Source organism: Balaenoptera musculus, chromosome 3, assembly GCF_009873245.2.
Source record: "Balaenoptera musculus isolate JJ_BM4_2016_0621 chromosome 3, mBalMus1.pri.v3, whole genome shotgun sequence".
Taxonomy (NCBI): Eukaryota; Metazoa; Chordata; class Mammalia; order Artiodactyla; family Balaenopteridae; genus Balaenoptera; species Balaenoptera musculus.
Window position 1 is genome coordinate 77,261,192 of NC_045787.1, and position 72,089 is coordinate 77,333,280.

The 72,089-nt window shown below is 38.4% G+C and overlaps 2 protein-coding genes across 3 annotated transcripts in view; both read left to right on the forward strand.

Annotated features, from left to right (window-relative positions):
* The first annotated feature begins 2,370 nt into the window (after positions 1–2,370).
* ERAP2 (endoplasmic reticulum aminopeptidase 2) lies at positions 2,371–40,690 on the forward strand. Of its 2 annotated transcripts, XM_036848915.1 has the most exons (20): positions 2,419–2,429; positions 3,183–3,233; positions 4,395–5,087; positions 8,615–8,753; positions 12,280–12,414; positions 14,220–14,340; positions 16,459–16,613; positions 19,473–19,586; positions 20,932–21,063; positions 21,298–21,429; positions 23,758–23,826; positions 24,840–25,015; positions 27,101–27,180; positions 28,176–28,359; positions 32,532–32,688; positions 33,356–33,540; positions 36,070–36,231; positions 36,771–36,911; positions 38,884–38,965; positions 39,661–40,690. In XM_036848915.1, exons 3-20 carry the CDS (start codon positions 4,537–4,539, stop codon positions 39,802–39,804), a joined length of 2,859 nt encoding a protein of 952 aa, XP_036704810.1. In that variant the 5' UTR covers positions 2,419–2,429; positions 3,183–3,233; positions 4,395–4,536; the 3' UTR covers positions 39,805–40,690. The 2 variants fall into 2 exon arrangements, with proteins under 2 accessions (XP_036704809.1, XP_036704810.1); XM_036848914.1 differs by lacking the exon at positions 3,183–3,233 and having other exon boundaries at positions 2,371–2,429; positions 39,661–40,657.
* Positions 40,691–52,649: 11,959 nt separating this feature from the next.
* LOC118892502 (leucyl and cystinyl aminopeptidase) overlaps positions 52,650–72,089 on the forward strand; it is a 102,919-nt gene continuing 83,479 nt past the window's right edge. Inside the window, exon 1 of the mRNA XM_036847275.1 lies at positions 52,650–52,742. Coding sequence (XP_036703170.1) covers positions 52,650–52,742 — 93 coding nt within the window. The remainder of the gene's footprint in view (positions 52,743–72,089) is intronic.

Sequence of the window (72,089 nt, forward strand, 5' to 3'; positions counted from 1 at the left end):
ATAGACACTGGGTGGCGGCAGGGGTGGATTGAGGGGGGAGTGCTACTCCTTTTAGATAGAGTCAATAAGGAGAGTCTCTGAGCAAGAGACAGATCAGAAGACCAGGTGAAGTGACATGTGAATTCCCTAAGCAACAAGCATCCCAAAGCTTATTCTCTTAACAGGAAATAAAAAGGTTAGATGGGGCTTCCCTGGTGGCGCAGTGGTTGAGAGTCTGCCTGCCAATGAGGGGAACACGGGTTCGAGCCCTGGTCTGGGAGGATCCCACGTGCCGCGGAGCAGCTGGGCCCGTGAGCCACAACTACTGAGCCTGCGCGTCTGGAGCCTGTGCTCCGCAACAAGAGAGGCCGTGACAGTGAGAGGCCCGCGCACCGTGATGAAGAGTGGCCCCCACTTGCGGCAACTAGAGAAAGCCCTCGCACAGAAACGAAGACCCAACACAGCCAAAATAAATAAATAAATAAATAAACCCAAAAGTTAAAAAAAAAAAAAAAAAACTGAAAATACAGTATGAATTCAACTTTAAAAAAAAAAAAAAGGTTAGAAACCCCTTTTGGCGAGAGATAGTTTTAAACAATAAACTATGAAGTCACCTAAACCCTACTCAGATTCCTCTTCTGGGACTCAGTAGCTCAGTCTGATGGCCCCCTTTCTTCATTCTCTGTCATCACTTCTGTTCTCATGGGTGGGGGAGAGTTCTGAGCACACACAGACACACACAACTGGGCTGGGGCTTGTGACAATGTCACAGAACTACCCCCAGCTTCCTATACCTCCTTCACCCCTCCCCTCCCCCGCTGCAGAATTCAATTTCCAAGAACTGGCCCATGGTGCCTCCCCTTTTTTGTCCCCTTTTCCCCAGTCACCTGTTTCCGTCCATCCCACCCATTGTACCCCTTTAACTATAGGAAATGCCACTCCGAGGGACTCTATACAGACCTGTGCCTCTGGCCCTAGGTATAGGCTACCTCCTTGGTTTTGCTCCTTCTACTTTATCAAGTTTTTCATCCAGGTTGAAATGATAAAATATAACAAGAGAAAAGAAATGGAGGCTCAAGAGCTAACTAGGATCTAATCACGGCAGCGTTTGAATGTTGAACCAAACACAGGTTGCAAACAGAGATGCACAGCAGGACAAGGCACGAAAACCAGTGTGTGAAGGAGGCCTGAAGACGGTAGGAACCAAGCTCATTATACTTCACTCGAGAACAACACTTGCGTGCCAGCGTGGCCCTTTAATGCACTAGGATCTAAACAAAACATCAGACAGGCCTTGAAAGAGGTCATGTGGACTTTAGGCTGTCAGTGGGCCTCGCAGGGTCTCCATATGGGGAACTGCCTCTCTGTCTAAACAGGGGGAGACCATGGAAAGGTATGGAGCAGGGGGTGGCCTGCTCAAGCAGTGGCTGAAATAATTAATCTGCTGGAGGGCATCGTATAAGAGGACTGCAAGGACACATCTTGAGAAGCAGCAAAACTTGTTTGAAGGCTGATGTGAGGAGTGATGAGAACCTGGACTGTTTTAATGACTGTGGGAAAAAAATTTTTTAAGCTGGATAAAAAGAGATTAAAAAAGGAAGAATCAAGAGAACTTGGTAACAAACTGGAGTGGAGCAGAATCAAAATAGCGATATGGTCGAATCATAGACAGTGGAGGAAGGCTCGAAGCAGATGAAGTTAAAGCAAAAGGCTCTGATCTGGGGACGAAGACATTGCTTGAGCTGTTAGCAGAACATCCACATGAAGACAGTCTATCAGCCTGTTGGAACCGCAGCAGCAGAAACCTGGAAGGAGAGATCAGGAGAGGGAAATGTGGGATGGGTGAGGGAAAATAAGAAATCTCTGCGCTTGAACATATTCTGCGAGGGAAAGAGTAAAGTGGGAAAAGAGCAGAGAACAGAGGTTTTATCTTTGTGGAAGGCCCATATCCAGGATGGTGAGGAAAAGGAGGCCCAAGAAAGATGGAGAGCATCAAGGTGGGCAATAGCTCCTTTATGCCCAGGAGGCAGGAGGTTATAGACATAGGAAAGGGGTATATATCATCTCTGTTAAAGGCCATAGAAGCTGGCTGGGAGTTACCTTTTCCAGGTGGATGGACAGAGGTCATATTTCACGGTAATATGAACACAGCACAGTGAGGAATTCAAGATCGTGTCTTAAAATAACTCAGCATTAAAAAACAAAACAAAACAAAACAAAAAAACTAGGTTCTGAAGGCTTCACCTGGGGACACGGGGGTGGGGAGGATAAAACAGCAGGAGTGGCAGTCACTGGGATTGCTGGAGTCCTACCTGGCCTTGCCAGGGTGTGACTTTTACTCTGAAGCGGCTTGTTAATTTCAGTTATGCAAAGTTCTGAATCTTACCCTAATAGAAAGTGAAAGCAAAAAGAAATTCCCCTCCATTCAAATCTGCAACAGCCTGATTAAGGTAACACATCAACATTTCTCTTGACTTTGTCTTAAAATCATTATTTTTTCAGTGAGAATAATGACCTGAGCTGAAGGTATAAAACTTCTGTCTTGAGGAGCTCTTACAGCCTAAGGTGGGGATCGGGGGAAGGTGGGTGAATCTGGCACTACTGTATTGGAAAGTTCGTGCAGTGCAGTTAAGGATAGGATTTTATTTAAGAATCTGTTTAACTGACTCACTCTCTTTTGGAGATTCTCTTAGCTTTTCCCAAATGTTTGTTGCAGTTCTTATATCTTCAATCTCCGGATGCTTTGTTCAAAGCACTAAAGCACAGTATAATGGAAAAGCCATTAGACAAAGGGTCAAAGAACTGTATTTTAGTCCCGATTCTCCTTCAAACTTCCTATGTGATTTTGGGAGAGTCACTCACCCTCGGTTTCTTTATCTGGACCCTAAGGACTTGTACTAGCTGGCCTTTAAAGTTCTTATCAGTTCTAAAGTTAAAGACTACATGAGTAAATATCAAGGCCTTTTTCTCCTCTCTTACCAAAAAAATATAACTTCCTTTGGGTGTGTCTGCTACACGTGGGGGGCAAAGCGCCATAATTTAGGCCAGAGAATGTGAGTTATAGTAACCACAATAAAAATTTAATGTTTAACATTCATTACATGCTTCCTGCATGCTAGTTGCTGTGCTGTGCCATATTCTTCACATGAATTATTACACTTAATCCTCTCAATGTTAGTGTCAACCATTACCCTATCTTATAGGCAAGGAAACTGATGCTCAAAAAATCAGAAAATTTGCCCAAGATCATTCAGGTAAGTACGATGGAGCTAGAGTTGGGACACAGGCACTCTGATTCCCAAGCCCAGGACCTAACAAATAAGTAATTTCATTTTTCAAACCATCAGAAATTCAAGCTAATAGACCAATTATGGTTTGATATATCAGAGGCCCTTGGAACATTGGGATTTGGTAGCAATAATTTAATGCTTGTCTAAAAAGAGGGGAGGAGTGTTGTTATTTAACCATTATTTTCTTCTTTTTCTTTGTTTCTTTAACAATATTTATTGATCCGCATTAATATTGCAAATTGGAAAATTGAAGTACCTGTTTAGACAATTAATTCAAAAGAATGTGTTAATGATAAAAAAGAAAAGGAAAGGAAACCATTCATGGGTTTAAGTTGAAGCAGGGAGAAGGTAAATAGAGGCAGGTGACAGGGTGGGTGTCAGAATTGAATACCTAAATTAACCACATATATTGTTTGTCCTTATTTTATGTTTTGTAGTGTTACCCTTCTAACGAGAAGAGATTGTCTTAGTTTTATTTACAGAGGCAGAGAGTTCAGTTTGATTTGTGTTTTCAAAGGTAGCCTGAGATGAAGAAGACCAAAGCAACTTTTAAAAATACTCTGTTTGAATATTATAAATGAAATTTTATTTCCATGGCTTTTGATATATTGGAAATAAACTGAGGGTAAACACTTAGCTTGACCAGCATCTTTTATACCAGCAACCATAGAATTGGGCCATTCAGCTAATGTTATTTACTGAAAGAGGTGAAGTTCAAGGCCATTGATAATAGTAATATCTGGTATCCAAAGAATATTGAGCATTCTTCATGACTTATTAAGACAAAATAGAGACACCTGTGCAGTTTACGTCCAGGTATCCAGACACACTCTTAAAATGATGTAACCAAATGTTAAAAATGCTCAACATGCAATGAATTTACACACCTACCTTCTGCCCGTTGCACAGAATGCAGAGGGGATTCCATAGATGTAATTTTAAGGCAGAGTCCCTTCAACTGAGCTCTAAAAAAATTTTATTTATAATACTCAGATGATAACAATTTCTATTTTATTTTGTGGATATTTGGTCCAATTCACACATGCCCATCTATTTTTCAAGTTATATTTATAAATTGAAATCTTTTTCTTCATGCTATAAATGTTTTTTTTTTTTTCTTTCTAGTTTAAGTCCATTTATTGAAACATATTGTTCAGATCCTGAGTGACATAACTGGAGCCAACACGGTGCTATGGAGAACTATGAGATTTAGCCTGGATATTAACTTGTCTTCTAGAGAATAGATTTAGTATTCCATTCTGCTGTAATGGCTAATTCACACAGAAAACTAATATTTAATATTTACATAGGATTTTACTGCTCAGCAGTCATCCAAATATGTATTTGTTCTCAGTTCACAAGTTCATCTATTGATCCGTTCAATAAGGACCGTGGGGCTTTCCCAGTAGCCACCAATGGGGAAATATTTCCTTGGCGTGAGCTAAGGCTCCCCACCATGGTCATTCCCCTCCACTATGACCTTTTTGTCCACCCAAATCTCACCTCCCTGGATTTTGTTGCATCTGAGAAGATCGAAGTCTTGGTTCGAGGTGCCACCCAATTCATCATCTTGCACAGCAAAGATCTTGAAATCATGAATGCTACTCTTCAGTCAGAGGAAGATTTGAGATACAGGAAACCAGGGAAAAAGCTAACTGTTTTGAGTTATCCTGCTCATGAACAAATTGCACTGCTGGTTCCAGAGAAACTTATGGCTGACCTGAGATATTCTGTGGCTATTGACTTCCAGGCCAAGCTAGCTGATGGTTTTGAAGGCTTTTATAAAAGCACATACAGAACTCTTGGTGGTGAAACAAGGTAAGATGTAGCTCCAGTTGTTTACAGTCTTTTGTGATACTTTCCTTATGGGTTATGTCTCTTTGCCAGGAGCATGCTTCAGTAGTCATTTATGAAAAGCCCAAAAAACTGTGGGGAAACTCAGAAGGAGAAGCTCTGCCATTCCTAAAGGAAATCACAATAAAGATGAGAACACAGGATGCAGAGGCATAAGTGGCTAGAGAGAGAATAACCAGGAGGAAAGGCCAATATATGACTATGACAAGACTGACATGTTTATCTCCTAGGGGAAAGGATGGTCAGTGCAGAGAGAGCTGAAATATGGAAGGCTTCTCAAAGGAGGTTAGACTTGATCTGAGACCAAAAGGAAATGTATGTAAGATTTGGGTTGGGAGAGAGGAAATGAGAGCATGTACATTGCCCAGGAAACAGCATGACAAATCCAGAAGGCAGAAACAAGTCAGTTTGGAGAACTGAGAAATATGGTCTATTTGATCAGCTCATGTTTATTGAGCCCATGCTATGTGCCAGGCACTGTTCTAGGCACTGAATGTATAGTGGTGAGATATAGACTAGGGATTGGGAATAATTTAGCTGAGTGGTCAGGGAAGTTCTAGGTGAGGAGGAAGTGCATTTAAACTGAGACCTGAACTTTCATGAGGACATCTAAGGGCACAGTGTTCCCAGCAAAGGCATCAGCAAGTGCAAAGTCTGTAAGGCGGGAATGATTGAGAGACGAAGGACAATGAGAGAGGGAGAGAAGTAGAGTAGAGAGGGGTCAGATCATGTAGAGAGAGACTTAGAGCCTCTTGTTTTAGGCTTTTACTCAGGGGCCATGGGAAGTCATTGGAAAGTTCTGATGTGATGTATGCTTTATAAAGATCAAGTATATGTTGATGGTACATTATAGAGAGGAAAAAGTAGAAGCAGATTAGTCTTTTAGGAGGTCATTGCAATTGTTCAGGCCAGAAAGGATGTTGGCTTGGACCAGGCTAGTGGTGCTGCTTACGGAGTGAAGTGATTGAACTTGGTGTTTGTTTTCAAGTGTAAAACAGACAGAATTTGCTGACATTGACTACGTAAGGCAAGAGAAAGAGAGGAACCAAGGATGCTTCATAGAGGGGATGATTTGGCTGTCCAGGGCCAGGGTCCATCTCAGAGGGGAGAGGAGCCTGGTTTCAGTGCTCTCCTACATTTTATCAGTTGCATTCAATTGTCAGTTTGAGAAACCCCAAATACAGTGACTTTTCCACACACTTGTTTTTCTCATGCAGCAAGAAATCCAGAAGTAGGGCATCCCAGGTTTGCTACAGTGCTTACCAGTATTATCCAAGACCCAGGCTCCTTGTATCTTTCTGCTCAGCCATCCTTGGCATATGACTTTCCTCCTAATACAAGATGATTTCTGCACTTCTAGGCATCAAGTCCACATTCCAGGCAGGAAAAGGGGGAAATGGGGGAGAGAAAAATGCAAAAAGAAACATTCCAGCTGAGTCTGACTCCTTTTACCAAGCTTTCTCACCCAATGACTTCAACTAGGCCAGAACGAGTCATGTGCCCACCAAGTTGCAAGAGAATCTAGAGAAGTGATTTTTTCATCAGACGCATTGCCTTCCTGAACAAAATCAGGATTCTACTGGAACTGAAGAAGGAGAGTGGATATTGGTAGGCGACTTTAGCCCCGCAGTGTCTGCTGCCTACATCCCCTTCCCCACTTCAGGTGCTCACTGCCTCTGCAGCCCACATGCCCACCCCACAGCCCCCAGCAGTCCGCTGAGGACAGCCCTTCCCCAGGCCCACCTCCCCTTCCCTTGGGGACGCTTCCCCTCGTTGCAGCCTCAGTTCTCAGAGGCCTGTTCTCAGGTCCAGCACAGTATTGGATAGGAAACCTCAACTTCTCACTGAGGTACCATGTGACCAATGATGGTTTATTTCATTTTTTTCAAGTGACAAAACCTCCACCTAAAAGAAATACATTTTAAGGATATAATTTGGGGAGATGAGGGAGACCAGAGGGGGATTTTTTTAGAGTAGAAGCTTGGAAAGTAACGTGCCTCCCATAGTTAACTGCAGGCTATTTCTGACTCTTCTTATGATTAATTAGTCAGCCCTCTTCATACTCAGTCACCTAGTAGGTCTTAGCATGTAGGATGATTTACAGGACAGTGTCAACAGAATTTTATTACCTCTCTCTTTTTTTCATACACACACACACACAATACACACCCACATACACACACAATACACATGCATACACATACAACTTAAAATACAAAAATAATTCAGTCAACAATAATTCTCTGAGAAGCAGGAAGTCACTACTTTGCATGCAGCACTAAAATTGTGTAAATAGCAAAAAAGATCTTAAAGTTTTGGCTTTTCCATTGTAAGACTTACTATCATCAAAATTTCACATTAGGAAAAATTATTCCAGGTACTTGGGATTCCTTTACTTTTGTAGGACCTGTTACTGAATCCAAGTAACACCGAGGCCCCAAACAAATCATTTAGGTCCCCAGTCTCACTTTTCCAGTCTGTATTATAGAAATACAGTAGACTGACGCAAAATTATCGTGACAGGCCCTCTTTTTCCTCCTCCTGGCCCTTCTCACCCTTTATCTGTCCCTTGAGCTTTTCTATTCTGCTCTCTTTCTTCAATCAAAATATGCTCTCCAGAGTTGCTGCTTAATTAAAGCTTTAAAGCCCAAAGACTAAATCTGTAATTATATCATTTCAAGCATTATCAAGGTGGTGGGATATAGAGATTTGTCAGAGTATCTATCTACCTGTTATAGTCTGAAGGCTGGACCTGCTTTGCCGGCAAGCAGAGAGAGCTAGACGTGTCTGGGGGGAAGCTTGGGTCCCCCAGGAAGACCCTTAGCCACTGACGATACAGAATATGAAAGCCCAGCTCCTTGCCTCCAGTAGGGGAAAACTTGAAGGTGTAGTTTCCACTCCAGAGCTCCCCAGGGATGAAGCTGAAGCTGGCACCTGGCCTGACTTCTTCCTCTTCCCTGTTCTGCTTCCCTCCCTCCTTTACCTGTTTCTCTTGGCAGCATGTTCTTATAAATCAGGATCTGCTTCCTGGGAACACAACCTAAGGCATCACTCATCTCACAGGTATTCAAATGTCTGATTGAGGCCCACTCAGGTTTAGTGATGACACTAAACTACTAATTTCCTAGTCAATTTTGAAGTCAAATTGGGCATGACTATCTCAGCAAATTTACTAGCTAAGGGTCCTGGTAAGGTCACTCAAATTCTCTGAGCCTCAATATCCTTCTCTGCTATGAGTATGAAGGTGATCATGTAAATAGAGTGCCCAGCACCATGCATTAGTCATGATTGGCAGCTACTAAACAAAATTTTATCCTCATTTTCTTCAAAAATAGATTCTGGATTCTCTAAGGTTATAGTTTGAGAAATCAGACATATCACCTCCAGGTTTGATAAGCTGTGTTCTGAAGGTACAAATTCATTTCTTTCTTTCTTTTTTTTTTTTTTAATTTCACTTGTGTATTCTTTCTGGAATGTACTTCTTTTCACAGAACAATTGCAGTAACGGATTTTGAGCCAACCCAGGCACGAATGGCTTTCCCTTGCTTTGATGAACCACTGTTCAAAGCCAACTTTTCAATCAAGATAAGAAGAGAGAGCAGACACGTTGCCCTATCCAACATGCCAAAGGTATTTGCCAATTTTAGAAACTTTGGGGAATTGTTCTCAAAATGAACTTTGGTCTTTGTTTTGTTGTGTTTTAATATTTTTTTGTTTTCAGGACTTAAGCCATTAATTTGTTTTTGATCCATCTACATATTACATTACCCCAATTTATCTAGATTTTAACATCATTCTGTTTGGGCATTGTTTCACAAGAAGCTTTATTTTTTAAATAAAGTGATTTATATTTTACTTGTGTTTATATGGAAGCAGAGTTCTTTTAAATCAGTGTTACTTGGCTAGCGATGAAATTCAGAATCACCCAGAACAGCACTTCTCAAACTTTAATTTTCAGATGAGTTGTCTGAGGATCTTGTTAAAATTCAGATTCTGATTCAGTCGTTCTTGAGGTAAAGCTCAAAATTCTGACTTTCTAACAAGCTCCCAGGTGATACCACTGCTGCCGGTCCAGAGACTACATTTGGAGTGGTAAGGATCTAGAGAAGCTTGCCTGGGCCCCATCCTGGAAATTCTCATCTAGTAATCTGTGATATAACATAGAAATTTTTTTTTAAGTTCCACGAGTAGTGCTTAAAATTATTTATGAAAATCATATATCATAGTTATAAACTTTTTTAATTGAGAGAGACCTCTGAACACTTTTATTTGAGTCATATTTATACTCAGAATGCAGAGACTCTGAATGACACAGTAGACACTGAGCCTCATTTGATATTTCCTCACTAATGATATGCTTGCCTTTTGAGCTGTTGAACGAAATATAAAATATTTCCCCATTGCTACTTAGAAAGTAGGATAAAAATAGAGGCTCTCCTGGCAGTGCTTCAGCAGGATGAGCTCAGAAAGCAGCCAGATCATCATAACCCAGCCAGTGACTCCACCCTATTTTCCTCTCTGCCCTCCACGGTGACTGTCCTCTATGGATGAAGCGGGGAAATGAGCCCATAAGCTAGAAGCTGAATTTCCCCCAGATTTCTGTTTCATGCTAGAAAAGTGTTTGCTTTGAAATACTTGCAGAGCAGATCAAGGGGAAAAGTGACAACTCCACATGACATATATCCCACAGCTTTTCCATGATCATACAGACAGCAATTTAATTTGCCTACTCATTTTCAGGTAAAAAGGATTTGCTACTTAGCTCCAAGTCTTCTTTCTATGAACCGAATGTTCATTTAAGGGTAGTTCAGTCTCTTTCCTGGCAGCTTTTTATTAACAGAATTCTTCACATGAATAATCATGGAGGATAAAGTAAAAATACAGTTAGTAATGCCTTTTAATTAAAATGTGATGCAAACATAATTTGTCAGTTCGTTATATTAGAATCTCAGTTTTCTATCTTTAGAAACCTTCAGTAACTTCTCATATTTAGGAAAAATAAGTGAAAACTTTGAAAATATTTCATATAATCCTTGAACTTTGTATTGCCTCAGTTGACTGGGCCAGTTCTCTGGATCATGCCTTTTTCAGCAAATATTGGCTTAAGTTTCTGCTTCTCATTGACATGCCCAACCCAGGCTTTCATGGTGATCCAAAAAAAGGAGAACGGAAGTAATGCTACAGTCATACTCTTTGGGTAATAACTGCAGCGCTTAAGATGGGTTACGGACTGGTGAGAAGAAGCAACACATACTAAGTTCTCAAATTGTTTAGTTAAGAATGTAGGAATACAAGTTAAGAACACTAGGAAGTGAGGTGGTCAGCCAAGCACTAGTAGAGGCAGCATATATTCTGGGCATGTCTTTGTCCCCTTCATTCCTTAAGGGAACACACACCTGCTGGTGACACTTGCTGTGCAAGTAGAATCCTGCCAAAATTGAGAAGACAGCTAAATCCTTCTCTAGCAACAAGTGTTTTATACTTAGAGCTTACATCACCATCCTGGAAGGACTTACACTAACAGCCCAAATACTTCCATTTAAGGCAATGTTGATCAACATGGGTCACTCCAGGTTCCTGAACAAAACTCAGCCTCCGTGGACTACGTCTTCATCTGGGGGGGAGGGGAGAAATCAGAGGGAATGCCCACCTGTCTCCTGTCTCTGCCACCAGCTATCCAGTGTCACAGACTCGTTTCCCCACAGTTCCACAACCTTTCCCCTTCCTCCCCTCACCCATCTACACACTTGACTAAAGGGTCTTGCTGCTGAGTTTGGTCAGAGGACCACAGTCATAACGTCCCCTCCCCAGCTCCTACCATAACCCTCTCATCTGCTAGGAGTATGTACCCATAGAACTCTGGTTGAATCAGACCCCTAAAAAAGATTATTGTTGGACAAAATTAACTTGCTGGACAGAGGTAAAACTTACAGCCCTATGCATGCTGCCACCTTTCCTAGAGTATTTGGTCAGTGTTTCCTGCTTTATTGAAACTTAGGAATTGAGTTTTTGATAGAATTCTGTAAAATCAAATTCTGTAGAATTTAATAGCACACACATTTGTCACTGACGTAGGCAAGGCAGTTTATGATAATACTTCAAGCTATTTTTTCTCGCCAAAGCAAACTGCAATCTTATACAAACACATAAAATATGCTCAATAGTCCATGGTTAGCACTGCCACAAACCAGATGCCTTAAAAGGAGGTTGGAGAGGGTGAGGGAAAAGCCAGTCTAAGAATTGTTTTCAATTTGAAGAAAGTAGTATTTTCAGATGACTGGATCTGTGTCCATTCAGAATTTAGGGGCATCATACCGTGGTGAAGACCATCTCTGGGACAAGCTATCCAGGGCAAATAAAGATAGAATTCAGTAATTACTCAGTGAATTTGATGGATGCGGCTGACCAGCCTATAGGCTTAAAACTCTTTACTTCCTCAGTAGATAGGCAGAAGCTCAAATCACTAATGATCTCCTTGGCCTGACCGCTTTCATTGCTGAATCAATGGAGTGAAGATAAAATAAGACTATGACTCAAGCTGTCACACAGCGAGTGAAAGAATGAGCAATGGCTTTAGAGTCACACGGTCACATCCACATCTTGGTCCTGCTGTGGAACTAGCCGTGTGATCTTGGGCAATTCAGTTAACATTTCTGAGACTGTTTCCTCACCTGTGAAATAACACCTACCTCATACACAAATAATAGGAGAATTAAAAGATAATGCAAAACATCTAGCACAGTTTTGCTTCCCATTTCCTTCTGCAACAGAGATTTATTTATTATATAACAAAGGGAAAGGGACTCTTCTCTGGCATTTTTGCTTAGAAGTACAAATCTTGAACTGATGCCAGTATTGGAGATTATTGCATCTCAAGAAAGCAGAAGCATCTAAGATATTTTTATGCTTTCAAGCAACAAAATGATATCATTTTGAGATCCCAAAAGTAGTACATTGTGTCTTCGAGGAAGTCTAGAGATAATAGAAATAGAGGGAGGTGAAGCCACAGAATGTTGTGAAGGGTCCACTGATCTCCTATAAGGGCATCACATGTCCTTCGGAACATCAAGCTTTCCTCTAGCTTACGTAGCCTACGTCGTAGGCATTCTTGTAAAATACTCCAGTTTTCAAATACTGATTCTTTCCCTTCCTGTAGGTTAAGACAATTGAACTTGAAGGAGGCCTCTTGGAAGATCATTTTGAAACTACTGTAAAAATGAGTACGTACCTTGTAGCCTACATAGTTTGTGATTTCAACTCTGTGAGTGGCACAGCCTCGTCAGGGGTCAAGGTGAGTTTGAGTTCTCATTTCATACACAGTGCAGAATAATGTCCTGAAGGCAATGAGCTTTTCTTTATTTTAAGGTTATTTTCCTTATTATCAAAGTATCATGCTTATTTACAAAAATAGAGATAGATAAAAAATAAAATAAGTTACCCACAATCCCATCACCAAGATATAATTACTGGTAATATTTGTGTCAGCCTTCCAAGTATTTTCTATAAATCTGTCAGTATATGAGTATATATAGTAACAGTATATACTGTATATAACTATATATACTTTTTACAAAATAATATATGATTGTTTTAGCTCACCATAATATGCCATAAAAATTAAATGCCATTAAATATTTCTATAATATTAATAATTAATAATATTGTACTCTACTACATAGAGGTACCATAAGGATTTTTTAATCAGCATCTTATTCTAGGACACTTACATTGTTTCCAATTGTTTTCTATAACTTTATTTCCTCCGTGAAAGGAGGTCTTCATAATTTTTAGAACGTTCATTGTTTACAAAAATTTACAGTACCCAATAATTATAAAGTTTCGTGACTATCAGTGAAGACATGAAAAATAAAAAAGAACTCCTTACCCTGAGGAACCAAGTTATAGACATAAAAACATATTCAAAGAACCATAAAATAATGCTTATGAAAAATAGCAGTAAAATGGCTATTACAATTTCCATACATATTATACCTTTGGATATGTAGATACATGTTATCAGCAATGTGTCTACATACATCTCTGTACATACATATATGTGCAGAGATATAGATGTGTGAGAGGTCAGATGGCACTTTACTTCAGAGGACAGGGTCCTGTCAGCTTCCTTGGATTCACATCCCAGCTCTACAATTTTCTACACGGGGGGCTTGAAGCAAGTTACTTAATCTCCATGTGTTTCCATTGCTTCATCTGTAAAATGAAGACAATAGCACCTATTTCATGAGGTGATTGAGAGGATTAAATTAGATTTTACATGTGTGCATTTAGCACAGTGCCTGGTACGCCACTGTGGTCACTAATATATCCTTCTTATAAAATTTCTGAGGAACTTCAATTAACTCAGAGCATGAAAGCAGATTATGAAATGAGAGCAACACTGTACTTGAAACCCAAGAAGATTGGAATCTAACTTTATTTCTTCCACTTAATAGCTAATAGTTTGCAGGGAGTCAATGAACATATTTGGGCATTTTTGAGTTTAAAGAAAACACGACATGGTGAGATGAATTGGGAGATTGGGATTGACATATATACACTAATATGCATAAAATAGATAACTAATAAGAACCTGCTGTATAAAAATAAATTAATTTAATTTAATTTTTTAAAAACCCCAATAATCAAAAAAAAAAAAAAGAAAAGAAAAGAAAACGCGACAGAGGGTGGTTCCAATAAGTTCATGAAGGCTTTCCACCTCATAGAATTATGTTTCATTTGAATTGTGTTGGTGGTCATAATTTTGGAAGGTTTATTCTCAAGTGCTAGAGTACATTATAGTGATGAACTGAAGTGGGCTCTCATGAGGTGATGGGTTTATATAGCTTAAAACGTACAGATTAGCACCTAGGGAATGTACTGTAACAGAAAATAAAAGGTTGTTTATAATTTTCAAGAGTGATTCTTGCTTTAATGCTTTACAGAGCATCTTATCCCCTGTTGACAACATGTTTAACGGTATCTCAATAATTTCTTGAAAAATGCAGTCTGCCTTTGTTTGGGTGAGGGCTGTTAGGAATGGAGTTGTGCAAAGGAGCTGTTCTTCAAAGACCACTTCTTCCCACCAACATTTCCCAGGTGTCCATCCATGCAGCCCCAGACAAATGGAGTCAAACACATTACGCTTTGGAAGCATCATTGAAGCTGCTGGACTTTTACGAAAATTACTTTGATATCCACTATCCACTCGCAAAACTGGGTAGGTTCAAATTCCACATCATCGTCTTTATTTTTAGAACATACTTTGATTTTGTCCCTCTTAGTATGTGATTTCAATGAGCACTGAAGACGTTCAGTTAGCCCAGAAAGCAATAATTTGTACCTCAGAGATGGTCCTAGAGTGTAGAAAATAAAGTATTATGAGAAGCCCAAGTACTGTGGTTCATTTCTCTATTCCTTTATAAGGTTTAATATCAAAATATCTGCATTTTATATTAGATTTAAATGGATGAATTTTCTGGAGCATATATTTTCTTCTATACCATATTTGTACAAGACTAGCAATCTTTTATAAAAGTTGCCGAAGGTTTATGTAAATAGCTGAAAATTGTCCCTCCATCTGTTATCTACTGTGTGTCTGAGGCTGGAAGATAAGACTGTGGCACAGACTTAAAAAAAAAAAAGATTTGGAGGAAATAGATAATTTGAATGTAGTAGTCGTAGATCTTTATATGAGAAAATACACACAGTCTACCTTGGTTGGTTTTAATTTTCTATCTTAAAAAATAAAAATTGTGATTTTTATGTTGCAGAATATATAAAAACCATGACTTAAATTTTATAACTTATATAGATTAATTTTTAGAGTTTCTGACAATGACAAAACATTGTTTTTCTTTGGGACTTTAGAACACACACCTTATCATGTCCTTCCTCCCCTTTCCTGCCCAACCTCCACACAGTTTTAGAGAGTTAAAAGAGACCATCAGAAGACATCTCCAGGGGGTTGTCTCTACAGTTCCTGAGTCTCACTGTATTATTATAACACAGGTTCTATACACCTTTTAGTACGGATATACTAAATCAGTTTACCCACAGTCCACTGCTGTCCTCTGTCAAAAATCAAGGAAAGATCAAATAACAGCTATCAACAATCTTAAGTTGCTCTTGAAAAATGCAACCTTGAAGATCATATGAAGTGAATGTATTTAAAATAAAACTAACTGAAAGGAAACATGCAGCTTAGGAAAAAATAGAGCAGATATAAGCATTTCTAATGGCTTTGGGAAATAATATAACTAATATAAAATCATCAATGAAATTTAGAAAAGGAGTCATTCCCACATTTGAAGTGCTAATGAATACTAATCTTTACTAGTGCTAGTTTACTTTTTGATTGCATTATAAATATTTGATTTTATCCACTAGAATTAACCAATACTAATTCCAGATATTGTAATTGCAAGCCAAGTGACTTGATTTATTTCAAACTTTTAAAAAATTACCTTTCTTTTCAGCCAAAGAGCAGTATTTTTTCCAATATGGCCTGGCAGAATAAACAGAAAGAAGTCCAAGATTAAATATTAGCCAGAAGTTTTCTAATCTACATGAAGTCATTGACAGAGGGTGTGTATATATATATATATATATATATATATATATATAGTCACACACAGATATGATATAAATTACGTTATATCTGAGTTGCTTAAACATGATTAAGTTTCACTTTTTTTCCCTAAGACTTTGTCAAGAAGTAGAGGAAATATCAATGTTGAAAAGGAAATTGAGGTCAGAAAGAAGTGATGCCTACAGCTTTTTTCCTCTACTGCCTTAGAAGGACACTTAGAGGCTGTATGCTCTAGAAATACTGATTGAAATATTGACTATAGAGATGCTCCTAAAAGGTGTTCCCCTGAAATTAAAATCTCCTTTTTTTCTTTTTTGTAGAAGTGAGTTCATCATATGTTTTGTTGAATTCCAGACATATTAGAAATTATTTGATACCTCATATTTTCAAAGTTTTTCTGTAGTACTAATATAAAATACAATAGGAGAGTTTTAAAATGAATTTTTTTCTCAACAGTAATGCACTCAAGGTATTTTCATAGTTTAGTTTTAGGAAAAAGTGGTTAAATGTCAATAGGTTACTTCACCTACAACCAAAACTTTACTGATAGACTTTATTCTGCTTGATAATGGTTACTGATTATTTTCAGCAACTACAAGACACCATATCAATGTTAAGACACTCTTGATGTTTTCAGAAAATCTGCTTATATATACTGAATGGATCATAACATATTTGAAGAGGAAGCAAATCCCACTTCTGGTGTGGAAGCCATAATGATCAAGTGTGGTTGTTCTTATTTCTTAGATCTAGTTGCCATTCCTGACTTTGAAAGTGGAGCCATGGAAAATTGGGGCCTTGTCACATGTAGAGAGACGTCACTGCTCTTTGATCCCAAGACCTCTTCTACTTCTGATAAACTGTGGGTCACCAAAGTCATAGCTCATGAAGTAGCACACCAGGTACCTGGCACTCATGACATTCTCTTAACATCCGTTCAAAAGAGCATTATGCAGACCACCACCAATATTCCTGAAACAATGTAAAATCATGTCATTTTACTTCTAGAGGGGACCTTAGGGATTATCAAGCCAAACATAATATGTCAAGTAGAAGAATGTTCAATCTCTAGACAATGGGTCTCATACAGGAATTTTATCACAAGAGAAGTGGCCACTATATCCTCTAAAACCCTTCAAGGCAAAGCCTCCAAATGTCTTTTAGTAAAGAAAAGTGAAGACCATGCAGATACATAAAGCACAGAATTAGAAACCCTACAAATAGAGATTTCTATTAAAAATATTTCCCCTTATTCCCTCTAATATGGTGGCATTCCAATCTCGGGCAAAATCAATCTCCTTTCAGTTGGAATCTGTGATTATTCAGCCATAATGAAGTATTTTCAAGTCCATGTACTCAAGGGCTGCTGACCCTGGACACATTACCTAACTCTCTAAACTTCAGTGTCCTCGTCTATAAAATTAAGTTCATAATAGCTCCTGCTTCTTGAAACCGTTGGGAAGATTACAGATAAGTGTCTATGTCTGTCATGTAGTAGGTACTCAGTAAGTGTTAGTTATTAATGATGGTGACAATGACCACCACTGCTACCATTTCTTGCAGAAGAAGATTTCCAAGGCCCATCTATCAACACTGTATTACATACAAATATGAAACAGTAAAACTAGCTCTACAGATATCAGACACTTTTTCCACTCTATTTCATTTCTGAAAATTCCCCATTATGCAGTGAATTATTAAAGGCACTGGAAATTCTCTTTTACCATGTAGGCAAATATCATTCCATTGTAGAAGCTGGTAAAATCTCTTATTTTTAAATGTTTAACTTTATCCTTTATCATGACCATAATAATAATAAGGGGCGTTGTTTGTTTTTGTTTGTTTTTTTTTAAGCAGCAAACTAAGAACCCAGTTACATAGGAGCCACGCTCAGAGCTGTATTTTGAGAACATATGAGCAGCTTCCTCTGGTTTAGCATCTCTGCTCTGGCCCATCTTAGGGGTTTTGATCATTAGTCTCTGGAAGCTCTAAAGCACTTAACTGAGTCTGGGTATTCCTAATTTTCTACCCAATGTTCATAGGGAAATAATCAGAGAGCTCTACTTTTGAGGCTCCATCCTCCCTTAAGGCCTTCCTTTAATAGCTTCTCTTTTATGGAGACGCAGTGTTCAGGGCTGAAGCAGCAGGCCCCACTGGCCTTGACTATTTTGTTTCCCCATTAATCTCCATATGACTATGTCACTCCTCTGTGTAAAACCCTGGCAAAGACTCTCAATGCCTGGGTGAGTCAAGGATCCATAGCGTGGCAAACAAGGCCCCGAGGACCCGGCTCTCCTCCACCTCTCCAGCCTCATCTCTGAACGACACCTTTAGCTTTAGCCATCCCAGACTACCTGCCATTACCTGAACAGGCGAGGTTGTATCATTCCTCTGTGCTTTTGCTCCTTCTACCTGATCTGCTTAGAGCACACCCCACTTCCAATATTCCTGAGGACCACTTGCAAGACTAAGGAAATGAATCGTTTCCCAGCTATTCTACACACTCTCCCAGCAAAACTGATTTTTTCCTTCTGGAATCTCCTCTGTCCCTTGTACAGACATAGATCATCGTGCCAATAATGCTTGGTTGCATGCATATGTCTACCAGTTGACCTCCACCATTTGTATTGAGGCAGTGACTATCTGACATACATCTTTGTTTTTCTAACATATGGTATAGAGCCAGGAACATAGTAGAGTCTCGATAGATATTTATTGAGTGAATGAATAAACTACTTTTACTGACGGGTGAAATGACCATAACCAGCTTGTACTTCTTGTGTTCATCACTTCTCAAACTGAGGAAACACCCGCTGTCCCTTCTCACAGAACCCCCTCAGAAGATTGGAGCCCACTTGCAATATGATCTGAGGGCTGTAAGAAAAGGTATAGAGCTTGAACTGCTTCTAGAAGCTACAGATCTAGTGATTTGTGTTCTGTAACTGTAACAAGGCTCTTCTGAATCTTAGAATCTTATTGTTTAAGCTTCCAGTCTTTCTGGAGACTGCAATCCTAAAATAGATAAACCGGACACACACTAATATGACAAAGGCCAAATAGATAAAATATAATAATACATAAAAATAATAATATTTAAAATGTGTTACAGATTAAATATAGGTCAAGGGTAAATTTCTATTTAGATTATCTTTTTGCATCCTTTTAATTTTATTTATATATATATTTAAAATCTCAGACTTTAATTCACCTTAGTGGCCAAGTTAATCCCTAGAAGTAAATTGGGGCAGAGGACAACAAGTAAATTTGGTCATCAGTAATATTGTGTAACAATCTGAAAGTCCTAAATGAATTCTTATCCTTTTAAGTACCTGCTACTTAATATAAAAAGGTGACTTCACCAAAAATATTTTGGCTTACATTTCCCCTTAGACCATCACCATAAGTCAATGACAAGATGAGATTATACTTATTGTGCAAAATGGACCCTATGAAATGTCTCATTTTCTTCCTTAATATTAAATCTAATATCTAGGAAATATAGCGAGGATATAATGGAAGTTGGGGAGTTGGAGACAATATGAACACAAAAGAAAGGGAAGTGAAGGAAGCAAAAATGTGGAGAGAGGCGAAGGCAGGGAAATCAGTAGAAGGGGGCTGTGCGGAGTGAAAAGGATAGCAAAGATAGAAAAGAGGCCTCAGCTACTAAAAGAAAGAAGTTACCGCCCATTATATTTTTTGCTATAGTTAATAATTTTTTAGATTTGTTTACCTTCTAATAACATTGAGTTTTTTCCTCCTAGTGGTTTGGCAACCTGGTTACAATGGAATGGTGGAATGATATTTGGCTCAATGAGGGTTTTGCAACATACATGGAACTTATCTCTGTTAACGTCACATATCCAGAGTTACAATTTGTAAGTCACAATTTTGTATGTCATACTGTATGCCCTAAGGAATCATTAATTTACTACTAAAATTTTTAGAGAATGCCAAAGAGAACATAGCATTGAGTCTTTGAGTCTATGGTGTTTTGTTTTGTGTAAACAGGTTGTATTAGTTTGCTAGGGCTGCCATGACAAAATTCCACAGACTGGGTGGCTTAAACAACAGAAATTTATTTTCTCACGTTTCTGGAGGCTAGAACTCTGAGGTCAAGGTGTCAGCAGGTTTGGTTTCTTCTGAAGCCTCTCTCCTTGGCTTACAGATGACCGCCTTCTCACTGTGTCCTCACATGGTCTTTTCTCTGTGCTCACCCATCTCTGGTGTCTGAGATTTTAAATTTCCTCTTCTTACACCAGTCAGAGTGGATTGTGGCCCACCCTAATGGCCTCATTTTAATTCAGTCCCCTCTTTTTTAAGGCACTATCTCCAAAAACAATCTGGAGGCTAAGGCCTCAGCATATGAATGGGGTGGGAGACACATAACACAGATGATAGAACTGGATGAGACACTGGAGGTTTTAGAGAACAGTCAACATAAATCCCTCACCCTAAAGTTTGTGGATAGAGAATGAAAATAGCACAAATATACAGCTGTGTATGTGGGGTGAGAGGAAAGTATCACTGTCCATATACAATGATATAGGACAAGACAATGCCCATGGCTATAGATCCTGTGCAGAGTTCTTGACATGTAACCTGAATTGAGCATGACTGGGGGCACACTGCTCCAGAATTTCCAAAGGGTTAGTTAATTTCCCCAAAATGTGTGAAAAGATTTCTTCAAACACGTCTTCTTTAATAGACACAAGAGGGTCCGAACAGCACATATCAAGGTAGTTAGTAATGGATAATTAGCTCTTTGAGGTAGACATTTGGTCCAGTACAATTACAGACAGACATGGATTCAAAGTCAGTGTCTTCTTACTTGCTATGTGCTAAATCTGTGGTTTAATCCCAAAGCTTCATACATTCTCACTTGTAAAATGTATATAATGCATCTCCCTTGCAGGGTGTTGAAAGGATTGCAGATGATGGTTGTAAGATCCTGGCACATGGCACGTGTTCACTAAATGGGAAACTTAGTTTTATTTTTGTATCGAAGGGCTTGGCTCATGGTAAACATTCAGGCAGTATCTGAGGGAATGTCGAATTTATACCTTTACAAAATAGAGAATTGGTGAAAGGGGGATATATAAGGGGAAAGAAACACCTTGTAAGGTGTTTCTACTTCTGAGAATATCTTATAAAACCTATCGTGTTTCCTATTGCTTTGAGAATGTCAAAGGGAAATTGAAAAAAACTTTCTCTCCTGTTTAGGATGAAGATTTTCTGAACATGTGTTTTGAAGTAATTAAAAGAGATTCATTAAATTCATCCCATCCTATCTCCAATCAAGCAGAAACTTCTACTCAAATAAAGGAAATGTTTGATGCTCTTTCCTATGAAAAGGTAGTAAATGCTGTGGATTAGTGGAAGCTTTGCTTTGGGGAGAAATATAATGAGGCCAGTACATCAACAGTTTAAGTTGTTGGTGCCAGGTTATTGCTACCTGTTTCACTTTTTATTTTATTTGCTGTTCATTTATCAGACGTTACACGTGTTCCATAAAATGTAAGCTTCCTTTAAAAACATATGCTACCTTTTCCTTTATCTTCTTTTTCTTTGCTTTTGTTTGTATTTTAGGGAGCTTGTATTTTGAATATGCTCAAGGATTTTCTGAGTGAGGAGAAATTCAAGAAAGGAATTATTCACTACTTAAAGAAGTTCAGCTATAGAAATGCTAAGAATGATGATTTGTGGAGCAGTTTGTCAAATGTAAGTCCTCTGTTAATTTACAGTAGACTGCTGTTAAGCCTAAAAAGTGACAAGCTAATTATGAAGGTTTATAAATAGTTACATTGTCAGGCAACAAATGTTTATTTCACTTGCCACACTGCCAAGGGTAAGCAGGCAACACCTCTTTTTTTCCTCTGGCACCTTACTAGACCAAGATGCCACACTAGTTTAGCCCCAAGGGTTCAATATTTGACCATTGGTTTCCCTTTTATGGTTGAGCCTACACTTTTGTCTTTTTTCCCAAATCTTTCATGACTTTGTAATTCCTTCATGTAACACCTGATCTTCTCTTCCCAAATTTAAGGTTGAACTCTACTTGCTCAAATGTATTTCCCAACCTGTATTCTCTGTTGAGTGAGACACACCTCCTCCCTCATAGGAAGAAATCCTGTTCAATCCCTGTCATCATGCCTCTGTTTCTAGTGCTCTTGCTACCTGAAGTGCTCTCTCTTCTTTCCAACAATTCAGGTGCTGTCCATCTTTTGAGATCTAGCTGAGATTTCATCTCCTCCTTATAGACAGCTCCAGCCCTCATTGGTTTGCCTTTCTGCTGAATGCCTAGAAGTGCACTTATGAATCTGTTCCATCCAGTGACATTCTCTTTTATTGGTTTCCATTGGTTCAATAATAACAATGATAATAATAAACAAAATTTGCTTAAGAGAAAGAATCATGTCAGGCCCTTAGCATTCTATTGACCCTATAATCAGTTAATGATTGAATAAAGAACATATGGTCTCTTTGTCATTGGGATTTATGTAGTATAGTAGGTAAGACAGAGAAAACATGCAGTCAACTCAGATGATTCTAATCATTATTAAAATATTCTTAGATTTTCAAATACAAGGACAATACTTTGTTATAGAAGTAATGAACTGGCAGAGCTTGTGCCTGCAGGTAGAAGAACCCTAAGTCATTGTACATAGAAGAGGTCCTCTCTCCTTTATAAGCACGTATGTCCCAGGGGCAGTAATAATATTGTTCAATAATTGTATAGCACTTCACAGTTCAAAAAGAAACTTCATGTGCATTATCTCATTTGATTTTTCTGTGCTCTTATTAAGTCTGGACCCTCAAGGTTTAACTTATGTGTGAGTTTGTGGTCAAAGAGACAAATGTAATTAAAATTTTTTTCAAAGTAGCTCAAATCTTTTACCCCCATTTCTTGAAAACCCTAAAGGGGATCAAATTACACCATCCTTTGTAATACTTATAAAGATGCTCCTTATCCATTTTCATCACCTCTTGCAGCTGATCCAGATGCTCTTTCTCCACAATTCTCCCTCAGGTTGTCAACAACAAGCCTTACATTGCTTTTCTCTCCCCTCTCCTTCTCCCTCTCCTTTGCTATGATGTGTACTTGTGTATGTGTCTCTGTGTGTAGACATCAACCAAGCTTTTTTCAGCAAGGAAGAATCTGTCTTTGGTGTGGGCAGTGGGTGTAAAGGGGATTAAAGGAGATATTTGGGCAATAATTACAGGATTCTTTTAGGTTAACTGTGAGTACTCTTATGTTAATTTTTGTCACTTCATGCTTATAACCATCTCGAGAAGGTAAGGAAGGCATTCTTACCCCATTTTTACAGATGGGAAAACTAATGCTAAGGGAGAGATTTGCTCAAGATCATATACCAAGTGAATGATGGAGTCATTACTTAAAATCTGTCTTCTGACTCTAAGTCCAGTATTCATTCTTTCAATTACATCACAACTTCTTCCTAGTTATCAGGGAAGTCTCCCATCCACACTTCCCCTAAAGGTCCTAAATTCTGGTTGACCCCCTTCTGATGCCAAATGAAACTGTGGGCGACTTACCTGGTGGCTCAGTGGTTAAGAATCCACCTGCCAGTGCAGGGGACACGGGTTACAGCCCTGGTCTGGGAAGATCCCACGTGCCACGGAGCAACTAAGCCCGTGCGCCACAACTACTGAGCCTGTGCTCTAGAACCCGCGAGCAACAACTACTGAAGCCCAGAGTAGCCCCCACTCGCTGCAACTAGAGAAAGCCTGTGCACAGCAAAAAAGACCCAACACAGCCAAAAAAAAAAAAAAAGAGACTGTGGTAAGAAAACGATAAATTCCTGAGAATACCTAACACAGCATAGTGTCACATAACATCAGTTATACATATAAAACAAAAAGAGTAAATTTTATGTATTCTGTAATGAATTGCTATGCTTATTACCATGTTTAGATGAATTAAATTTTCATAGATCTATGCTAATAAATGTCTGCGTTCATGTCTAATATGCATATTCAGCCAACTATCAGTGCCCAAAATGGCAATGCTCTTTCACTCTTTTTTAGGATTGTTTAGAAAGCGATTCTGCATCTGGTGGATTTTGTTATTCCGATTCCAAGACAACAAGCAGCACAGTAAGTAGAAAGAGACTTGTAGAGTAGAAGAGATTTGGCTCACCACCTGGCCCAAAGTGAGTGCGTAAAGTCACCCAACTGTCCCTTTAAATAACTGGAGAGAAATAGAGACTCCACAGTTTTCCTTGAAACAAAGCTGCCTGAAGAAGGAATGCTCAGGCCATTTAGGGGAGTGACGCTGTTACTACTATATTTTTGTTGTTATAATTCGGCTTTCCCACAACCCCACTGCTAGCTAAAAATATCTCAGCTCAAAATTCTTCTGAGTGGTTACTGCTGCACTGGCATCCTCTAGGCTCTGAAAAATGCCAAACCAAATCTGTTAGGTTTGGAAATAGAGTGAACGGCTTTCTTGAGGCCCTGTCTTCTTGTTTACTTCTGGGAAGTTATTGGAGCATTTGAGGAGAGAGAAAAGAAAGTCATCATGGAAAAAAGAAAAGGCAAACTTTTTAAAAAGCATTGTGGTAATCCCATCCATTATAGTTTCTAAAGGGAGATTCAGCATCACTCAGTGATCAGCAATACATACTAGAAGCTAAACAGCTAGAGGTTTTGTTGTCCATTCCGTATACCTCTATTGATATAATATTGTTCTATTGGAATTTTTAAAAAGCTTCCCTAAAGAGAGACATTTCTTCTTAAGCCACTTCTCTGGATTCTGTCGTTAATAAAATGGAGAGTGTTTTTTTGTTTTTTTTGTTTTTTTTCTGTTTTGAAAGGGAGCAGGAGGGAGGCTTCAGTCTCAAGCCCTTCCTCTTGACCTTTCCTGCCTTGTGTTAACCCTCAAGCTCCCACACACGTCCCTGCTTCAGGTAATTTGCAGAGCAGCCCTGGGCGGGGTGGGGAGGGGCAGCCCCTGGTCTAGTTTCCACATCGCTCCCCTGGGAGATTGCAGCCAGAGTCCCCTCTTCCGGTCCAACCCATGTTTCCAGCGTCCAAGGAGGTCGAAGTTTCTCCTCTCTCTCTGGCTTCTCTCCTCTGTCTTGAGTTACCAAAGTCACTTGTCATTTCAGCTGGCCTTTCTGCGGGAAAATGTGGAGGTGAAGCAGATGATGGCTACATGGACTCTGCAGAAAGGAATCCCCCTCGTGGTGGTTAATCGAGAAGGGCGTTCACTCAGACTGCAGCAGGAGCGCTTCCTGAACGGGGTGTTCAAAGAGGACCCTGGATGGGGGGCCCTGCAGGAAAGGTGACTGCTTTCCTTCTGTCGGTCTAGTTTACCTCATCTCAGTTTGTTCGTGATCGCATCAGCTTTCTTTCAGCTTCTCTGGCAATTTTATGGGGTGCTATTTCTACACAGGACTCGAAGGCCTAAACTAGCCTTGATATCAGCCCAGACTGCGTTATTGAGCGGCACATGCTTAGTAATCCTGGGGCCACCTTTGGAACCTCAGTTCTGCTGCAGAAGGTCATCGGTAATATTTCCAATATAATATACCCTGACTGTATACTAGACTTCTGGGCCCTAATAAGTTGTGTGACTGGTCCATACCTAGGAAGTGTTATGACAGCTGTACACCTTATCAGAAAAGACATTCCCTATTTGATAAATTAGATGCTAGGACCTTCCGCTCTCTTTTGTTTTGCAGTAAGAGACTATAAATGTAATGTCTTAAAACATGATGTTCTTGGTAATAATAAAAGCAAATCCAATTACCCACACTGTCATCTTTCTTGAGAAAACTTGTTAAAGGCTTTACTAAAATCAAGATATACAACACTGTGCACCTTCCTCTGATCTATTAGCCCTATCAATAAGATGAATGAGGTTAAATTGAAATGAAATAATCCAAGTGAATCCGTGCTAGCTCTTTTGATTATTATTTTTTTCCCAAGGATCTAGCTGTCTAATAACAGTTCTAGAATTTTTCTGAGAATCAGAAGCAAATTCAAAGCCTTTAACACATAGGATATACTGTTTTCCCTTTTTGTTTCATCAGATGTCTATTTCCATCCAACAGCAACTCTTACGCCATTTATCTTCCATTTCTGTGTATGTCCATCTGAAGTCTGAACTTCAGAGAGCTTAAACAACTTGAAGCTTGGCAACACAGGCTGGAAAATTTAATGTTTGATTTACTATTGGGAAAGCAGGACTCATAATTCTGTAACTTATCAAAATGTAACCAGAGAGAGTTCAATAGTGTGGTTGGCCCAGAATAACAAATATGTACTGCAATGATCTGTATTTTTCCTCTACCTGAAGCAGTATTTAGATTACTATTATAAAATTATTATCCTCTGATCCATGCTTATCCAAACTCATGAAATGCTCTTCCTCTCTTTACTCCCAGATATGTTTATCTGGAAAAATCTCTTTCTGGAGTTAAGATCCATCCAGGAATCTCGATCCATTAAGTCTTGGTGATATCTATGTGTCTATTTTTACCAATTTGTATAAATATTTCAGTTGCTTTGTTAATTATCTGTACTCTCTGGATTAGCAGGTAGATTATCCCTTCTGACTCTTTATTAGATCGAGTCTGTGTCTGCTGTTTCTTTCACTATTTTATATTTTTCTGAAGACTACTGGGCACATCCTCAGTTACTATTCTTTCTGTTTTATACCTATTGGTATTTTCAAGCATGTGATTTTACAGGATTACTATAGCTAATATGGCTTGCTGTGATAGACGAAATGAGTTCTAGAAGCTGCTAGAAATTTAGTCAGAAAAAAATAGCCAATTTCAGTTATTTACCATAGTAGGGCCATTGAAAAGTAACTGAGGCCTTTTCCTCCAATACATTCTGCTTCTCTGCTCTCTGGACTTGGCTGATGTGCAGATCTGACACACTGCTGCAGGCACTTAGCAGTTGGGGGGCTGAATGTGGGTAGCTTTGTTGAACAAAAAGATAAGTGGAAAATCATACTGGAGTAAGATCGTTACCTTGGAGGGCTTTTCCTACAGCTTTGGTTCAGTTATTTGAATTAATATCAGGCTGTTATAATTTTTGGAAATATGAAAGGAAAATTGATTTTTTTCCTCTTACTTAGAAGAAAACAATCAGCAGAACTTGTTGTGGTATGATATTTGGACAACAAATGGCACAGGTAATTGTGACAGAGTTCAACTAAGTATACATTGCTGCTCCTTCATAATCATTATGGAAGAACTTTTGCACACCCAAGGATCTGCTAGTCTTAGCCTATAAAATTTATGATGGTGTGAAGGATGAGTGATTAGGTGTCTTTTACAGCCTATCCGAGTCTGATGATGTGAAAATTGAAATGGCCATTAATTTAGTCTGTAACAGTCTTTACTTTCTAATATAGGTACCTTTGGCATATCCCAGTGACCTATTCCACAAGTTTCTCTAATGCAATTCACAGACACATTCTGAAATCAAAGACAGGTAATGAACTAACTAGCCAATAGCTGTTTTAATTCTGAAATTAAACATGTTCTGAGGTATTTGGAGGAAAGATACTGTAAGTCAATCTGATAATGAATGATATATGTTTGAGGAAGTTCTCATTTATCCATATATGTGTTACTAAAAGAACCCTTTAGCTAGAAAGTCTGAATTTTTTATTCAGTGGAAAGTTCTCATGTACTTCTAGCTCTTAGAGATAGGTTTATATTTATATTAAGAAATGATGGCATCCTCTCTTATGTCTTTTGATACCTACTAGTTCAGTGGATAAAGGCATACACTCTGGAATTGATTGGCTCTGGATTCAAATCCTCATTCTGTCACATATTAGATGTGTGCCCTTAAGAAAATTTTTTAACTTCTTCTGAGTTTCAGTTTTCTCATCTTATTTTGAATGGGGATTAAGCCTCACAGAGCTTTTGAGAGAGTATGGTAGTGTTATTTTACCACCTAGTATAATGTCTGTCATATTAAAAATAATACAATTTTAATTTCCCCTTTACACACATCACTGAAATTTGAGAATGTTCCCATCATAATGTCACGTTCAGCCTACAGTCCTTATTTTGCCCAAAATAAGGGCTGGACAAATGGATCACCTATTTACATATACATATTTCAATGAGCAGTAACTAAACCTTGAGACAAGGCCACCAGTAAATCAAGCCAAATTCCAGTCATGTTCATCATCTGGCTCACTGGGCCCTTGCATGCCTCTTAAACCCGCATAGACTGCTTTTGAGAACACATTCATCAGTCCTTTCCCCAGGAATTAGTTTATTTATTAATTTAATAGGGTCATCATCCCCAAAATAAGCCATCCAGCAGACTATGAAAATAAGGATCATTGTGAGTCTTCCAAAACTTTGTCTTCTCCTTGATTTATTAGTAATAGTATGGAGACTAACATTTTTGGAGATGTTCCTGGTGTGCACGTCGATAAAGAAATACCTATACCAATTTTCTCCTCCTAGATACTCTGGATTTACCTGAGAAGACCAGTTGGGTAAAATTCAATGTGGACTCAAATGGCTACTACATTGTCCACTATGAGGGACATGGATGGGACCAGCTCATTACACTGCTGAATCAGAACCACACACTTCTCAGACCTAAGGACAGAATAAGTCTGATTCATGATGCATTTCAGCTAGTAAGGTAATGCAAAACTTCATCTGATTTCATAGGAAATAACTGCTTTATCACCAGATACATTAGATTTCAAATCAAACGTTCAATGTTAATCATTCACATGATATGGATATGAATGGAGGTCAAATACAGGCCATTAGGCCACAGCCTACCCACTGATAAAGTATTTTGACCCACCCAGCATTTAAAAATTTAATCCAACATTTTAAAATATGGAGAAGTTTATGTAGAAATCCTGACTTCTGGAATCTCTTAAATAATGAGAAAATTTGGCAACTGTGGGCCTTCATTCCCACAGGGCAACCATAGAGGAGGGTAGAGTGGGCAGATCTTCCTTTGGGCCAGGCCTACATTCTCCTATGTACCAAAGTCCTAAATGGTACGCATGAGGGGCCTGCTTCACTCACTTATGGTGGACCCTCCAGGCATTTAAGCTTTTGACCTCAGATTTTAAATTTGTTTATACTGGTAGCTTGCTGTTTCACCAAATACCAATGTAATCTGTTGGACAAAAGGTATAAATATGGTTATAACCTTTATAATTTTAAAATCTAGTGCACAATCCATTCATTACTTTGCTCACATTGGGGAAGTCAATATGAAATTGGTAGAAAAATGAAGGAGGAATTGGCTGCTTATGTTTATTCCTCTTTTTACTTTCCTGGAAAGACAAAGTGTTTTCTTTCCTTTTTCCCATTTATCATCAACAGAATAATATGTAGAATAAGTCACAAGGTCACCAATGGAAAAAAAATTGGGGATCTGGTGGCGTATTTTGCATTATGTAAGCTTTTCCTATTCTGAGAATTACTGTAATGTACTCACTTTATTCAGTGTGACATATTATTTCCTTTCCGATCCTTATTTAGGTCAAATTAAGTAAACGTAACCAGCAAGACATCTCTCAGACACAGCTTCTCTGTACAATAGAGTTACCTAGTTAGAAAAGTGAGAGGATTGAGAGCTTAATCCTCAGTCCCGTAGGTCTCAGGAGAATCATGGTAGCATAGCTATCCCACATCTGAGTGGATGCATGATAGACTAGCTGAGAAGTGGGTTATCATTAGTTGAGGGAGGTTTGTCTGCTTAAAGGAGAAACTCTGAGCAGATTGCAAAGAAGGTAGATTACAAATTTAAGACCAGGCGGAAGGAAGAATATTGACAACTCAGCAAATGAAAGCCAATCTTTCAAGTAGTTGCAAAGTCTTTTTTCCTGTTTCTATCCTATAAATTTATGTGTAGTGTAAATTTAGCAGAAGGAACCCTATTGTTACTGATGCATCAGTGGAAAAGCAATCATTTCTTTACTAGGTAGACTGGTTAATGAAGTTCCGAGTACAAATTTTGGTTTAAAACAAATCAACTAAGTACTACCTCTTCACTTATTGTTTGACCTTTGACAAGCTATTTAACCTTTTTAAGCCTAAATTTTCTAGTCTTTAAAACTTTTCTAGTCTTTAAAACTCCAATAATAATAATGTCTATCATGCAGGGTTGTTTTGAGGATTGCTTAAGATAATGTAGATAAAGCACTAAGTACAGTAATAAATGCTCAATAAATGGTAGCTGTTAGCATTATTAGTATTATCTAATATAAATTGTTTAAAAGATCATGCGTTGAATGGGAAGGTGAAGTGACAACATAGAAAAATGCATTTCAAATAATGTGAAATTGGAAAAAAGCAGAATGTAAGCTTAGGTATTATTATGTTTGCAGTTACATGAAAAAAAAAATAAGCTAAAGGTAAGAGAAACAAAAACAGAAAGAAATATTCCAAAGTGCTATTAGTAAATATGTAAGGTAATGAAATTATGGGGGTTTTCCCCTTAATTTCCAATTTTTTTGTAGTTTGTTTATATTACTTTTATAATAAAAGTAATTATATAAGAAAACAATTTAAACATCTCATAATAGTTCTAAATATTTTTACTTGCTACTCTGCTTTGATGATATATATCTCTTCCTTCCCTGCTTTGTGAAATATCTATTTAAGAGTTAAAGGATGTAATCTGTGATCACATTTAGTTTAGAGACAGAATTTGACCCAGGAATGCATATTCATTTCAATTGGGTTTTCATACTTATTATTAAATATAATTTAAGACTTGGATCTCCTCTGAGTTGGGTGGAATTAAAATGACAACCATAATTTTCTTACAGGTAAACTATTTATTTCTTTAAGTCCAACACCATAAAAAGAAGCCCCAAATTGTTTCCTCAGGGATACAGTTTATTTCACAAAGGTACCATTTAGGTGCAACTTTATATAAATAAATAGATAGACTTTTTCCTGTTGGGCTGAAGTATATGCTTATATGTGGGTTTAGTTTTTAAGCTAAACAGACATTCAGATAACGTTTTGTGCATTGATTGAAGCAGAGGGCAGGTAATGAGGGGCTGGATTTTTATTAAATAATAACTTTATAAAAAGAAAAGGAGTCCCTCTTAAATGAATATTAAGATTAAAGTGTTTTAAAGTAGGTAAATATAAGAGTAAATAATGGCATTTGTCTAAGTAAAAAATAAATTAGACTGGGCTAAAAAGAAAAACAAGATTAATATAAAGTGAGTTTTATGTGTTAAACATTCTTTTTAAAATTTTAACCCTAGAATATAATACCTAGTTTCTTCCTGTTGCTGATCCTCTTAGTATACTTTATAGCATCTGAAAGGAAATAATATGTCACACTGAATAAACTGAGTACATTACAGAAATTCTTAGAATAGGAAAAGCTTACAATGCATAATACTCTACCTGATCCTTAATATTTTTTCTGTTGGAGACCTTGTGACCTGATTTATTCTACATATTATTCTGTTGATGATAAATGGGAAAAAGGAAAGAAAACACTTTGTCTTTCCAGGAAAGTCTAAAGAAGAATAAACATAAGCAGCCAATTCTTCCTTAATTTCTCTACCAGTTTCATATTGATTTCCCCAATGTGAGCAAAGTAATGAATGGATTGCACACTAGATTTAACATTTAAAATTTTAAAGGTTGTGACTATATTTGTACTTATCTACTGCACCATATATTATGACACTTACACATGTGGGCAGGAATAGTGACATTTTGTGGATTTGTTTTTTAAAAAATATAGCAGACCATAAAATCATGGTCCAGAGCATATGGTCCAGCCCTCTGTCTTCAGATGAATGTTTGGAAAATTTACTGTTAAGTCTGTTTTAAAACAGTATGTCATTCAGTATGTCATTGTGGCTGAGAAGAGTATAGTCACAACAAAAGTTGCTTGCTTTTAATGTCACTTCTTTCTAGTTTCAGTTCCCTCATTTTAGATGAGAATTTAAAATTTAAAAAACCCATAGGAGATAGGGCATTATATTAATGAAAAATTCAAAACAGATATCTTTGTTCTGGAATCTGTTTCCATATAAAACTATTATGCTTAATCTGGAAGTTGGATGCTGGCAAGAATGGTTTATACATGCTTCAGGGACACAGGTCTTCTCCGAAACACATGTGAAAACCACTTTACAAAAGTGACAGTATAATGGTTTATTTCCTCTACAGAAGAGATCCTAATGTTTTGATATTCAGAATAATAGTTTTGTTGTTTGTTCTTCTCATTAAAGGAAAATGTAGAGAAGGCATATCACTTTAGAATCTAAATAGATTCTTTAAAAAAATGAAAATCCTTGTTTGGACCCACTCAGAATAAGTGCTGCTTCTCTGTTAGGCTCTAGGAGGGACATCAAAGAAACAAAAGACATGGCACCTGTCCTCAAAGTTCCAAATATGCTTGGAGGAACAATTCAGACCCACAAATTAGGCAATTAGAGAATGACAAATAGATGAAAATTTGATATTATTTGGTACTAAACATGAATATTAGCTAATATTTATTTCATTTTCATTTACAAAGCTCTTATTTATGTTAGACATTAGTCTAAGCACTTTGCCTATATTAACTCATTTAATCCTTACAACAGAGGACTAAAGTAGATACTCTTATTATCCCCATTGTATTGGGGAGGCAGCTGAAGCCCAGAGAGGTTAATTTGCCCAAGTCAGTGGCAGAACTAGGATTTAAACCAAATGGTCTGAATATAATGAACTGCTTCTGTTATTGCTCTCTATATCATATTTGTTTTAATATTTAAAATATTAAGAACTGTAAGATATGCACAAACCACTGACATTTGTTTTATACCTCAGTGCAGGAAGGTTGACTCTAGACAAAGCCCTTGACCTGACTCGCTATCTCCAACATGAAACAAGCATCCCTGCACTTCTCAAAGGCCTGGAATATCTAGAATTGTTTTACCACATCATGGAAAGAAGGAATGTTTCAGATGTCACTGAAAATCTCAAGGTTTGTGTTTCTTTCAGAAAATTCATTAAGTAAAATACACAGTTCCTGGAGGATCAGTGAGACTTGTTCTGTTTTGTGTGAACTCTTGGGGTTAAATCTTGAAGAATCTGAGGAAACTGGCTGATAACACAGTCAACACTTAAGCACCTAATAGTTAGATGTCCCTCATTCCTTGTCATTGCCATCCTAAGAGCTAGGTGCCAGGATCATAAGCAAAACATCCCTCCTAAGGTGATTTTATCTTATATCACTTGGTATTCCCCCCTCAGATAGGAAATTAAATTGGACTTCTTTTTTTTTTTAACATCTTTATTGGAGTATAATTCCTTTACAATGGTGCGTTAGTTTCTGCTTTATAACAAAGTGAATCAGATATACATATATCCCCATATCTCTTCTCTCTTGCGTCTCCCTCCCTCCCACCCTCCTTATCCCACCCCTCTAGGTGACCACAAAGCACCAAGCTTAAATTGTACTTCTAATGGAGAAACTAACTCTGGTAGGTAGAGGCCAGAAAAAGCGAAGCAAAATATAGAGATAAGTAGTTCTATGCTTCGGGAAAGGTTCATGCAGACAGTTTAGAGTTGAGCCCTTTGGATGGGTTGAGTGAGAGCTGGGTTAAGACCTAAACTTAGCCTTTCTGTAAACCATCCTATGCTTTCTGCAGCATTACCTTCTCCAGTATTTTAAGCCAGCGATTGACATGCAAAGCTGGCACGACGAGGGCTCGGTCTGGGACAGAAGGCTTCGTTCGGCTCTCTTGAAGCTGGCCTGTTACCTGAACCATGCTCCTTGCATCCAGAAGGCAACTGAACTCTTCTCTCAGTGGATGGAATCCAGTGGAAAATTAAAGTAGATCTGGACTTCTGTCCTATTCTTTGTTCTTTTCACTTTGATGTAAAAGTCTTTGATCATGCAAGACATTAGATCTAAAACCTTTTAGTGAGGATAGAAAAAAAAAACCATGCTGGGAATTACATACCTTTGTTTCATGCTCCCACACAGCAAGTGCTGGATAGATTTTGTGGGAAGTGAGGTTTAAGTCCCTGTAGGGGAGAGCTAATAAACATTAGCATGGTACCAGAAAGATGGCCAGAGGGTGGAGGCCGGCAGGGCCGCTGCCCAATCTCCAAGAGTAATGCCTTTTAAAGGTAAAAAGCAATGTGAAATGTTCATGCAATCCAAATACCAGTGATCAGTTGATGAAACTAAAAAAAAAAAAAAAAAAGGGGGGGGGCAGTGCCTTTTAAAAATGTGTTTACTTCTTCATTAACCAATTAACCAATACCACACCACAGCCTTAGCCCCAAGTTTCAGCTTTGATAGGATACTGATGATTTGCGCCATCTAAAGGATGTGTATGGTGGCGAAATTGATTCCAGTGGTGGTTGTAATCAAGTAGATGCCCGGTGATCAAAAGGATTATGTTGCAGTTTAGTTTAGCAGCTGCAACCCACAGGTACTGAAAGATGCCACGATCTTTTCAATGTAAGCCTTGATTTCTGTCCAACACATGACTTTATACTGTTGCTATTAAAACTCTGACTCTCCAGTTGGATGTTTTGAGAAATCAAATCTGTATATGAATTAAGGAAAATTCCTTTTTAAAATAGAAAAAATAATTCACAACTTTAGTACCATGTAAAGCAATGGTGTCAATTTTCCCTCTGCCAAATTGTTATGAAATGCTGTTATAATTTATCTCCACATAACTAAATCTCAGTGAGCTTTTTGAAATCTTTTCTTGAATTCTTCTTTAAAAAAAAGTAATTCATTTTCTTCTTTTTGGACTTTTTCACTCTTTGGGATTTAGGCTTAAAATCAGTTTCAGAACAAAAATATCTTTTAGCTATATTTTTCTCTTCTTTTTGTTCATGTTTGAACGAACTGTATGAGTGAGGCTAAAATATAAACATCTGTTGCCCTATAGCACAACAGAATATTATTCTGTTTTTATACTAGTTGTAAGAGGGATGATCTTACCTGCAGTAACTCAAGTCCAGTAGATACAATGGTTCAACTTGTTGAATAGGATGCTATGCCTATGAAAAAATTCTGGGTAAATCTCATTTAAGCTTGTAATCAAGAACACATAATCATATATTGTAGGTTTCTTTTTTCTAAACTTCAAGAGCACTAGTATTAATCCTAAAGGGGAATTTCCTTTTATTGATTAATTGATTACTTCATTCATGAATTCAAAATATAATGCTTTGCCTGTTGCCTACGTGCCAGGCACTGCATTTGGTGCTAAGAATAAACTAGTGAACAAAACAACTATGTGCTCTACCTTCAAGGAACTTACAATTTATTTGTTACCAATTTTTATAAATTTGTACAGTAAAACACACTAAAACAAAATAATGTGGAATGTAATTTAATTACTTTTTGTTTTATGATTCAAAGTCTCTTGGGATATTTAAATGCATATAGTACAGTGGAAATAGCACAGGATTAGAACCATAGGTCTAAATCCCATCTCCAAAAAGGCTAGTATGTCACCTTGGTGCAAGTTACTTAACATTTCCAAGCTTTATTTCCACTTTTTAAAAATTAGCATAATTTTTCTATCTCACTGGGTAGCTTTGACAGTTAAATAAGTTGTATAGAGACTAGTACAACCTTATGGTCCCTGCATGATAAATACAAATTGCCTGTCCCATCCCTACTTCTCTGTGTTTTGGTTATTCCAAGCCATCAATATGAATATCATTTATTATTGATCTAATGATATTTGGGATTAAAAATAATAACCAAATTAAAATCAAAGCTAGTTAGTATCCTATAGGACAATAAAACCCCAAAACCATGGTGTCTTCTTAAGGTGCACAGAAACTAATAATATTGCATCTTATCAGTTTTACAGAATTATAAAATGACTGAACTCTAAACAGCTGTGCTAAAATATAATTCTCTACACCTAGAGAGTCAGATAACCCTCAGACAGGCCTGCTAGAAAATACTCCCAATGTGACATTAAAGCAGCAAGTAATAATGTTTTTAAAAAAATCATATAGCACCAATATATGCTATTTAATGATAGAATTCTATATAAACGAGTGCATTTATATTTCAGAAATCACCTTTTTTAATTTATTCATTCCATCAACTTTCTGTTTTCATCTCCAAGTAGTTTACATTTTTATGATTATTATCCTTGTTAACATTTTATCATCAGGAAGAAAAAAACCACAAATAATTTACAAAGTAGAATTACATAAAATGTTTTTATAAAAATTTGCCAGAAAAAAAGGTTTAATATGCTAGGTACTGGAAATAACTCAGGGGTGATTCTGTTATAGCAATTTAAAATCATAATAAGAAAAAAAGAATTTTTTCTTTCATAGAATTTTTTTTTCACTTTTGTGCTTAATATTACAGTATCCCAACAGATGTTTTAAAGATTGTGTACTCCGTGGGTGCTCAAACAACAGCAGGATGGAATTACCTTTTAGAGCAATACGAACTGTCATTGTCAGGTGCTGAAAAAAACAAAATTCTGTATGCATTGTCAACCAGCAAACATCAGGAAAAGTTAATGAAGTAAGTGAATTTAACTAAATTGTTAAAAGTAAACTTACACATATTCAGGGAAGATACTAAAATTTCAGCTACCAATTTCAAAGGCATATAATAATAATTGAATCAGAATTTGAACCGCTTTGACTTTACTTCGAAAAATACATATTGACAAAATGCAAAACAGATATTCCTTAGTTATTAACATGTGATTGATACTAAACAAATAGCTATGTTTTACTTTCAGAACCTTGGTGGAAAATTATTGTACAAAATACAAGATGCTAATCATCTTGTATTTTAAGATGCTAATATAAGATGTGTATAAGATGCTAAACAAAATTCTTTGAAATAATAAGTGAATAAAATTACTTCTAGAAAAAAGCAAAAGTTTAACTGGAATAGTAAAAATGTTAGCCAGTAGAGACTTTATTACTGTTTTTGGTACATCACACTTTTGTCATGCCTCTTTCTCTCTGATTCTTCTAATATACTGATAGCCTGAGTTAATTTCCATTATAAAACACAAACCATGAAAAATTAACTGATTTTTATTTCTTCAGGTTAATTGAACTAGGAATGGAAGGAAAGGTTATCAAGACACAGGACTTGGCAGCTCTTCTTCATGCAATTGCCCGAAATCCAAAGGGGCAACAATTAGCCTGGAATTTTGTAAAAGAAAATTGGATCCATCTCCTTAAAAAGTTGGTATTTGTTTACATCCAGTGTGTTCTTCCACCCAGATATCTCAGTTGCCTAAAACCATGTATAACCAAATGATCCCAATGACACCATTTTTACTCAAATAGTTTGATGAAGTCTGTCAATTTTAAAACTCACTAGCCCAAATTGCCCTGTCCAGGTATAAGTGAGAGGAATGAAATAAAGGGAATGGGAAACAGATTTCTCTTACTCAGCCCAGGCAATGAAGAATTGCTGGGAACAAGTAAGAGCTGAGTTAAATCCAGTCATCAGCCCCATCCCCCCATTCCCTTCTGGCTCTCTCCCCAACCCTGAAGAATACATTGAAGCCATATATAGTACATCAAACACTAGGGGAAAAAAACTTCAGGAATTCTGAAGAGAACTAATCCCTATTTCCAGTTCCCCTGGGGAGGTGGCACAGTGGAGAGCTTGGAGTAGCTAAAAGAAATTCAATCAGAAATGTTTTGGGAGCTCCCCTCCAAAACTGGATAGGTTATGAGTCTTTTCTGGGGTTTCAACTTTGGGGAAAACTAGAGCTCACTCAGTATGCTCCTGAACCTAAAATAGTCCCAGAAAAACCAACAATGATTAGATTTCATTGGAATGTACAGGATGGCATTGCTTTCTCTCACAACAAACCTCCTGCTAAGTGCTCAGCCATTCCTCATCCAAATCCAAAACGTCACTTATTAACTATATGGAAAATACCCTGAATGAAAGAGCTGTGCAGTTTGCTCTGTTTATCTTTGTATCAGTTAGCATCTCTGATGTCAGTCATCCTCAGTTCCTCTTCCCTCTCATTTCTTAGCCATAAAGGTCTCAGAGTCCTCACGGATAGCTTTTTGTCAGTACAGAGCACATTTCTACCCCACTCCAGGACCTTCAAGGGGTTGACATCCACATGAGACTGAATAGTTAAAAAACTGCTTTTTTTAAAATGTCTTTCCTTAAAGACCTTACTGGAATCATTGGTTTCATTGTTTGCATGACTGTCTGTTCCCTCCTGAAATGGTCAGACTTTTCTGCAATGCTGTAGATTTGTTTCGTAACTGGAAATTATCCTCCTGCCCAACCATGGTGCACAGTCCAGACTTGGGACCATTTCTGAGATGTATCTATGCTCTGCTTTACAGCATGAATCCCTTTGACCTGTGGTACAGATTCTCTATATAAGACACTGGGGTGAAGGATGCCATCTGTGGCTTCGAATGAGAGTTCAACAAACAATGCCCCAATAAACATAATGTATAAACACAGTGTTGTCCAAAATGAGATGGGGAGGTATGTAAGACAATGCCTCACAGTGTAAGAAGAAAATAATACTACATGTATTATTTCTTATCTTATGCTCTTAAATTTTCTTTTTTACCTTTAACATAGTACGTGCATATAATTCATAAATAAAAATATGTATATTGGGAAATTCTTGGTCAAAAAATATTTATTGATGGGTGAATAATCAAAAATGTAGGGCTTCCCTGGTGGCACAGTGGTTGAGAATCTGCCTGCCAGTGCAGGGGACACGGGTTTGAGTCCTGGTCTGGGAAGATCCCACATGCCGCGGAGCAGCTGGGCCCGTGAGCCACAACTACTGAGCCTGCGCGTCTGGAGCCTGTGCCCCGCAACGGGAGAGGCCGCGATAGTGAGAGGCCCGCGCACAGCGATGAAGAGTGGCCGCCGCACCACGATGAAGAGTGGCCCCCGCTTGCCGCAACTAGAGAAAGCCCTCGCACGAAACGAAGACCCAACACAGCTAATCTTATGGTCTTATAATCAAATTTGATAAATTTCATAGCTTTCAGATTTTACTGGATGAATATGAGTTATTCTTGTGGTAATTAATAGTATCCATTGCAAGGCACAAATTTATCATATAGTTATTAATGTTATATATTTTAAATATATAGCATGTTATAAACATAAGGTCATTATTTCTATTACTTAAATCTATGAGGTTCCTTTTATTTTCAGATTTGAGTTGGGCTCATTTCCCATAAGAATGATCATCTCCGGCACAACATCTCACTTTTCTTCCAAGGATGAGTTGCAAGAGGTTTGTGACTCTCTATTGCTAATAATTTAAAAATAAATGTTCAAGCTGTAGAATTGAAAGTCAACTTAGATGCAATCTGGTTTGAAGTTGTTATTTTATTAAAAGAAAATAAGCTGTTTGTTCAATGTCACATAGCAAGTAAATGGAAGGGACAGGACTAATGTTCATAGCATTCAAAATGGAAATTATACTTGAGGGATGAGTCCTTTTGTATTATTTCATTCATATTGTATCATCACTCAAGTGATTATATTGAAGTTTGGAAGAGTTCATAAAGGTCTTTTTAACAAAATTACTCTTTTTGGTAATTCTACTTTTTTTAAAAAAAGCATTCTAGTGTTTTACATCTTCTTTCCACAATAAATCTTAAATTTATTTACTTTACAAGCAAATTCAGAATTCTAGTACTTAAATCTCAGATCACTGCTTACTCTATGACTCGGCTCAATCTCTTCTTTACCCACAGTGTGCTCACTTGTAAGATTTGTCATTCCTGTCTTATTTTATCTATTGTTTGAAGGTAAAGTGAAATAATAATTATGCCCAAAAAAGAGAAGAAGAAAATAACGTTTCAGAGATTGGCAAAGAAATGCTTGTGCCTGTGTTTATGTAATTTATAAGCTGTTTTGAAACCCTTTGGAAGAGAAAGTGTTTTATGAACCACGTCAGTTATCCTTTTCTTGCTTATTTTTCAGGTGAAACTGTTCTTTGAATCTCTTAAGGCCCAAGGATCACATCTGGAAATTTTTCAAATTGTTCTGGAAACCATATCCAAAAATATTAAGTGGCTGGAGAAGAATCTTCCCACCCTGAGGAATTGGCTACTGATTAGTATTTAAATGGTCAATAGAAACAGCACATCAGATGCAGTCTGTGTCTACATGAAGTGGGCAAAGCTCAAGTCAAAGTCCCAGATGGTTTAACCAGTAAGAAGCCTCAAGAAATCAGCCAGCACAGCTACCTGTGCTCAGCTATCATCTCTAGCTGGCAGACGTATGATGCTGGGGTGAGGGAAGGCCAGTTCAGTAGCCTATTTTAAAGTAAACTTTGTGAATAATGGAGATATGTGGAGATGTATTGATAAATATAGCTGTAATAGTTTAGCTGCTACACAGACTGTCTACAATGCCCGACATTATGCGACTACTACTTTGCTTCTTTGATGTTTTTTTTAAACCTTGCATAGAATCCTGGAATTAGCCCAACCAGGTTACCTTCAAGGAAACACAGCCAATCTGCAAAAAAATCTTTCTTTTGCATCCTTCCATCTTCTTACTCTCCAGCTCCCTCAACTCAGCCTGAATAGTTTAATAGCACCTTTGACTCTAGATTTGACCTGTTCATGGCCCTACCAAGGTTTGTATAACACCTAAGTGATATCACTCTAGAATTATATGTACTATAGCATAAGGAAACTGAAAGAGTAAAGAATACTATTTTTCCACCAAGATAATATGTAAATTAGCAGTAAAATATGTATGAGTTTCAGTAGAATTGTGCCATTAACATTTCCATGAATAAGAAAGTACTTTCTCTTGTGTAGTAATTTATCTACCATAAATTTCCAAGTTTTTAATTCTCTTCCTTTTAGTTCTTTGTTTAAATACATTTTTAACCTCTCAGATTCTTAAGAATTGAGTACAGAAAGTGGAAATTTTATTATTTGATGAGAATGAACATGAGAAGTACTGTGCCAATAACGTTTTAACAAATAAAGAGTTTTTTAAAAAGAAATGTATTGTACTTTTTAGTGTGGTATTTCAAAACCCTTATGGTGGATGCCAGACCCGCAAAACAAACTAAGGTTTGGCTAAAGTTAGTTTTACTTTCTTTTACCTTGAATGAATAAACAAGTTGTAAAAAGGTTATATACAATATCATGAATAATGATGGAGTGAGCAGATACAACTTCTCCATGCTTCCCTGATTCCCCACAGAGGCACAGGGAAAATATTGTGGTTTCCAGAGCCCACTCAGAATGAGAAATCTTCCAGATCAGGGGAGCCCAGAGCAATGACTTGCGCCCTTTTAGGGTTTGTGTCAGGGAGAATAGGCCCTTCAGCCCTCAAGAGTCCAACTTACTACGGTGACAGGAATTTCTTGTCCTACTTCATGTTCATACTTCTGCATTTCATTCTTTGCTATGTCACTGGGTCTATTTGAGGTTCCAGAGAAGCAAGCCTGGCAAGGAACTACTAGGAGAGATCCTAATTTTCTGAGGGAAGTTCCTAGGGTTTTTTGGGGGGGTTTTTTTGGGAAATTTTTTGGGGGGAGGAGGGGTTTATTCCATTCCAGACTGCAAAGAAGGCCTCTAAATAGTCACGGGATCTAGTTTTCTACTTAAACATTAATGTCTACCAAACACAGGTTGTTTATAATGGCCACATTTTTACTCTGGAACAAATACCTCTTTACCTAAATTCATTATGACCTTATTTCCATTTAACTATGTCACTATTTTTCATTCAACACATAATTATATTTACAGACTTTAAATCAACCATTTATTATATTGTCTGCTTCCTAAAACCTTAATCTCATCAAAGTCATGTTTCCAAATCATAAGGAAGAAAGGGTGAAAAGGATTATGAAAGAAGTGGGTTTGCTGGGTTGAAGCATATGTGTATTTTACATAATCTAATATTTTAATAGTTAGTGCCAGATTATTTTTCTGAAAAGGGGTGTTAATTCACTTCTTCTTACCCCTATATTCTTACTTGTCAGTATCAAATATTAATCTCTTGTATCTGGTAATCCTTTTTCATAGTAAGGTACAGTTTCTCCAGATACTTACAAAGTTACGCCACTGCTTTCTTTTGATTCGGTATTTGCTTGATACATCTTTTTGTACCCTGTTACTTTGAATTTTTCTCTATCCTTTAGTTTCATATGAGTCGTTTATAAACAGACTATACCTGAATTTTGTTTTCTATTATGTTCCCCACCTCAGGCAGGCCCAGGCTTTGTCCTCTGTCCCCTCCGCTCTCAAAGACTTAAAAACTGAAACTTCAGATGCCCTCAAGGAGAACATTGACTTCAGCCTTCTGCTGACCCCTCAGGTTTCCTGCTTTCACTTAGTTTTTTACGCATGACTATTCCTTACTAACTTTTCAGGTCACGAATGCATTAAAATAATTAAAAAATATATTTCATTCTACATTTTCAGTTATTTTTAGCAAGAAGGTTAGTCAGGGTACCTACTCTAGCATATTCCCAGAAACCATAATAATTTATTTTCCAATATGCAAATGCTGAACACTTTTACATAGAGGCTCCTTAGTATGGAAACTGGTTGGTGGTATTGACTGTGCAGTATTGATTTCTCAGAAATAAAGTTGTGGGTGCCTAATACTGTATAATACTTAAGAAGTTAGCAGTATAAACAGACCATTTGTTCAGGATTTAAAATCAGGAAAATTTTTCCAATATTCATAAAGAGAAATGGTTAGAAAGTCTGAGAAATGCAGACTTAACAAGACAGAAGAAGCTTTCTATGTCTCAATCACTTCTTCAAACTTAACTTCAACCATAACTTCAAGATCTTTTGCTAATTTGTTCTCCTTTCCCCCAAAGTCCTCATCTTCTACCATACTCCCAGATAAGGTCCGGTAACCAGTTTTCTATTCTCAGCCTATGACTCATTAATTCTCATCTTTAGGTATTTACACACATGATTTCCCACACTTCAAAGTTCATGCCTTCCGCTGTTGAATTATACCATATTTCTTTCTTTCAATACAATATTTCAGGTTTATGCCTCTGTAAGGAGTTCCCATGTTAATACCACCTGGCATGTTCCTCTAGTCATCCAAACAATACCTCTGTTATAATTACAAACCTCATTTTAAAGTAGGCAGAGCAAATTGTCTGTGAAAAGACTTAAAAGATACAAAGGACATTATTTCTCAGTTTTAGAACAGTACTCTCCTTTAAAAACTGTTTTCTAATAAACTAGAAGTTTGGAAATCCTAACTCATTTCTAATATTTTGAGTTGGAGTTGGAATAAGGATAAATAGAACATTCTAAAAACTTAAATATGGAAAGAGGTGGGGAAGGGGGTGGGGGAACTTTTTCTAAAAGAGAAACAGTTGTCTCCATGGTATAAGGCTGCTGATAGGTAATTTCATTTTCTTTCTTTTATTTTTATTGTTTTTAAGTTTTTAAAAAATTTTTATTTATTTGTTTATTTACTTATATTTGGCCACATTGGGTCTTCGTTGCTGCGCGCGGGCTTTCTGTAGTGGCCCCGAGTGGGGGCTACTCTTCTTTGCGGTGCGCTGGCTTCTCATTGCAGTGGCTTCTTTTGCTGCGGAGCTCGGGCTCTAGGTGCGCGGGCTTCAGTAGTTGTGGCACGCAGGCTCAGTAGTTGCGGCTCGTGGGCTCTAGGGCACAGGCTCAGTAGTTGTGGGCATGGGCTTAGTTGCTCCGCAGCATATGGAATCTTCCTGGACCAGGGCTCAAACCCGTGTCCCCTGCATTGGCAGGTGGATTCTTAACCACTGCACCACCAGGGAAGCCCTTATTTTCTTTCTAGTCATACCTCCAGATGTAGAGTCAAAGAGTAATAGCAGAAATCTTAGAAGGACGAACAGAGTATTTTAGCTGGTGAGGGGGTAAACAGGTAGAGATATGTCAGCTGATAAGGATTAAAGAAAAGCTCTGGTCTGAAATAAGTATGCACAACCTATGTGATCCAGACAGAATCCATAGGAGTCAGACCCTATGTCCTGAGTGAGTTAATTTAACTCACACTCGGGGGCTGAATTAGGTCACTTAAGAAACAATGAATAGGACTCCCCTGGTGGCACAGTGGTTAAGAATCCTCCTGCCAGTGCAGGGGACACGGGTTAGAGCCCTGGTCCGGGAAGATCCCACATGCCGCGGAGCAACTAAGCCCGTGCACCACAACTACTGAGCCGGTGCTCTAGAGCCCGCGAGCCACAACTACTGAAGCCCACGCACCTAGAGCCCGTGCTCTGCAACAAGATAAGCCACTGCAATGAGAAGCCCGCTCACCGCACCCAAGAGTAGACCCCGCTCACCGCAACTACAGAAAGCCTGCGTGCAGCAGCGAAGACCCAACGCAGTCAAAAATAAATAAATAAAATGAAAAATAAAAAAGAAACAATGATAAGTTGTTGGTTAATGAGAGAGGCTGGGTAGCATTTAAAGTTTTGTATTTTTTTATTCTAAGTTGTGCCTTATTTATAGATAATAGTTTTGACACTACTGATCAAAGCACTGTTTTAAAAATAATGTTCTGGGCTTCCCTGGTGGTGCAGTGGTTAAGAATCCGCCTGCCAATGCAGGGGACACGGGTTCGAGCCCTGGTCTGGGAAGATCCCACATGCAACAGAGCAACTAAGCCTGTGCACCACAACTATTGAGCCTGCACTCTAGAGCTCCCGAGCCACAACTACTGAAACCCGTGGCCTAGAGCTCGGGCTCCGCAACAAGTGAAGCCACCGCAATGAGAAGCCCTCACACTGCAACGAAGACCCAACACAGCCAAAAATAAATAAATATAATAAATAAATTTATAAAAATAATGTTCTATATTCTAGAAATGCCATTACCAGGTAGGAAAAGCTTATTATTCTCCTACTTTCAGTTAACTATTTCTCTGGGAAGCCTAGGTGTTTAGAGTTTAAGTCCAAGGGAGTATACCAACTGTTGGCTCCTCGGTCTCACTGAGAACCTAGAAAGAAATAACACCTGCATTGTTGGCCTTGCAAAGCCAAATCTAAAAAGTGCTGCCTAAAAAAGGAAATTCATGGATTTTTTTTCCAAAATACATCTCCCCTTAACCAGCAGCCTTTTCTTCTGTAATTCCACCATTACAGATTCATTCCTTTGGGTTAATAAAAGTTAAAATATTAAGCTTTAACTCATGCTTTAGTGTAACTTTGGTTTTTTTAATTAATATTTCTTTATAGCTAGCTGACAAAAGGGCCTTAAGGAGAGAAGACCCTGAAGCTGGAAGAGAGGACTGGGGGAGTGGATTCTGGAATGAAGGCAATACCCCAGAAAGGTCTGGTTGGGTAGGAAGCTCTGTAGGGCAGTATCTCTTACTTATTTATGGGTATTGTATACAGATGGCATTTGATACATATGTATTGACTGTGTGAAGCAGCACCTTGAAGTGAGGAAGGAAAATAGAAAATGGGACGTCAGAGAACTCAGAGACAAGCTTACTTGGCAATTTTGCGTCAGATAGTCCTGCTAGACCATGATTGTATAGTTCTGCATCATGTATTATGCATTATGTATATATCCTGTGTGCTGGTCTTGACTGGCCCAGTGTATTGTAAAGCCTTAAAAGCAAAACTTTAGCTCCTGTTTTGTTTTCAGTTCTCTTTGGTCTCTGGACACCATGGGCACTCCACAAACATTGCTGAGTGACTGACAGCCTGTGCTGGCAGCTATCAGCCAGAGGGAGGAAGAAAGCGTCTGAGCCAGCCTAGAATCAGTCAAGAATTACAGTCAAGTGTAATTTTCTGCATAAACATTACAGGACCTTCTCATGCTCAAAAACAAACAAAAATCTGAAGGACACATTTTATAGGAATGAACTTTAGCCACGCTCTATTTCAGCATAGCTGTAAGAAATAAAGGAAAATGAAAACTGAATCAGTATCTTCAGGAGCGTAAACATCTCCCTAGAAAGAATAAGTCAATCAAAAATTCCAGCTAGAGATCATTTCTAAAAATAGTTTTTATATCCTCTGACTTTTATTAAAGAGGGCCTATGGTTGGTTTTCACAGCTGGAGCAGGGCCCACCATCCCTGCCATTTGCTGGCCTAGCGAGGCCCCTTCTGATGCAGGACTTAGATATAAACGCGATACCAAAAACTTGGTTTCCTCAGGACCCCATTATTTTAAATTTAAATTATCAGGTTAAAATAAGTCAGCATTATACAAATTTGTTTGCTCTCTCATTATACTTTGTGTGTCTAATCATTTTTTGCATGCAATCTACATGGAATTAAAGGTTTACAATTCACATTTAATAGTAATAGCAAATACCTCTTTAGCACTTATTTTGTGCCAGTCTCTGCTGAAAGCATTTTCGGTGTGTTAGTTCATCCTACCCTCACAATAATCTGAAGAGGGAGGTAGCTGTCCTTAGTTTGCAAAGGAGAAAAAGAAACCCAGGGAGGTTAAGCAACTTGCTCCAGTCAGAGGCAATGGTTTTTAGTATATTTACAAAGCTGTGCACCTATCAACATGGTCAGTTTTAGAACATTTTCATCTCCCCAACAAGGAATCTGTACTCATTAGCAATCACTTCCCATTCCTCCCTCTCTTCATTCTTAGGCAACCACTAATCTACTTTCTGTTTCTATAGATTTGCCTAGTCTGGACATTTCAAAAACATCAAATAATACAATATATGATCTTCTGTAACTGACTTCTTTGTTGGACATTTGGGTTGTTTACATTTTTTGGCTATTTTGAATAACACTCTTATGACCAATCATGTACCAGTTTTTGTGTGAACATAAATTTTCAATTCTTTTGGGTACACACCTAGGAGTGAAATTGCTGGATCATATGGCAACTCTATGTTTAATCTTTGGAGGAAATGCCAGACTATTTTTCAACACAGCTGCATCATCTCTACCAGCAGTGTGTGAAGGTTCCAATTTCTCTACATCTTTGTCAACATTTAATATTATCTGGCTCTTTGATTCTAGCCATCCTATGCCTATGTCTAGCCAGACCATGAAGTGGTATCTTAACTGTGGTTGTGATTTGCATTTGTTTCATGGCTAGTAATATTGAATATCTTTTCATGTGTTTATTGGCCATTTGTATATCTTCTGTGGAGAAATGTCTATTCAGATCTTTTGCCCATTTTTAATTGGATTATTTGTCTTTTATTACTGAGTCGTAAGAGTTGTTTATATATTCTAGATACAAGTCCCTTGTGAGGTTTATGATTTGCAAATATTTTCTCCCATTCTTTGGGTTGTCTTTTCGCTTCTTGATGCTGTCCTTGGAAACCAAATTTTTCTTCAACCTTGTCTTCTTTATTTCCTTTATATAGATGCTGTTATGATGAGTTGAATTGTGTGCCCTCAAAATTCATATGTTGAAATCATAACCCCCAGTACCTCAGAATGTGACGTTATTTGGAAATACGGTTGGAAATGTAACTAGTTAAGATGAGGTCATACTGGAGCAGGATGGACCCCTGCTTCAATCTGACTAGTGTCCTTATTAAAAGGGGAAATATGGACACAGACATGCACACAGGGAGAATGCCTTGTGAAGACTGGAGTTATGCTGTCACAAGTCAAGGAACTACAAGAAACTAGAAGAGAGGCCTGCCTGGAACATATCTTTCCCTGGTGCCTTCAGAGGGAATATGGCCCCACTGACACCTTGATCTTGGGCTTCCAACCTCCAGAACTATGAGACAACAGCTTTCTATTTTTTAAGTCACTCAGATTATGGTATTTTTTTATAGCAACCCTAGCAAACTAATACAAATGCCTGAGATATTTTTCCATTTTGGTAGTTACTTTCAGTTCAAAATTCAAGGTTGAATAATATATCATTTCTAGGTTTGTAATCCTAGTTATATTGGTCAATCATATGAAAAATTACATTGAATTGGGCTCTGTCTTTACATTTCCTGTACAAGTGTCTTAGGGTTTTGAAAAAATTATCAAAATATTATTAAAATATATCAGTATTCATAACATTAAGTGGACCTACCTAACATTTTGGTTGCTTAACCCTTTTTCCTTTCTGAATAATAAAAATGATTTTGTCCAAGTGCTCCCTTGTTCCCCTATATGAAATAAGGGAAGTGATCCTAGACTCTGCTTTGTCTAAGACACCAATCGCAGGAACTCCATTTTCATTTCCATGGACTGGCTTACAGTTTTGGCCAGTGAAACCTAAGAAGAGTTCTAGTAGGGTGTTTCTGAGAAAAGTTTCCTTGCTCTTAAGAAAGAGACATCAAAGAAAAGGTTCTTTCTTCTTCCCTGACACAGCCACCTTGTTGACTACACGGTCCTCAGACTTTCAGAAAACTGCTCAGAGCGTACACAGAGTGAGAAGCTGGATTTTTATGAGGTTGGGGAGCTCCGACTGGGGACGGCCTTACCTCTGCACTTGTTATGTGAGATGGTAAATTTGCATATTGTTCCAACTAGTTTAATTCAGCATTTTGGTTTTGTAGTCCAAAGCATCTGAGCTAGTATATAACTGCCCCTTCCTGATAACCTTTCACTTCATTTGGCTGAATCTTTTTACTAAAGTCTAAGCTATACCAGAACTCTGTTGGAGAATTATTCTGCTTTCCTCTGTGCTCTAAACATTTCTTAATTAGATACAATTTCAAGCATCATAATTGATGCAGAGCACGTGTGCTGCAAATATTACAGGAGTAATGAGATACTGACCTCTCCAGTCCTTGAAGTGGATGGAAACCTCACGGTGGTCATCTGTGTCCTGGCAGCAAGCTGCATCCACCACTTATTCAAGAGTGTTGAACAAATATCATTTTCAAACGTGTACACTGAACCAGTGTATTTTTAATTATTTATTTCAAAATAATTAGGAAGCATATTTAATAATGCTACACCTAAGTGTGACACGGAACTCAGTAAATTATATTGGAATATCAACTGAACGATGAAATAGCAGTCCAGTAGCCTGAAGTTAGCTGTATTTCTCTATTTCATATCCCTCCCATGGATTATTGTCATTGACCTTAATTTCCCTGTGGGAATAGGGAAGAAACAGGAAACTCCAGAGCTCTGGTTTAGAACACAGACCACCTGAGTTCTAGTTTGTCTGCCACTGGACTGTGCGTAAATCCTCTAACCTCTTAGACTTCCGTTCCCTCCTCTGTTAAATGAGGTCTGGGTTAGCTGATCCATGGTATAGGAAGTGCTTTATTTTGATGAAAAAAAAAGTTCCTGTTTTCACTGATCAGCACGTTTGTTGCTTCTTTATAAATAAATGCTGTTCGTTATTCAAGGAGCTCATATTTTCCTTTCATGCTATTTATTATATATTATAATTAGCCCTCCAAATTTTTGGTTTGCAAATGTTAAATGGTAGACATCAAAGATTCTGAAAATAGTAAATGAATATAGTAGATAATGTCACACTATCTCCTCTGATAGTAAATAGTTATTTCATAATAATTTAAAGTATTATGCCCTTAACTAAAAAGGAAGTAATGAGATACTGACTAAGTTCTGTGTGGGAGGGTAGGAGGAGGTTAAAGACTGAAACATAATGGGTTTCAGTAGTGAATTCGTGAAATTGTGTTCCCTCAAAAAGGCTTTATGAAGTGAAATGTAAAATGGTATCCAAAAAATAAAAACCCAGAATCAAACAAAACAAAATTCACTTTCATTCTTTTGAGGGTAGGTAGGATTCTGAAACATTTTAATTTTCTTTCCTCTTTTTACCTCCAGTGCCAACCCATAAGCCTTTAAATGGTCCTTAATGTATTTGTGTGTGTGTGTGTGTGTGTGTGTGTGTAGGAGCAGGAAGGATGGGAGGCAAGAGGTGGGCAAAGGGAGGATAAAGAAGTTATTTGTCTCTATGCCATAGAAATCTCAAAAGACATGATGATCCACCTATATTTGCTAGTGCAATGGTGAAGCCTTTTTACAAGTCTCTGTAGAACTGAAGTATTTAAGACCAAACACAAGGTAACGTGTTTCACACTTAAAAGCATGATAGACTCTAGCTTACAGGTGAGGTGAGGTGAGATGAGGGGATTTAACAAGCTGTGGAGTTTTAAATATCTCTGATACTAAGTGCTTTGATTGCAAAAATAACTCGAAAGGAACATGGCATGACCTAAAATATAGGTAAGAGCCTCTTATCTAAGCAATACAATGTGTGGGGTCCTTTTAACAAAATCCAGCACTGCATATACTATATAATATTTGAACACTTATGTACCAGCCCCTGTGGTTCACTTCCTATTTTTGGTTCTGAAGCTGGGAGGGGGGCATTGAGCAGGCAGCCTAAAGGCTCTGATTATCTTTAACACAATGGGAAGAGAGCAGCTTTGAGGTATCATATGATATAGACACCTTCTCTGTACTGATCACAAACACACCACTCAATAATACAGAAATGTTCTCTGGAAGGGTTTTCAACATTGCACGTGAACTAGAACTCAAAATACCATTGCATCCGTTCACAAATTATTTATTGCATACTTATCTAGGGATTAGGATACAACCCTTTATGAAGGTAATGACCCTGACTTCGTGGAGCTTGCATTCTTGAGAGGGAGATTGATAATAATGAAAGAACAAACAAAAACATTGTTTTAGACAGCGATGACTGTTGTGAAGGTATTAAAGCAGGGCTCAGTCTTTTTAGAGTAGACCATGTTTGGACCTATTTTCGATTGTGTGGTCAGGGAAGAGCTCTCTGCAGAGATGACATTTCAGTTGAGACCTTAAAGACAAGAAGGAACTGGCAGGTAAGGTACCAGGTAGAAGGAACAGTTCTTGCACGAGGAACATGCAACAGGAATGATTGGATGTAACTTGGTGACTAACAGCCCGAAGGCCTCTGTAGACAAAGTATCCTGAGCACGTGCAGGAGAGGAGGTCCCAGAGTTAAGAGTTTCGCTTTTATTCTAAGTGATTGGTATCCACGGGAGGTTTTAAAGCGGAAGTGGGTGATTTAATACAATCGACACTTAAAAATACAACATTGCAAAATACAATATTGCACTTCGATTTTACTTCTTTGAAACCTAATTTCTAATTCCCACGTGGGTCAAACAACACCGCGGGCATCCCTGTTTGTCCGGGCAGTTTGCGCTCGCCTGCAGCTTGTTTGCAACCGACGCCCTGCCGTTGACAGCCTCGGAGGAGCGTGTGACAGTTGGCAGGCGCAGTGAGGCATCGCGGGAGCCAAGTTGCTGCTGGGGCCAGGGCTGCGCTAGGGGAGGAGGGAAGAGGGACAGTTGGCGGTGGCAGCACTCTGGGAGGGCTGCGAACTCCGCAGCGTGGCGGCGATGCGCACGCTGAGCAAGGGATGAAGAAGCCGGGCCCCGACGAGCCTCCCGGGGCTCACGGGGCCCCTGGTTATTTCATCCCGAAGGTTCGCTGTGCCTGCCCGGGTTTGCCACTGGAAACAATGGGGGCTGGGGGCTGAGGCCTGGGGGCTGGAGGCTAGAGCGCGAGTGCTGTGCGGCGAGGGCGACCAAGAGAGTTTCCGCTTCTCCGGCCTAGCTCTGCCTGGCCTGGCCGCGGGCCGCAGCGGCGGCACCCCGGGGAGCCGCAGGTGTTGATTTAAGGCTCTGCTGAGCTGCCTTCTGCCCACATCCTGCGGCGCCCGCGGCCCCGGCGGATCCAGTGCCGGGTTTTGTGATCCGGCTGCACGTAGAGGCCGCACCCCAAACCGCTAGCCCGAGGACAGGACCCCGGGTGCCCTCTCCTCCGCTGGGGTCCCCGCCTCCCTTCTGTCTCCAGGCCACCGAGCGCTTGGGACCACTGTGCTGTGAGCGCGCAGCCCTACAGAGACGACCCACAGTGTCTGCTCCCTCGAGCCTTGGCGGAGTGAGCTCCCGGAGTCGGACTCCCCAGGGAAAGCGAAGCTTCGCTGTCAGGGGAGCGACCTTCGCCCGCAGCCTCCTACTCTGCCTTCAGATCTCGGCTACAGTGGCATCTCCCAGCCAGGCTTCTCCTCACCAAGCCATCCGAATTAGCGACCCACTCGTTCTCCATCACATCACCCTAATTTAATGCTCAACGGGGCATTTATTTCAGCCTCGTGTGTCTTGTGTTAGTTTATTGTCTGTCTCTGGAATGTCTGCTCCACGGGACAATGACCGTGTTTTACCGGCGCGGTGCCGAGTTCCTGGCGTCTACGTCCCGGCCCGCCCGGACGCAACAGGGCATCACATTTGCTTGATGACTGACCGCTGTTCTGAGCCCTGGACGAGACAGAGCCGCCGGCCTTTCTGCCAGGGGCGGGGCTTGCTCCGGCCACGCCCATGGACCCGCCCCCAGATCTAACCCGCTCCTCCAGCTCCTCTCCCAGGAGTCAGCTAAGGCCTGTGTAGTGCTTTTTCCTCTAGTTTCCCTCGCTCTTTCTGCAGCTGTCGCGAAAACCCGGAGCGGCGGATCTCAGAGCGGGCGGAGCGGCGCCGCCCCTCGCGGCACCTCCCCGACAGCCCTCGGCGCTGCGCTGGGCATGCTCAGTCGGCAGGGCCGCTTCAGCTCTTGGAGTAGGAAGCTTGGGCTCTCCGGCCGAAAGGAGCCGCGGCGGGGGGAAAATGGAGCCCTTCACGGATGGTGAGTGGGCGGCCAGAGGAGCCAGGGCCGGTACCGGTGCTCTCTGGGGCCCAGAGGGTCGTGGGCAGTCGTGACACGCGAGGTCGAGCTGCAGTCGCCCCCGCCGCGGTTTTCCCGCGAGCGTTTGGAGGCGGTGGAAGGGGACCGGGGGAGGCAGTTCGAGGCTCGGGGGAGGGGGCGGGCGGCAGCGGTCGCTGGCCGGGGGCTGGCGTGAAGGTCAGCGCCGCCGCCTGCCCCGGGTGGGGGCGGTGTCGGGTGCGGCCGGACCCCACGCTCCGCTGCGCGCCCAGGTGGGCGAACAGCAAAGTTTGGGCTGCTGTGCGCAGAGGAGGGGGCAGCGGGAAAGTTGGCAGCCTGGGTTTGCCCCGGGTGAAGGGGGTGTCGGCCATGGCTCTGGGGCAGGAAGGGTTAAACCGCGACCAAACCCAACTTCTGTGGCGCGCTGGGAGCTGTCCCCCCCAGTCCTTCAGCGAGTTGCTGGTGTGACTTTTCCTAATAGGACGGGGTGGGGGCTTGGCAGGTTAATTTAGTGGAAGGAAGAGAAACTTGCGGAAAGGCTTGATCACCCCTGCTGGGTGCCGAGGAGGTTCCTGCCGGCATTGCCACCCTCCCGTCTGTTGCGGACGCACTCCGCAGGGCGTTCAAGCCTCGTTTCCCTGGCTCCCGAGAATGTCAGTTTTTCAGTCGAAGACTCATTAAATATCAAGGGTCCGTCACGGTGATAGCACGGTGTGACTTGAGGCAAGAGTCAAAGCGGGAGCCTGCAGGATGTTCTAACAGCCACAGCCCTTTACTGAATGGAGCGAACAAATCCCACCCTACTTAAAATGATGGCTTTTGTTTGGACCAGAAGTGCCAGAGTCACAGTGTAGGGGTGAGATGTCTTACAGTTTGCGGCGTTGAGTAAATGGATTCCCTTTGGGGATAGAAAGTAGGAAAACTGCCAGTAAGGGAGAATTCACACTAAAATGAGAGGGTTCACTTTCTAGTTGACATGTGTTTTCCTGCGGGTGGTTGGTTACTTAAGGTAGATATCAGTAGTTTGTCGCATTAATAGAAGACAAAATCTATCCCTGTTTGGGTGGGTCCGTTGCCACCCAGGAGACAGAGAGATGTCCAGTATGTCCTAAACCCTAGCCAGACTTTGTTGTATGCGGTGTTTCATTCATGGGACTGCGAACTACTCATTATATTCTCCCTGTCCCTAATTCAGGATGCTTTATTCTACTGCCATCTTCCTGTCTGTACTGTTTAATTAGGCTTAATGATGACAACTTTAATTCTGAATTTTCTTTCTCATTCAGGTTCTATTTGTAATTACTAAGGCTCTAAGAATAGTCTGGTAAAGTTACTAAGAAAAATACGGAAGATTTGAGCTGAAAGGAAGCTTAGAGACGATCTAGTATTTTGGTATAGAATATGTTTAATACAAATCCTTAAATCCCTTCCAGTGAGTATTCCGAGGCTTTTTCTTTGTTCTAGGTAGAAAGCTTGGAGATTCCATGTTTGTAGGATTTTAAACGAGAAGTTTCCTCTAAATTAAAAAAAAAAAAAAAAAACTCACAAGGCTGAGTCACCCAGTTGGTCAAGATTATTGCTAGCTGATTTGGTGAACCTGTGCCTACAGAATTAAAGTACATTCTCAAGTCTTAAAATTGGGGCCTTTTCTCCCATCTTAGAATAGTTTTAGAATATGCTCCTCTAGATGTGAATATTTGCAAATTGTCACATTTGGGAGGGCAGTGGAAAAGCCCCAGAGAGGAGAACAAAAAAGAAGCAATGCTTCAACTTTCATGTAGGAAATTGGATTTCTAATCCTTTCCTGTCTGTCTTCCAGATTTTTCAGACTCTGTGCTGGAGACAGTTTAGCAATGCATCATTTTAGTCAATGTATTAATCACTCCTTATCTAGCGTCCTTTAACAAGGAGAATAGAAACTACAACATCTAAAGTCAACAAGAAATTAGGTCCTAGCAATTTGAGGTGCTTTTCAGGTTTAAGGTGGACTCATTATTTATTTCAGAACTTTTGAAGAATAACTGTAGAATTTTCTAGTGTCTTCAAACAGGACAGGGTATAGTGTAAAGTATATTTATCTTTGTACTTAATCCTTTTGAGTACAAAGAATAGGTACATCTAATTCTCCCATAGGTCTGGGTGTTCTGGTGCAGAGTATTCCATTACCCATAGAATTTATTATTGCAGGATTTATCAAGTTTGGTGTGGGCTTTTGTTACACATTTATTCTCTTTTAATAAAATTGTCACCACTTACATTTTCTCATATATGCCTGTATATGGAGAGAGGTGTGAGAGCTTAATAAAAAAGTTTCAGTAATTTGGGACCCACGTATCTTTCAGTTAAAATCTTGTCAATGATTTCACCGCCTGAAAAAGGGTAAATTTGTAAAGGAGGCAAATTTAGTTTGTTTTGCTAATTTGGTTTTCAGTACTCATCTGTTCCAGTAAGGCTTTTTCTACTTTCCGTGTTTTCTGTCAAAAGTTGCTTCAGGTATGACTCATTTTTCTTGGACCCTGCTCTCTGCCTGCTGATAATGGATTTATTTGATGACCATCCTATGTTAACCTGTCGAGGTAACACACTGCTGTAATCCATTTAAGATGCACATCTCCAGAAAGGGCTTACAAGGAGGTACCTTATTGCCAAGAATTTCTATTTGGCTCAGGAGATGTTTTTGGTCTTGCCCTTGATGGGGACTCCTGACTATTATGCTGAAGACTAGATATCCAGTCTGGCTTTGGATCTTTGGTGCCTTTTTTATGGGGAGAGAAATGTGCTGGACTAGTACTCAAGATTAGTTTGGTAGTAACTATTATGTTCTGTTAGGCAGGTAGAAGTGAAACTGTTAGGGAGCAGTGATTGATATATTACCAAAAACCAAACAAAAAATAGATAGCAACTCTAGAGGTCTTTTGATAGATGTACTAGATTAGGGCAAGTAATTATTTGATGACCACCTAGTTTTATTTGTTCTCATTTGCATGCAGGGTTGGGGTATTTTAGAGTAATTTAAATTTATGTTAAGGAATGGAAATACAGAGCTCACCCTCAGAATCTGATTGAGGAGGTCTGAGGTTGGGTCTAGGAATCTGCACTTCAGTTTGAGCATACTAGAAGTATTCACCAGAAGGGAGCTTCTGAGAAGTTTACTAGATAAGCAAATTCCGTATGAATATATTTGTGTGTATATGTGTGTGTGTATTTTTAAATGCTTTCTAGTTTGTGGTATGGCCCAAAGTGAATCTTCAGAGGGTGGAAAAGGATGATATTTGGAAGCTCCAGCACTGAAAACATAATTTAAACAGGTTTTTTTCCCCAAAGCCCCCAATAATCAGTTTAGAACTACAGCCTTGTGCATAATCAAACAAGGGGCACTTTCCTGTCTTATAAAACTATTTTTTTTTTTTGTTATCAGATTGGCATTCAAATGCAACTATTTCCCAACTTCCAAAATGGGAAGTCTGGACAACTAATTAGATATTCATGGATTGTAAGGCAGTATAAAATTGTGATTTCACCTTTTTAATCTTACAAATAACATTTATCCTATAGGTATGCATTTGTTTTAATTTTTTTTTTTTAGCAACTATCAAAAATGTGAGGGCTTCCCTGGTGGCGCAGTGGTTGAGAATCTGCCTGCCAATGCAGGGGACACGGGTTCGAGCCCTGGTCTGGGAAGATCCCACATGCCACGGAGCAACTGGGCCCGTGAGCCACAATTACTGAGCCTGCGCGTCTGGAGCCTGTGCTCCGCAACAAGAGAGGCCGCGATGGTGAGAGGCCCGCGCACCGCGATGAAGAGTGGTCCCCACTTGCCGCAACTAGAGAAAGCCCTCGCATAGAAACGAAGACTCAACACAGTCATAATAAATAATAAAAAAAAAAAAAAATGTGAGCTTACCACATTCTGTTCATATACAGTTTTCTTTTGTTCTGTGATAACTTACCATACTGAGAAAAAAACGTTAAAAATGGAAGATAATAGTTTCTCTATATGATGGGATATAAGTTAAATTCTGCTTTTATCCTTCTGTCTTAAGTATTTATTTCAGTTAAGGGAAATAGGAGTATACTGGATTCGAATGTTAACATCATTTAATAGTATAAGGTTGAGGCTGTAACTAGAAACCAATCCAGTTTTTAACTGGAAAGCAGAGGTGGAAAAGTCCTTCACTTTACATAACAACTTCCCCACAAAAGTATCTTGAGACAAGATAAATAGACAGCATATTTTAGAAACAGTTAAAACCAGTGATTATCATTTATCTGTAGATGACTCTTGAGAACTCAGTTTGAAAGAGATAGAACCATAAAGATTGGTTATAAGAGGGCTTCCTTGGTGGCGCAGTGGTTGAGAATGCTTGCCAATGCAGGGGACACGGGTTCGAGCCCTGGTCTGGGAAGATCCCACATGCCGCGGAGCGACTCGGCCCGTGAGCCACAATTGCTGAGCCTGCGCGTCTGGAGCCTGTGTTCCGCAACGGGAGAGGCCGCGATAGTGAGAGGCCCGCGCACCGCGATGAAGAGTGGCCCCCGCTCGCCGCAACTAGAGAAAGCCCTCGCACAGAAACGAAGACCCAACACAGCCATAAATAAATAAATAAATAAATAGATAAATAATTTTTAAAAAAAGATTGGTTATAAGGAAGTTATCATATAGAAAATAAGCAAGGGGTGATTTCCTCCTCAGTAATTCAGTCAGACACCATTTTTGAAATGCCTGTTTACAAGTAGATTTTCTGCTAGGCACAGTTACAGAAAGCCCCACAAACCTGCTATCAGTTAATGCTAACCTCAATAAGAGAAATGAAATGGAATAATCTAGTTTTATTTTCATGCTAATATGAAAATAATAGAATATAGAAGAATATGAAAATAATAGAATACAGAAGAAGAATATATAGACTTATAATTATGAAATAAATGTACAGGATTGTCTTTATAACCTGTTCATATAACATCTGTCAACAATAAGTTCACATTTCTACTGATTAAGTGTAACACTCCTGTTAGAAAACAGCCTCATTTTGACTCTCTCTGTGAAAATGTTAGGAGATTGAGATATAGAGGAGTTTAGCCAGAGTTACCCCGGAAGTTGGGATGGAGCTAAATCAAGCCTGTGGTTCTTGGCATTTGAGGCGAGGAGGACAGTGCAGCCATGTTCTGTTAATTAGCGACCACATGTCTTGAAAACTGTAGGAGGTTGGAGTTGGAGCTAATGCCACTACACTTTTCCATAATATCACTGGAGCAAGCTGAGAAACAGGTTTTTTTTTTTTAAATTTGAATTCCTAGATATGTGCCTTTTAAGAGTGTTCACTGGAAACTAGGGATGGGAGTGAGGGAAATTTTGGAGCCCTTGGTGGTACAGCTCCGTTTTTATTCAGTGGTCTTTGTAGAGAAGGCTGCTCATTGCCCTGGTGTTTCTGTGCAGTAAATGTGACAGTAGGAGTTCCTGTGTCTATGAAAGAGTGGTCAGGATTCCGCTGTAACCTGATTCATTGTTGTAATCCATTTGTGATTATCCTGGGAGTGCCTGTAGGACTCTGAATCCAGAGATCTTTGGGGAAAATTGGGACTTAAGAGAATTAGTGATGAAGGTGAGAGCTATGTAGGGATTTAAGGTAAGGAGGAAGCTGATAGGCAGAGATTTTCAAAATGGTCATACCTTGAGCCTTGCAAGTCTTTGGCTTGGTAATGAGTCTCTTTTGGAGAGTAGGACACTGTTGTGTGAGGTTGAGTCAAGGTTGGAAAGGGGAAATAGGTGGGTCTGGTTGGACAAAAGGAATGGAGGGGTGAGGGGATGAATGAGTTAAGACTGGCATTTGGAGGCCCTAGAAGGAGATAGAAAACATTTGCCATGAGTTTAATCATACTGTGTACTTCTCTTTCCTAGTCAGAAAAGTCATAGTTACTTGTAAGTTGGTACTGTTCACTTTCCTGAATGTTTCAGATTTCAAGAAAAAAAAAAATACAGAGTACTGTTGAGCCGTTGACCTTGTGGGACCATCGTGGTGGCAGTCACTGTTCTTTATTGCCTGGTTTTGTTTCACCTTTCTACTGATGTTTATGGTTGAACAATGAACCAGTTTTTTAAAAATTCCAACATTGCATCTAAACTAGAAATCAGTTCATTTTCCAAATAAAGAAAATTTAGGCTTCCAAGGGAGTTTGAAAAAGCAGTGGAGAATCAAGTTCAAATGTAGAAGACCCTTTGAAACTCTTTTCCTTAATGAAGGTCCTCCTGGGAATTCCTCCCACTTAGTTAAAGAATGAAGTCACCAAAACAAAACTCCAGCCAATTGTCTGGACTTCTGTAGATTTGGGGATTGGATGGTCCAGAGTCTTCTCCAGACCTCTGGTGCTATTGGGGGAGGCCAAGCCAGAGATCTGGGAGGAAGGGTGTTTAAGGAGGTTTTCTCATGTTCTACAGGGAGAGCTTCATAAGCTGGGAGAACAGGAGAATGGGAAGTGCATTGAGAGAACTGGTACCTCTGTGGGTTGGATGTGCTCCTTTCCTTCCTGGATCTCATAGCAAATGATGACCAGGACTGTGTGGTAGTGTTTCCCAGACAACTGCCTCAGGTGTCATTTGGTGCCATAGAGGAACTTTCTGGCGGGTAAGGAGGCTTTGGATCACAGCTGAAATTGTTATTTTATAAGATTTAAAACAGTTGTTAGAATATTCATCACCTCAACAACATTACACCATTCCAGAATTCTGTTTAGAGGAAAAATGGAGTTTAGTGGGAGTGATTAAGGAGAGCTAAATGTTTAAAAGATCTTTCTTTAAGTTGGTATTAGTAGTGTGATTTGAAGACAGAAGTAGTATAATATTTGTCTAGTTTCTTCTTGTCGCATAATTGTCAAAAGGGCCTCAATGGTTAAGTAAGGCCCTTGGGGCTTGACGGGAGGAACTAGCGTGTCCTAGATACATTAAGATCATGCCTGTAAGTTTGGGCTGGTTTCCCCTTATACTTTTAGCAGTAGTTTCTCCACTCTTTAAACGCTTAGTACCTAAACCTTTTGGGGCACTGACATTGTCCTTTCAGTATCTAGATTGGACACCTAGATTAAGAAAACAGCTCAAACTGAGGGTAGAGTGTTGGGTGTTTGTGGGAGTAAGAAATGCATTGCTGTTTAAAACAGCAGCCTCACTTCCATCTGCATCCATACAAGCTACCGAGACGCTTAGTAATTTTCCATTTGGAGGAAGCACACAGGAAAATAATTCAATGTAGGAAGGAGGGTCTAGTGTGACTTGGAGATTAGATAAAAATCATAGTGTGCCGAGTTGGATAGAAATAAACGCACATTCACTAAAGTGTGGCTAGCCTAGAGTGCAGTAGTTCATTGCAGTTGGGTACATAGTTCTGTTGTAATTAATTGCCAATTTGGGAAATGCTATTGAGATAAAGACTTGAAGAATTCATACATAGAAGCCCTTCTTGGCAAATAATCAAGTGACAATAACTATTGGTAGAAAAAATGTGGTTACAATCCCAGACTTATGAATAATCACTATTTTTTAAAAAAATAGGTTCATGATAATCAAGCTGACTCTCAGTAAGTTGTATATTGACGGCAAAGTTTTTGCTGTAGATTTGGTACTATCATTTACTTTGTGTTTTATCAATCTGATGGAGAAGTATTTCAGAATTATCAGTAAAATAATTATTTGTTCAAATCCATCTGAGATCAAGTCTAGCAAATTTATTCACCAACTGAGGTATTATCTAACTCATAAGCATTCTGTATATTGAAGAGTTCTTATAAACTTCTTCTGCAGGTCTCATGCAGTGATATGAACTCTCTGTTAAATCACTCATAATAGACACTCATAATAAAACTCGTAATTTATTATGCTGAATGCCATTTTTCATGTTAACTAAGGAATTATGCAGTTAAGATTTTTTTGAAACAATATCCAGGTAGTTGATGGAATTAAAGATAAACTTTTTAGCGTTAGATTTTACAAAGGTATGTAGCTTTGCCCGAGAGATTAATGAGCATAAATATTTAGTCATCAATGACATGTTCAATTACTTTTTATAGCTAAATCTTTTTAAGAGGTGCCCTGAGGATTGTCAAGGACTGTGGGACCTATGTTATGAGGAAAGATTTTTAGAAATATTTTGTAAGATAAAGATTATAAGTTTGGCTGGAGGACATATTTGATATAAATATAAACATTAGCATAAAATAATTAGCCTAGAAAAGGAAAAGAAAATTGAAAATTAAGCTAAAATAATTTTATTTTCCCCACAAGGATATCGGCTAACTTTTAAGTGACTAAAATGGCATATCTTTATGTGAATTCTGATCATTGTCATAATAATAAATATAAGGATAAAGGAACTAAATGCTCTCAGTATTCTGAACTGGTCTATTTTTAGTCCATGGACTATTATGTTGCACTGTTAACTTGATGCTTTTTGGTATCTTCTAGCCAGAATTGTTTAACTAGATTATTTCCTCTGTGGAATTGACACTGTTTTTGAGTGCTAGTCAGTAGAATTAAATGGTTATTGTTAGACACTTGTACATTATCGTAAATTTTATATTTTCTCTTGGTTCTATATTAATTCCACTGTGGATAACAACCAGAGAAAATAAATGCAGAAATATATAGAACAAAAAATTTTGAAGAAGATGAGTGCTTTGGGTTTAATTGTTTTTCACTGAAACCAGGTAGTGCTGGGGTTCAAATCTACTTAATTATTTTCTTCTCTTTTTTGTTGTTATGTTCCCCTTTTTTTCATTTTGAATTTCTTCCTGTTTACATCATGCTAAGAATTTTTCTTCACCTCTTATTTTTATCACCAAGATTAAAAATATAACAAACCAAAATTAGTTTTCCGTGTCTCCTTGCTGCATTCTTCTGCATTGGGGAGTCAGGAGTGGGGGTCAGAGAAGAAGCATACTGTGAATATTTTAATACAATTTTCTTGCATAGCATTTTAGACTACCTCAATTAACAGATTTTTTTTTTAATTTGTCTTTGACACATCCCCACTTAACTCTTTTTTAAAAGATAATAGTTTTTAAAAAGATATACCCTCAAATAAATACCTTCACTGTATGCTAACTTAGTCCAAGCTTTATTCTTAAAGCTGGAGTACAGTATGAATGCAGAATGGTCTCTGCCCTTGAGGAGCTTACACTCCAGTAGAATTAATTTTTTTTAAAGGTATACGGATGCACAAATCAGTACACTCTCTTCAAAGACTATCAGACTTTGAGAAGGACAGGTCCCATCCCACACCATTTTCCTTGGGTACATTTGGTTTTGTACTTTTATTTCTTTTTTTTTTTAATTTAATTTTATTTTTTATACAGCAGGTTCTTATTCATTATCTATTTTATACATATTAGTGTATATATGTCAATCAGTACTTTTATTTCTTCATTTTGGAGATCTGTCCATGAATCTACCTCATTTCATAAGACTACTGCATAGTGTAGTGTAATAGTGAAGAGCAGGTCAGACTGCTGCATTCAAATCCTAGCTCCTCACTCACTAGCTCTGTAATTCTTATTTAAGGATATTACCGAGATGTTTTAATATCTTTAGTTAAAAAACTAAAATATGCACAGAAACTCAAAAATTTTTCTGATATTCACTGAAGTTTAAGATACATGATGGTTTGGCATATTCCAGCCATGGTGAGATTTTGAAATGGTGAACATATGGTATGTCTTGTATCTTGTTTACTAAAGGCTTGAGGCTAGTATAAGGGAGGATTCTTTCCATTTCATATTTATTAACAATTATTATGCATTTGTAACACTTTCAGGGAAGTGTTGCCTAACTAGAGGAACTACTCATTTCTACACCCAATTTAATTCTGGCTTAGGTGTGTTCTTCCTGTTCCTTCAAGCAAATGTAATATGCACCACCTCATTATTCGTACAAGTAGAACTTATTTCAGTCTTAGGTATTATATATATTTTGTCTGTTAGGTGGGGTTGAAATAGTGAGGAATTAAAGACCAAAAGGGGTAGTGTTAACATGAGGATATAGAATAAACGTACTTCGTTTACTGGCAACAAGGCCTACAAATATCATAGGCGTCAGGAATGCAAACAGACATGTCTATAATATAGTGTGTATTTAAATTCATACCTATTTTGTTATGTTTCCTCACAGGAAGCTTACTAAGAAGCTAGTTTTACTAGTGAATTTGTATTTCTGCTAGTGACAGTGACACCCTTATTTTATTATTATTTTTGCTGAATAAATGTAACTTGGCAGCAGCTTTTGGCTCTAAGAATCTATTATGAATTATGGCAGTTTACCTCCTTACTTCAACACTGCCAGGAGGCTCTGGGTCTGGTTTTTGTTTGTTTTCCTCACAAAGATAACATTTTGAACTTCTGAAACATCTAAGGTAGTGATTTTGATCAAACATCAAGGTAAAGGATGTAAGGAATAATCCTTCAAGTGTTTGGTGGCTATATGGATGGATTGCATGGGAACGAGGAGAGGTATTCCTCATCTTGGGCTATAATTGCCCCTGGGATGCCTCAGGGTTAAGAAGATAGTGTTTTCCCACAGGAATAAGTTACTGGAGTCCACATTTATTCCCAGGGATGCTCAAAGAAGCATAAAGTATGTTATGAAAGCAGAGGTACCACTAGTTTAGTATTCATTTTCTCTGGTTAAAACCACATTTTGAATTCTGTGTAAAGAACATACATGCTTGTTCAGCCAGGAACTGTCAATTACATTTAACAGATTAAAAACACAGTTCTCTTGTATTTGGTTGCTACTAGAGTTGGCACCTAATATAATGTTTCATACATATTGGATATTCAGTAAATGTTATCTAAGACTAATATTACATCAAACAACTAAAACATTTAAATAGGAATTTGGTTTTGTTTGTGCTCTTTTAATTTGGAGGTTTTTTCTTTTAGTTTTTGCAGATAAAGTTGAATTTCAGTGCTCTTCCTTTTTCTATACATATCTCTATAACAAATAGAGTAATTTCAAGGCACTTTTTTTGAATATTCTTATCAATGTTCATTCAGCTTCCCTTTCCATTGAAATGCATTTTGAGCACTTGCTGTGTTTCAGACCCTGTGCTTTGTACCGGGAAGATAGTGCTAAATAAGACGTGGTCCCCATGTTTGAGGGGAGGGAAGATGATGCTTAGAGAGAGGGTGTCTCTTACTCTGAAGCATTTTCAAAATCAAAATTAAAGAATGACCCAACATTTTCCTCCCTTGTCCTTTCATCTTCTCTGCCTTTTTCATAGCTAGAGAGCTGCTGTGCATTTGAGACCAAAGTGGTGCAGTTAAATCAATTTCTTTTCCTGCAGTGCTGTAGGGCCTTCTGGCTGACCTGCCATTGGGCTATTTTGCCCTTCATCAGAGAGCCACAAAAACAATTACCAAGCCAATTAGATTTGACTTTTAGAAAGGAATTTCCTAATATCCAAGAATTGGTAAGAGGCATGAATTGGTTATGCATAAGCATTCAGGTGGCCTTAGGGAAAGAGTAAAGGAGGTGAAGCTGTGTCATGGCTGTCAAGTAGGTAAAGCCATTGACAGGCAGGGCTCTCTTGACAAAATAGAATAACTAATGGTATGAGTTAGTTATAGTATGAACTGAAATATGAAAGCATGAATTTTAGACCTGACAGTAACCAGTAGGAAAAAATGTGGATGTTTCTGTCCTGATATTAATCAAAGGTAAAAAATTAGGTGACATTTTGAGAAGAACAACACTTAAAACATCTGCTTAGTGGCCATGTAACATAAATAATGGTGTGTGGACTGTAAAGACATTTATTCAACATCTCCTTCCCACTTAAAAAGTCTCCTTTTCCCCCTCTTACTCAGTATATTTATGGAGTGCTTATATGGAAACAGAGTATAGGCAGGGTACCACAGACTGGGTAGCTTAACAAAAGTTTTCCTACAGTGTGAGGGTTAGGAGTTCAAGATTAAGATGCCGGCATGGTTGGTTTCTGGTGAAAGTCCTCTTCCTGGCTTGCAGATGACTGCCTTCTTGCTGTGTCCTCACATGGCCTTTCTTCTGTGTGTATAGAGAGCACTGGTGTCTCTTCCTCTGATCAGAACACCGGTTCTGTCAGCCTGCTCTTATGACCTCATTTCACCTTAATCACCTCCTTAAAGGCCCTGTCTCCCAAAACAGTCACACTGGGGATTAGTGCTTCAATATATGAAGCTGGGGGCGGGGGAGGAACAATTCAGTCCATAACAGGCAGCCTTCGTTTTGGACAATTTTGTTTACCTCAAGGTAAAGAAGGTTGTGTTTTTTCATAGGGACAAATTATTGAAGTCCACATTCCTGCCTGAGGATGCTCAAAGGAGCATATATGGTTAAATTCAAGTAGTTTTTTCTGGACCCAGGAATCCAGGATGATCCAAAATCCTTTGTCCCTTCCAGCCCTACTACAGAGTGATTCAGACCTTCTATATTTACTTTCCTTACTTTATGTGTTTACTCTATATACATTTTCTAACAATATACTGAGACGTCCATGCTTGAATCAAGATGTCTGGCGAGTTTGGGAATTTGTTTCTTTATCTTTGAAGGCACAGTTATGCTTCTCAAACTTTTTCGTCTCAGGACCCCTTTTATATACTCTTAAAAATTATTGTGGACCCCTTTTGTTTGTGTGGGTTATGTCTCTAGATACTTACCGTATCTGGATACTTAGAACACTGAGAGATATTTTTAAATGTTTATTAACATATTTCATAATAACAATAAAAAGCCTTTTACATGTTAACATAAATAACGTTTTTAATAAAATAACTATTTCCAAAACAAAAATATTAGTGAGAGACATTATTTTACATTGTTGCAATTTGTTTTAATGTCTGGCGTGACAGAAGGCAACTGGATTTTCACATTTGCTTCTGTGTTCAGTCTGTTATATAAAGCGTCATGTAGCCTATGGAAAACTCCACTGTACACTCATGAGAGAATGGGCATGAAAACAGCAAATAACATCTGAATATGAAAATAGTTTTGACCTTGAAGACCAGCTGAAAGAGTATCGGAAATTCCCAGGGGTACCCATACCACATCTTGAGAACTGTTACTCTAAACGTTAAACCTGTCTTTTATAGAGACTGGGGTAGAATACCTTAGGAATCCACAGCAGGTAGAAAGTGGGGCTGTTGGAATTGGGCAGCAAGTTTCTTAAGACAGATCTAGGTCACAGGAAAAGGAAATGTTCTAGCCAGGCATATCTGACAAACCACACATCAGATGCCTTTGTTATTTGAGTATTCTACTGTCATTTATTTCATCCCTGGATGGTTCTAAACTAGGGAGGACACAGAATTATTTAAAATTTTTTAATTAGCTTTAAAAAATAATAACTGATTTTATCTATTTTCTGTTTATACCTGAAGGGTTTTCTTCTTTTTTATTATTAAAAAAGAAAAACAACTTTATTGTTATTTTTTGGTGGTTGCCAAGCCATGATGTTCCATTTGGCTCAATCATTTTACATTTATTAGTTCCTATCAGATCTATCCATTTATTGAAGTATAGTTGATTTACAATATTGTGTTAGTTTCAGGTGTGCAGCAAAGTGATTCAGTTTGTTTTATATATATATATTTCAGATTATTTTCCATTATAGGTTATTACAAGATACTGAATATAGTTCCCTGTGCTATACAGTAAATCCTTGTAATTAACCTATTTTATGTATAGTAGTGTGTATCTGTTAATCTCATACTCCTAATTTATCCCTCCCCCCCTCCCCCCTTTTCCCTTTTGGTGACCATAAACTTGTTTCCTATGTCTGTGAGCCTGTTTCTGTTTTGTAAATAGATTCATTAGTATTATTTTTTAGATTCCACATGTAAGTGATATTATATAATACTTGCCTTTGTCTGTCTGACTTACTTCACTAAGTATGATTTTCTTTAGATCCATTCATGTTGCTGCAGGTGGCAATATTTCATTCTTTTTTATGACTGAGTAATATATTTACCCATATATATATATCCACCACATCTTCTTAAACCAGTTGTCTGTTGATGGGCACTTGGGTTTTCAACAAGCTGCCCCTCTTTCCCAAAACCCTCTCCCTCCAGCATACACATAATATGGAAATATCATTTAACTTCTCAGTCCTTTGGTGATTTCTTAGACTTATCTTAATTTTGATGAATTAAAGTCCTACAAGGTTAAGTTTAATTATTTTTTTCTACTTGTCCTGATCTACTGAGTCCAGAATGATAGAAAATCCTTTGTCTCATGCCTGTCCCACCATAGAATGATTTAGACCTTTAAGAGAACTAGAATCAACTCTCTTTTTTTCTCTGGGTTCTTTGGGGCCATGAATGACTAGGATTGATCTACTTAAACTATCTTCCCCTTCAAAAAATATCTGTACCCACCATGTTCATAGCAGCATTATTTTCTGTAGCCAAGACATGGAAACAACCTAAATGTTCATCTGTGGATGAATGGATAAAGAAGTTGTGGGGGGTGTGTGTGTGCATGTACGTATATGTATATATGTATGTATATGTGTGTATATATACACATGCACACACACGCAGTGGAATATTATTCAGCCATAAAAAGAGGAAATCCTACAATTTGCAACAACATGAATGGACCTAGAGGCTAAGTGAAATAAGTCAGGGAAAGACATATACTGTATGATCTCACTTATATATGGAATCTAAGAAAGAAAAAAAACAAACGACACACAAACACACATCAAACTCATAGGAAAAGAAATCAGATTTGTGGTTACCAGAGGTGCAGGGGAGGGGGAGGGGAAGTTGGAGGAAAGTGAACAAAAGGTACAAACTTACAGTTATAAGGTAAGTAAGTACTAGGGATATAATGTGCAACATGATGACTGTAGTTAAGACTGCTTTGTGATATACAGGAAAGTTGTTAAGAGAGTAGATCCTAAGAGTTCTCATCATGAGCAGAAATTTTTTTTTTTTATTATATCTATATGAGGTGATGGGTGTTAAATAAACCTATTGTAATCATTTCACAATATGTGTAAATCAAACCATCATACTGATACCTTAAATTTACACAGTGATGTATGTCAATTATTTCTCAATAAAACTAGGGGAAAAAACTGTCTTCTCTTTCTCTACCCACCAAATAAGACATATGGTGAACTGTGATGAAATACAGACACGGACATCCTGGCATGTGCATGTATGTTAAGCCAACTGAACTTAAAAGTTCTGTAAAACTTCTGTAAAAGTAGATGATATAGCCACCCATCCTAACCCATCTATTTAAAGTACCTTGAAATATTTGTATACTTACTAACATTATAGAGAATTAGCCCTTCACTGTGTTCGTGTTTATAGTGTCAGGAATATTTTTGAACAGAAGACCTTTTATGGTTCCTTTGGGTTAGTGGACAAAAAATAATTGTGGAACAAAGGCCTGGAGTGTGGCATGTGAATGTGCAGTAATTGTTCAAATGAATAAGCCTCTCAGATTGGTCTTTGTATAATTAAAATCAGAGTACCGAAATGTTGTATATTCCTGATTCTTGGTGTTACATTTTTTAAAGTCAAAGAAAATAAAATCCCTCCCTCTTTCCCTATTCCTAGGCAACCACTGATCTGTTTTCTCTCACTATAGATTAGCTTACATTTTCTAGAATTTTACGTAAATGGAATTATATAGATTTTACATAAATGGAATCATATACTGTTGTTTTTGGCCTGGCTTCTTTCACTCAGCATAATTATTTTATTTTGAGACTCATCCAACTAATATCAGTAGTTCCCCCCCCTTTTTTTTTGCTTTTTTTATTGCTGAATAGTATTCCATTATATGGATAAATCATAATTTGTTTATCCATTCACCTCTTAATGGACATTTGTTTCCAGTTTTGGATTATTATAAATCTCCTGTGATCATTCAAGTACAAGTCTTTGTGTAGACATTTGTTTTTGTTTCTCTTGGGTAAATACCTAGGATATGATTGGTTGGGTCATCTAGTAGCTGTATGTTTCAGCTTTTTAAGAAACTGCCAGCTGTTTTCCGTACTGGTTTTACCACTTCACATTTCCATCAGCAGTGTATGATAATGCTTATTCTTCACATCCCTGCCAAAATTTGGTATGATTAGTCTTTTTAATTTTAGCCAATCCAAATGGGTGTGTAATGGTATCTCTTTGGTTTTAATTGGCATTTCCCTGATGACTACTGACGTTAAGCATGTTTTCATGTGTTTTTTCGGCCATTAGTTCATTTTCTTTTGTGAAGTGGCTGTTCAAATCTTCTGCCCGCTATTTGAGTTGTAAGAGTTCTTTATGTATTCTGGATACTAGTTTATGCAAAATATAAATATATTTGTGTACTGTATGTAACATATGTATCATAGGTATTGTACAAACATATATAATAGTTCCACATATATAAAAACACTAAAGACTATCATTTTCTGGTCTCCATAGTTTTTTGTTAAGAAATCCATGGTATTTGAATTGTTGTTATCCTATATGTAATATGTCACTTTTTTTTTTCCTAGCTGGTTTCAAGTTTTCCTTTACTTTTGATTCTTAGGAATTCAATTGTGTCTTGGCTTGGTTTTCTTTGGACTTAGTCTTTTTTGATGTTCATTGAACTTCATGAATCTGTAAATTTGTGTCTTTCACTATATTTACAAAGTTTTGGGCCATTGTTTCTTTGGATAATATTTTTGCCCAAGTATTTTATTTTTTTCCTGTAATTCTGGGACTCCAATTACATATGTGTTTTTAGTTCTTTTGATATTTCCTAACGGTATTTGAGGCACTGCTTATTTTTTCTCAATCATTCTCTGTCTGTTCTTCAAATTGAATGATTTCTGTTTATCTTTAGGAAATGTTTACTGTCTGCTATGAGAATCATAATTAAAATTGACCTTCAGTTGAGCTTCTAATCCCCTGAAAAATAGCTGGAGTTAACAGCTGCAGCGAAACTTGGTTCAATGAATAAATCTAAACTATAACTGTAAAAAAAATCCTATGCAGTATGATTTGTTGTAAACTTTGTTGTTAATTGAAATGCATTTTTAAGCAAATTGGCCAAATTATGAGGTACAGGGGTATCGTTTCCTATATTGGTACTCTTATCATCCAGCACACTGAGTTCTATGTCCCAACAAGCTTCAGTGCAGTTATTTTTTCCCAATGATGACCGTATGTTACGTCTAGTCTTTGTAAGAAGATGGGAAAGTAGTAAAATGTGTTAGAAATATTTGCATCAAAAAACAAATTTTAAAAATTAGTAAAGTTTCATCACTTAGCCAGAAAACGCCTATATTAGTAATTATACAGATTCTCTCATCTCAATGATCGTGTTTTACTGTACCAGGATTCAACTAGTACTACAGGGAAAAAAGGAGACACACACAGATACATTTTCTCAAAAAATCAACTACAAGGATGACATGAGAAATTTCTCCAAAAATATAATTTTTCAATACATATCGATCTCTGTTTTGTCTGAGATCAGGATGAAACCATGCTGCTCAGTCTTGAACTGTCAGCTTGTCTCTTCCTTTCAATGACTTTTATTCTTCTGGTTTGGTCTTAAAGTCTTGAGAATTCATTTTATCGTAAATTGTAAAAACTGATTAAAAAAATTATTCTCTTTGTTCTTTTTAAAGGAAAGAAGGATATCTAGATTAGCGTAATAACTTGTAGCATCTTGTAGACTTGTTATTTTAGTTGATGAGTGCTTGGACAATGTTAAGATGTTGTATTACCTAGAAAGGACTCATTAAAAAAAAAAAAGTCTCCCACAGTGCAAGAACACATGACTTCTCTGAGGTTGCTTAACCATTTCCGTTAAGTCTGAGAAAGTGGTTGTTTTCAAAATCACCCAGCTGAAATTTGGGTAGAACTAAACTTAGCTGAACAGTTCTGTGGGTTAAGATCACTTATTGTTTCACTTCCACCTTCCTGTAGAAAAGTTAAAGTTTAAAAATTAAAAAAAGAATCTCCTTGGTTCCAGTCATTTTTGCTAATCAGCTAAATGACTTTAGACAAAAGTTCATTGTTTTATCTGTAAAACATAGTAGGCTTAGAGGATCTCTAAAAAAGCTTCTGTTTTTCTGAAATAGCAAACAATAAAGTTTCAGTAAAATGAGCACGCATTGTTTTATATTTGGATAATTTCATAATCATAATGGGCAGGGGGAGGGAGGGAGTTCAACTTACTGCCCATAATGGAATAGTAATACAGTGAATGCAGTTGGACAAAATCAAACAGCACTCTTTGAGTACCTACTAAGTGCTGGCTCAGAGAACTGTGGAACCACAGTGCCATTGTCTGACACATTGTTGTGTTAATCTCTGAGGCCATCCTGAACCTCAGCTCTTCAGCTCTGATCTAGAGGTGGCTCTGTGATCACCCTTGCCCAACTCCAGAGGCTGTGAAGACATGCAACATGTCCCTGGCACAAGGAGTCTGGTTTGACACTCCTCGGCTACTTTAAGTTATGTCACATGGTGCTGAAGGGTTTAGCTACTGCAGTTCAGAAAAATGTGAGTTTGGAACTCAGTGCCACTTCCTAGCAAGTTCTTCACCTCCCTGACACTTCTTCATCCATAGAATGTTGTGGGGATTAAATTAAATGAGATGACACATGTAAAATGTTGATTACATAATACAGAAAACTAATAATTATTGAGCACTTACTGTGTGCTAGGCTCTGTTCTAAATGTTTTACACGTATCTCATTTAATTCTCACAACTCAGTGAGATAGATACTGTTATTATCTCCATTTTACAAATAAGCAAACTGAGCTTGGAAAGATGAAGTAACTTGCTCAAGGTTACACAGGAAATGGCAGAGCAGTCTGGATCCAGAGACATTCTTAACTACTCCGCTGTGTTCAGCCCATTGCTAGCATGTGCTAAGCCCCTCAGTGAATGTTGAGTTTTATCATCATCATTATTGGTGGTGGTGTTAGAATGGTGGGTGGTGATTGTGAACTTGGTTTTACTTTTTTCAGTGTCTAACCTGGTCCTGTTCTGGGACACCAGGCAGGGCAGCCTCACATCCACTGATGAGGGAGTGAGAAACTATGAAGTCAGGTACATCAAGGCCCTTGGGCTTTGGAAGAAAAGACCACAGCTGCACACAGGATTTTTGTATAAAGAATGTGAAGTGTTCTGAATACCCAGTGTTCCATTCGCTCCTTATGTGTCTGAGTTGAAATCTAAAATAACCATGAGGCCCTGCATATGTTCCATTTCAAAGATGCCAGAGAATCATAGAACTAGTATGTACAGTATAATCTTAATTTTGTTTTAGGAGGATAAATTAGTCTATAAGAATAGTACATCCAAAACATGAATAGTATACTATGTGGATGCTGGGTAAATTAGTCATCTTTTGCTGCGTAATAGATCACAGAACTTAATGGCTTAAAACAGCAACCATGTATTTGCTCATGATGTTGTATGTCAGCAATTTGTGCTGGGCTCAGCTGGATGTTTCTTCCACCGTTCTTGCCTGAGGTTACTTGTAGCAGCCATCATCTGGAGCTTAATTTGGAGCTGGAAGATTCACTCCCATATCTGACAGTTAGCACTGTCTGTTGGCTGGGCTTGTTTTTCCATGTGGTTCCTCACCCACAAGGAGGCTAGCTCAAATTGCTTCTAATGGGGCTCCCAGGTCAGCAAAAGAGAAATAGTGAAAGCTACAAGGTCTCTTAAAACCTGGGATTGGAAATTTTACAGTGTTGCTTCTGCTGCATTCCATTGCTTAAAGCAAGTTACAAGGCCAGTACAGATTTAAGGGTTGGAGATACAGACTCCGATTTCTA

Coding starts and splice junctions, on each gene's coding strand:
- ERAP2 (XM_036848914.1), top strand. CDS start 4,537: ATGGCTAATTCACACAGAAAACTAATATTTAATATTTACATAGGATTT. Junction 33,541..36,069: donor GAATCCAGTGGAAAATTAAA/GTAGATCTGGAC, acceptor TTAATATTACAG/TATCCCAACAGATGTTTTAA. Junction 36,232..36,770: donor CATCAGGAAAAGTTAATGAA/GTAAGTGAATTT, acceptor TTATTTCTTCAG/GTTAATTGAACTAGGAATGG.